The 72,089-nt window shown below is 36.5% G+C and overlaps 2 protein-coding genes across 2 annotated transcripts; both read left to right on the top strand.

Moving 5' to 3' along the window:
• Nucleotides 1-15,614: 15,614 nt before the first annotated feature.
• Nucleotides 15,615-38,077, top strand: LOC115511345 (olfactory receptor 2M5-like). Its single transcript, XM_030311837.1, has 3 exons — nt 15,615-15,678; nt 26,874-27,822; nt 37,810-38,077. The coding sequence occupies exons 1-3, from the start codon at nt 15,615-15,617 to the stop codon at nt 38,075-38,077; spliced, it is 1,281 nt and encodes a 426-aa protein (XP_030167697.1).
• A 30,910-nt stretch (nt 38,078-68,987) lies between these two features.
• Nucleotides 68,988-69,956, top strand: LOC115511226 (olfactory receptor 2AJ1-like). Its single transcript, XM_030311800.1, has one exon. The coding sequence runs from the start codon at nt 68,988-68,990 to the stop codon at nt 69,954-69,956; it is 969 nt and encodes a 322-aa protein (XP_030167660.1).
• The last annotated feature ends 2,133 nt before the right edge of the window (nt 69,957-72,089 follow it).

Genomic DNA, 72,089 nt, shown 5'->3' with positions numbered 1-72,089 from the left:
TGATACTTATGAATGATTCCTTTAATACACTGTTGGCTTCAATTTGTTAGTACATTTTTTTAAAGTTATTTATTTATTTATTTATCTTGAGAGAGAGAGAGAGAGAGAGAGAGAGAGAGAGAGAAAGGAGGGACAGATAGAGGAGAAAGAATCCCAAGCAGGCTCTTCACTCTTAGCACAGAGCCTGATTATACTCACAAATCATGAGATCATAACTGGAGCCAAAATCGAGAGTTGGATGCTTAATTTATTGAGCATCTCATGTACCCCTTGATTTTCTAGCATTTTAGTGAAAAATTTTGCATCTATGTTCATCAGGGATATTGACATGTAGTTCCCTTTTTTGGGAAGTCCTTACTGGTTGTGGTATCAGAGTAAAGATAGCCTCATAGAATGAATTTGGAAATTTTCCTTCCTTTTGTATTTTTTGGAGTAGATTGAGAATAACAGTATGAATTCTTTAATTGTTTGGTACAGTTCTCAGGTAAAGCCATCTGGTCCTGGCCTTTTGTTTGCCTTTTTTGATTACTGATTCAATTTCTTTGGTTGTCAGCCTGTTCAAGTTTCCTATTTATTCCTGTTTTGGTAGTTTATATTTTTTTCTAGGAATTTATCCATTTTGTGGATGTGGTCCATTTTTTGGCATATAGTTGTTCATAATATTCTCTTATAATTGTTTGCATTTCTGTGGCATTGGTTATTTATACTATCTTATTAGAAATATTATTCACTTGCATCTTTTTTTTCTTTTTCTATAAGTTTGAATAGGTATTTATCAATTTTACTAACATTTCAAAATAAACAACTCCTGGTTTCATAGATGTCTCCTATTGTTTCTTTTTGTTTTTTCTTTTATTTTGTTTTTGTTTTTTGTTTTTCTTTATATTTTTGCTTTAGTTTTTATATCATTTATTTCTGTTCTAATATTTATTATTTCCCTTCTACTGGCTTTAAGCTTTGTTTGTTCTTTTACTTGCTCCAATAGGTGTAATGTTATATTTGAGATTTTTCTTGCTTCTGGACTTTGGACTGTATTGCTATTTACTTCCCTCTTTTGCCTGCTTTTGCTGCATCTCACAGGTAGGTATTGGACCACAGTATTTCCATTTTAATTTGTTCCCATGTATTTTTTTCACTTCAACTTTGATTTCCTGGTTGACCCATTAATTGTTTATTAGCATGTTGTTTAATCTTCATGTATTTTGGTCTTTCTATTTTTTTTTCTTGTGGTTGATTTCAAGTTCCATAGCCTTGTGTTGAGAAAATACTCATGTTTTGACCTCAATGTTTTTGTACATGCTGAGGCCTGATTGCTGACTTAACATGTGATCTATTCTGGAGAACGCCCAATGTATACTTGAAAAGGATGTTTCTTTTTATTTCTGAAAATGTTTGTTAAGTCCATCTAGTCCAGTGTGCTTTGAAATCAATATTTTGTTGTTGATATTTTGTATAGATGATCTCCCCATTGACGTTTTTGGGGAGTTAATGTCCTTATTATTGTATTATTATCAGCTAGTTTATTTATGTTCATTTTGAATTGTTTTACATATTTGGGTGCTCTATGTTGGGTGCATAAACATCTACAATTTTTACATCTTTTTAGATATCCCCTTTATTATGCCATAGTGCCCTTCATCACCTCTTGTTACAGATTTGGTTTAAAATCTAATTTCTCTGCTATAATTATTGCTACTCTGGTGTTCTTTTGGTGGTCATTTGCAAGATACATGTTTCTCCATCCTCTCACTTTATTTTTTTTAATGAAATTTATTCTCAAATCTGTGTCAATAAAACACCCAGTGGTCATCCAAACAGGTGCCCTCCTTAATGCCCATCAGCCACTTTCCCCTCCTTCCCAACCTCCATCAAACCTCAGTTAATTCTCAGTTTTTAAGAGTCTCTTATGGTTTGCTTCCTTCCCTCTCTGTAACTTTTTTTTTTCCCCTTCCCCTCATCCATGGTATTCTGTTAACTTTCTCAGGATACACATAAGAGTAAAAACATATGGTATCTGTTTTTCTCAGTATGACTTATTACATAGCATAACACTCTCCAGTTCCATCCACGTTGCTACAAAGGGCCATATTTCATTCTTTCTCATTGCCAAGTAGTATTCCATTGTATATATAAACCACAACTTCTTTATCCATTCATCAGTTGATGGACATTTAGGCTCTTTCCATAATTTGGCTATTGTTGAAAGTGCTGCTATAAACATTGGAGTACAAGTGTCCCTATGCATCAGCACTCCTGTATCCCCTGGGTAAATTCCTAGCAGTGCTATCTCTGGGTCATAGGGTAGACCTATTTTTAATGTTTTGAGGAACATCCACACTGTTTTCCAGAGCAGCTGCACCAGTTTGCATTCCCACCAACAGTGTAAGAGGGTTCCCATTTCTCTACATCCTCACCAACATCTGTAGTCTTTTGATTTGTTCATTTTAGCCACTCTGACCGGCATAAGGTGGTATCTGAGGGTGTTTTTGATTTGTATTTCCCTGATGAGGAGTGACGTTGAGCATCTTTTCATGTGCCTGTCGGCCATCTGGATATCTTCTTTAGAGAAGTGTCTATTCATGTTTTCTGCCCATTTATTCATTGGATTATTTGTTGTTTGGGTGTGGAGTTTGGTGAGTTCTTTACACATTTTGGACACTAGCCCTTTGTCTAATATGTCATTTGCAAATATCTTTTCCCATTCCATCGATTGCCCTTTAGTTTTGTTGATTGTTTGCTTTGCAGTGCAGAAGCATTTTATCTTGATGAGGTCCCAATACTTCATTTTTGCTTTTAATTCCCTTGCCTTTGGGGATGTGTCAAGTAAGAAATTGCTGTGGCTGAAATCAGTTTTTCCTACTTTCTGCTCTAGTGTTTTGATGGTTTCCTGTGTCACATTCAGATCCTTCATCCATTATGAGTTTATTTTTGTGAATGGTGTAAGAATTGGTCCAGTTTACTTCTGTTGCTGTCCAGTTCTCCCAGCACCGTTTATTTTTTTTATTTTTTTTATTTTTTTTAACATTTGTTGATTTTTTTTAATAGAGAGAGGCAGAGTGTGACTGGCAGAGGGGAAGGGAGAGAGGGAGACACAGAATCTGAAGCAGGCTTCAGGCTGAGAACTGACAGCACAGAGCCCGACACGGAGCTTGAACTCATGGACCATGAGATCATGACCTGAGCCAAAGTTGGACGCCTAACCAATTAAGCCACCCATGTACCCCTCCCAGCACCATTTCTTACAGAGACTGTTTTTTCTCCATTGGATATTCTTTGCTGCTTTGTCAAAGATTAGTTGGCCATACCTTTGTGGGTCCAATTTTGGAGTCTCTATTCTATTCCATTGGTCTATGTGTCTGTTTTTTGTGTCAATACCATGCTGTCTTGATGATTACAGCTTTGTAATAGAGGCTAAAGTCTGGGATTGTGATGCCTCCTGCTTTGATCTTCTTCTTCAATATTACTTTGGCTCTTCAGGGTCTTTTGTGGTTTCATATAAATTTTAGGCTTGCTTGTTCTACTTTGAGAAGAATGCTGGTTCAAGGTTGATTGGGATTGCATTGAATGTGTAGATAGCTTTGGGTAGTACTGACTTTTTAACAATATTTATTTTTCCAATCCATGAGCATGGGATGTTTTTCCATTTCTTTGTATCTTCTTCAATTTCATTCATAAGCTTTCTATAGTTTTTAGCATACAGATAATTAAAATCTTTGATTCAGTTTATTCCTAGGTATTTTATGATTCTTGATGCCATTGTGAATGGGATCAGTTTCTTTATTTGTATTTCTGTTGCTTCTTTATTGGTGTCTGGAAATGCAAAGGATTACTGTACATTAGTTTTGTACCCTGCAACTTTGTTTAATTCATGTTTCTGTTTTAGCTGAATTTTAGTGGAGTCTATGGCGTTGTCCGTGTATGTCATCTGAAAAAAGTGAAAGCTAGACTTCATCTTTGCCAATTTTGATACTTTTGATTTCCTTTTGTTGTCTGCTGATGCTAGAACTTCCAAATTATGTTAAACAAGAGCGGTGAGAGTGGACATGCCTGTCGTGTTCCTGATCTCAGGGGGAAAGCTCTGTTTTTCCCCATTAAGATGATATTAGATGTGGGCTTTTCATAAATTGCTTTTATAATGTTTAAGTATGTTCCTTCTATCCCAACTTTCTCGCGGATTTTTTATTGAGAAAGGATGCTGAATTTTCTCAAAATTTTTTTTCTTCATTGATAGACAGGATCATATGGTTCTTATCTTTTCTTTTATTAATGTGATGTATCACATTGATTGATTTGTGAACGTTGAATCAGCCCTGAAGCCAAGGAATAAATCCCACTTGATCATGGTGAATAATTCTTTTTATATGCTGTTGAATTCGATTTGCTTGTATATTGTTGAGAATTTTTGCATCCATATTCATCAGGGATATTGGCCTGTAGTTCTCTTTTTTGCTGGGCCTCTGTCTGGTTTGGGAATCAAAGTAATGCTGGCTTCATGTAATGAGTCTGGCAGTTTTCCTTCCCTTTCTATGTTTTGGAACAGCTTGAGAAGGATAGGTATTATCTCTGCTTTAAATGTCTGGTAGAATTCCCCAGGGAAGCCAAGTGGTCCTAGACTCTTATTTGTTGGGACATTTTGATAACTTATTCAATTAATTCACTGGTTATGGGTTTGTTCAAGTTTTCTGTTTCTTCCTGTTTGAATTTTGATAGTGTGTGGTGCTTAGGAATTTGTCCATTTCTTCCAGGTTGTCCAGTTTGTTGGCATATAGATTTTCATAGTATTCCCTGTTAATTGCTTGTATTTCTGAGGGATTGGTTGTGATAATTCTATTTCATTCATGATTTTATCTATTTCGGTCCTCTCCCTTTTCTTTTTGAGAAGCCTGGCTAGAGGTTTATCAATTTCCTTTATTTAAAAAAAAACACAGTTCTTACTTTCATTGATCTGCTCTACAGTTTTGTTTTTTTTTTTTTAGATTCTATATTGTTTATTTCTGCTCTGATCTTTATTATTTCTTTTCTTCTTCTGGGTTTGCAGTGTCTTTGCTGTCCTTCATCTCTTTCCTTTATGTGTGCTGTTAAATTTTATATTTGGGATTTTTCCTGTTTCTTAAGATAGGCCTGGATTGCAATGTATTTTCCTCTCAAGACTGCCTTCGCTGCATCCCAAAGCATTTGTATTGTTGTATTTCCATTTTCATTTGTTTCCATATATATACATCTATATATATTTTTTAATTTATTCTCTAATTTCCTGGTTGACCACTTCATTTTTTAGTAGGATGGTCTTTAACAACCATGCTTTTGGAGTTTTTCCTGACTTTTTCCTTTGGTTGATTTCAAGTTTCATTGTGGTCTGAAAGTGTGCAAGGTATGATCTCAATTATTTTATACTTATTAAGGGCTGTTTTGTGACCCAGTATCTGATCTATTTTGGAGAATATTCCATGTGCATTCAAGAGGAAAGTATCTTCTGTTGATTTGGGATGCAGAGTTCTAAATATATCTGTCAAGTCCATCTGATCCAATGTATCATTCAGGGCCCTTGTTTCTTTATTGATCCTGTGTATAGATGGCCTATCCATTGATGTAAGTGGGGTATTAAATTCCCCTGCAAGTAACACATTCTTATCAATAAGATTGCTTATGTTTGTGATTAAATGTTTTGTATATTTGGTGGCTCCCATATTCGGCACATAGACATTTATAATTGTTAGCTCTTCCTCATGGATAGACCTGTAATTATTATATAATGCCCTTCTTCATCTCTTGTTATAGCCTTTAATGTAAAGTCTAGTTTGTCTGATATATGTGTGGCTACTCCATCTTTCTTTTGACTTCCAGTAGCATGATAGATGGTTCTCCATCCTGTCACTTTCAATCTGAAGGTGTCTTCAGGTCTAAAATAAGTCTCTTGTAGACAACAACTATATTGGTCTTTTTTTTTAACCCATTCTGATACCCTATGTCTTTTGGTTGGAGCATTTAGTCCATTTACATTCAGTGTTATTATAGAAAGATATGGGTTTAGAGTCATTGTGATATCTGTAGGTTTCATACCTGTAGTGATGTCTCTGGTATTTTGTGGTCCTTGCCACATTTCACTCACAAAGTACCCTTAGGATCTCTTGTAGGGCTGGTTTAGTGGTTATGAATTCCTTCAGTCTTTGTTTGGGAAAACCTTTATCTTCCCTTCTATTATGAATGACAAACTTGCTGGATAAAGGGTTCTTATCTGCATATTTTTTCTGTTCATCACATTGAAGATTTCCTGCCATTCCTTTCTGGCCTGCCAAGTTTCAGTACATATGGCAGCTACCATCCTTATGTGCTACCTTTGTAAGTTAGGGCCCGTTTATCCCTAGCTGTTTTCAGAATTCTCTATTTATCCTTGTATTTTGCCAGTTTCACTATGTTATCTTGTGCAGAAGATCAATTCATGTCTGAAGGGAGTTCTCTCTGCCTTTTGGATTCCAATGCCTGATTCCTTCCCCAAATCAGGGAAGTTCTCAGCTATGTTTTGTTCAAGTATACCTTCAGCCCCTTTCTCTCTCTTTTTTGTCTGGAATTCCTATGATAGGGATATTGTTCTGTTTGAGTATATCACTTAGTTCTCTAATTCTCCCCTCATACTCCTGGATTTTTTTATCTCTCTTTTTCTCAGCTTCCTCTTTTTCCATAATTTTATCTTCTAATTCATCTATCATCAACCCTGCCTCTTAAATCTGTGCTATGGGCTCCTCCATTTTATTTTGCACCTCATTTACAGCATTTTTAAGTTCCTCATGACTATTTCTTAGTCCCTTGATCTCTGTAGCAATAGATTCTCTGTTGTCCTCTATGCTTTTTTGAAGCCCAGTGATTAATTTTATGACTATTATTCTAAATTCTTATTCTGTTATATTGCTTAAATTGGTTTTGATCAATTCGTTAGCTGTTACTACTTCTTGGAGTTTCTTTTGAGGAGAATTCTTCCGTTTTGTCATTTTGGGTAATCCCTGTGGTATTTCCAAATTGCAGGGCACTTCCCCTGTGTTGTCTGGAGAAACTTGTGTTGGTGGGCAGGGCCACAGTGAGACCCGATGTCTGCACCCAGCCCACAGCTGGGGCCACAGTCAGACTAGTTTGTACCTTATCTTCTCCTCTCCTATGGGCAGGACTCACTGTGGAGTGGTGTGGCCCCTATCTGGGCTGCTTGAACACTACCAGGCTTGTGATGCTGCTTCTATGGGATCTGCCAAAGGCATATTTGCAGGGTGTATCCACAAGGTGCACAGGGGTGGGAGGGGCAGGCTTAACTAGCTTTGTCATGTGTGGTCTCCTGAGGGAGGGGCCCTGTAGCACTGGGAGGGAAGCAGACCCATCGGTGAGATGGATCCACAGAAGCACAGTGTTGGACCTTTGTGCGGTGCAAGCAAGTTTTGTGATGGGAACTGGTTCTCTTTGGCATTTCTGGGGAATGGGAGAGAGTAATGGTGTTTGCCGGTGCCTTTGTTCCCCTGCTGAGCTCTGTCCTTCAGGGACTCAACCCGTCTCCCTCCCAGCATCCTTTCACTCTTCCCACTCTCGAGAGCAGAGCTGTTGACTTTTAACATTCCAGATGTTAAGTCCCACTAGCTGTCAGAACTCAGAGTTTGACCCCTCTGCTTTTGCAAGCCAGAGTTCAGGGGCTCTGCCTTGCCCAGTCGGCTGCCCCTGCACCTCCCTGGCTCCCTCCTGCCAGTCCGTGTAGCACATACTGCCTCTCCGCCTTTCCTACGCTCTTCCATGGGCCTCTTTTCTATGCTTGCCTGCGAGAGTCCATTCTGCTAGTCTTCTGGCAGTTTTCTGGGTTATTTAGGCAGATGTGGGTGGAATCTAAGCAATCAGCAGGACGAGGTGAGCCCAGCGTCCTTCTAGGCCACCATCTTCCCATCCTCTCACTTTCAATCCTCAGGTATCTTTTGGTCTAAAATGAGTTTCTTATAGGAAGCTTATAGATCTCTCTCTCTCTCTCTCTCTCTCTCTCTCTCTCTCTCTGTGTGTCACACACACACTCTCTCCATTCTGACATCCTATGTCTTTGGATTGGAGCATTTAGTTTATATACATTCAGGACAATTTTCATAGATACGTATTTATTATCTCATTATTTAATTTGTTATTGTCTTGGAGATTTTCTATGCTCCTGTCTTGTTTTTGTCTTTTTTTTTTTTTTTTGGTCTTTCCTTTCCACTCAAAGCACCCCTTTAATATTTCATGTATGTCTGGTTTAAAGGTCACAAACTCTTTTAATTTTTGTTTCTTTGTTGGTTGTTTTGTTTTGTTTTTGACTGGGAAACTCTTTTTCTTTCTATTCTGTATAATAGCCTTTCTTGACAGAGTATTCTTGGTTACAGATTTTTTCCCATTTGCCCATTGATATATCATGCCACTCCCTTCTAGCTTGCCAAGTTTCTGTTTAGAAATCTCCAGTTAACCTTTTTGTCTTCATTTGTAAATTAATGGCTTATTTTCTCTTGGTACTTTTAAGAATTCTTCTTTATCAGTATATTTTGCAAACGTGATTACAATATGGCTTGGTGTTTTGTTTCTTTTGTTGATTTTGATGGGAGTCTCTGTGCCTCCTGGATTTGGATGTTTGTTTCCTTCCTTGGATAAGGGAAGTTTTTACTTATGACTTCCTCAAATAACTTTTTTGCCCCCTTTTCTTTCTCTTTTTCTTCTATGTATCTTAAAATACAAATGTTACAACATTTGATGTAGTCACTCAGTTCACTAAGTCTGTTCTTGTGTTCCATTCTTCTTCTTTCTCTCTTTTGTTCAGCTTCATTATTTTCCATTATTTTATATTCTATATCCTTTATTTTTTCATCTGCTTTTCCCATCCTGTGTTCATTGAATCCAGTCAGGTTTGAATCTCATTTATTGCAGTGTTTGTTTCTCACTGATTTTTTTTTAAATTTTTTTAACTCTGCAGTAAGGGCCTCCTTGAAATCGTCCATTGTTTTCTCAAGCCCAGCTAGCATCTTTAGTATTGTTGCTTTAAATTTTCCATTAGGCACATTACTTATATTTCTTTCTATTATATCCATGGATGTGAAATGTTCTTATTCTTTCTTATGAGATAAATTTCACTGTCTTGGCATTTTGTCTAGGTCTTTATGTTCTTATGTGTGTTAGGAAAGCCTGTTATATTTTGTTCTCATGAATATAATGGGTTTAGGAAGAAGAGGTCATATAGTGTCCCAGGCTTGGCACTTCAGGGAGTGTCTCTGATGTGTGCTGGGTGTACTATGCTGGTGTGTTTTGGCTGCTCTGTCTTTCAGTCCAGCAATCTACAGAGGCCCTCCTTGCCTACAGTGCACAGTGTTTTCTCTTTGGCTAGAGTGTGTTGAGTTTTAACTAGGTGTTCTCTGGTCTGCTTGTTAAATGAGATATAATGTTACTTCCAATAAAATTGAAGCCTTGCAGAATTCTCTGGTTGGGAGACTTGGTGTGGGTTTGGTTTCTACTGGTCTTCTGCAGAAGTGGCCCACCTGTCCTTCTGTGGAAACTTGAACATGAAAGGCACTATTGGCAGAGTACAGAGGTATGGGATCTGGTGTAAGCTGATTTGTGTCAGAGTTGTGGTACCAAGGTTATTTTGTGTTTATCCTGAGATGTGGGTGAGAGAAATATTTCCAGTCATCTGCTTTGTTCCCAGAATGGGTTCTTCATTCTTATAACTCTCAGGAAAGCACCCCATGGAACGCAAACATCCTCTGTGTCCAAGGCACCCCCAAATCACTCCCTTCATGCTGTCTTCCTCCAGGCTGTTGCCCTGCCTTTTATCCAGGAGTACTGCAACACTCCCCATGCTTTATCCCAGCAAAGCCAACTGACTTCAAAACTCCAGGATCTAGGGATTTGGTGTGTGGAGGGGCCTGTGAAGACCTCCTGGGGAGGCTCTCACTGACCTGAGACTGCGCTGAACCTTGACCAAGAAGGGAAGTCTCACCAGAATTCAGGGACATGGGACTTGGACTAAGCAGTCTAGGCAGCCAGAGTGGGAGTTGCACTGCCCCTATAAGGTGGTTTTACATTTATGCTGAGGGATGGGGGAGAAAAATGGCACTGGAAAGCTTTGTTGTCCCTCGAGAGGAGGCTCTGTGAATGTTACCTTTCACAGATGTGTTCCAAGAAGATCCAATAATCTCCACGTGTGTGCCTCAGGCTTTCTTCAGATCACATCTGCTTCCAGGTTGTTTGTCTGCCTTCTCTCCAGAAGCAGGGACATACCCCCATGGCTTTATCTCAGTCAAGGCTGCTGAACCTTAAAACTCCAGTCATTAAGCCCCATTGGTTGCAAAAACTTGCAAAAGTTAACTTCTCTAATTTTTTCAGCCAATGACTGGGAAGTGTTCTCATTATGTGTTCCCCTGTATGATCGTGTCTCTCTCATCTTTCTTTAGATCAAGCCCCCCCCCCCCGTAGCACTATGATTCATATCTCCCCCAAACTTTGTTTGCACTTCCTACCTTCATCAATGTGGCCTCTTCTCTCCCCCTAGCTGTGGGGTTTGTTCTGTCAGTCCAAAAGTTTATTTCTTGGATATTCAGAATGATTTGATAATTATCTAGTTGTGTTCAAGGGAGAAGACAAGGCTAGGGTCTTCCTGCTATACTACTTAGTTTCCTCAAGATCACTGAATTTTATAACTCCTGGAGTTAGAACCCACCACATTTTAAAGCTTTTGGAGTTAAGCATTTTTGATTTTCAAAACCAGACATCATGGGAATGAATTTTACCTGTGAAGGTCCCAGTTTCCAGGGACTTCAGGTGTGGGTCTTATTCTTTCACATCTCTATGCTTGTGATGTCCCTTTTGTTTTTGGTTAGTTGGGCTTGAGTTTAATTTACAACCACATCTCTTCCTCTTTTACACTCTTCAATTGGCCTTCTCTCTCTCTCTTTTTTAAGTTTATGTTTTATTTATTTTGAGAGACAGAGATAGAAAGCATTTGGGAGAGTGGCAGAGAAAAAGGAAGACATAATCCCAAGCAGGCTCCACATTGTCAGCACATAGGCTGTTGAGGGGCTCAAACTCATGAACTGTGAGTTCATGACAGGAGCCAAAAAACAAGAGTAGGGCATTTAACTGACCAAGCCACCCAGGCAATCCCATCTGGCCTTCTCTAATTAACTGTGGATGATCTATTCTGATAGTTTTCAGATTGTTTTCAGAGTTCATTGGATAGGTGCATTTGTTGCCTCATTATGTCTGTGGGTATTCTCCTAATCTGTCATCTTCCATCAAATCTCTCTCTTAGGAATGTTTAAACTTGAAATAGAAACAAGGTTAAAAACCATAGTAATGGATGTAAATTTAATATTCACTGGTTAAGATAAATCTATAGACAAGTATAGACTACTGTAATACTATAACAGTGGTATGAAATTCATTTTTAAATTTACTATAAAATTTAATTAAAAAAGTAATAATAAGAAGAATAACTGAAAGCATGTTATTGGATACACAATATAAAAATATGTAAATTGTGACATCAATAATATAAAGTGTAGAAATGAGTCAAATTATAGTTTTCATTTGCAATTAAAGTAAGTTGCTATCAACTTAAAACAGATAGTTATAACTATATAAAGTTTTACTTAAGTTTTATGATAACCATGAAGAAAGTATCTCTAGAACGTACACAATATAACAAGAAAACAAATCAGTGCATCATTTCCCAGACTCAACAAATTATAAAGGAAGGCAGCAAGAGAGAAAAAGAGAGACAAATTATCTAAAAGACAGATGAAAAACACTTAAAAAATGACAATAACAATTTCATAGATATTACTGATTATTTTAAACCAAATAGATTAAACTCTCCAATGAAAAGGCAGAATGACTCAAAGTATTAAAATAAAAACTAAAATAGGATATGCTGTCTACAAGACACACATAGGCTGAAACTAAAGTGATGGCAAAAGATATTTGACAAATGATAACCAAAGGAGAGCAAGAATGTGTATTTATACTAGACATAATAAACTTTATTTGAAGAAACTGACATGAAATGAAAAAAAGTCATTATGTAATAATAATAAGTTCATGAGGAAGATATAAACATTATAAATATGTTTGCACCTAAAATAGGAGCATCTAATGTATAAATAAACATTGACTTGAAGGAGAAATAAATAACAAAACAAGTAATAGGAAAATTAAGTATCTCATTTTCAATAATGGATAGAAGAACCAAGAGAAAAATTAGTAAGGAAACAGAAGATTTTAACATACTATAGGACAAAAAAATAAGCCTCATAGATGTATACAAGTAATTATTCCCAAAAACAGTAGAACATACATTTCTCATAAGTGTTTATGGAACACTTTAAAGGATATATCATGTTTTAAGTGATAAGAAAAACAACATTCTTTAAAACTATGAGAATATTGAAATCATACCAAGTATATTTTCCAAACACGGTGATGTCGCTAGATATCAATAACAGACAGGAAACTATATATATATATATATATATATATATATATATACAAATAAAATAACACACTTCTGAACAAGTGAGTCAAAGAAGAAATCAAAATTGAAGTTAGTAAATAACAACAAAAAAACAAAAACAAGGAAAACACGAGACACCAAAAGTTACATGATGCAGCAATAGCAGTACAATGATGGAATTTTATTAATCTTACATAAAAAACATATTTCAAATAAGCTAAACTTACAGCTGAAAGGCTTAGGAAAGTAGAAAAAAATAAGGCCAAAGCTATAGAAAGAAGGGGACAATAAGATTAGAGCAGAAAACAACAAAATGAAAACTGAAATACAATAGAAAAACATTAATGAAACTAAAAGTTGGCTTTTTGAAAAGATAAACAAAATTGGAAAGCCCTTAGTTAAACTAGGTATGAAAAAGATGACTCAAATTATTAAAATTATAAATGAAAGACACTACAACTGATGCCACAGTGATACAAAGAATTTTAAGAGATTACTATAAATGATTACAAGCCAACATATAGGGTAATTTAAAAGAAATGGATACATTTCTGGAAACAAGAAATCTACCAAGAATCAAGAGAAAATGGAAAATTTGCATGGGCTAATAACGAGTGAGAAGATTGACCCAACAATTTAAAATCTCCCAACAAAACAAAGCCCAGAACCAGATGGCTTCACTGGTCACTTTTCCCAAGTATTTAAAGAAGAATTAACAGTAGTCCATCTCAAAGTTTTCTAAGAAATAGAATAAAGGGGACACTTCCAAATTTAGATTAAAAGTTCATCATTAATCACATATAAAAGCCAAACAAAGACACTACAACAAAAGAAAACTACAGATCAATATTCTTGATTAATATAGACATAAGAATCCTCAACAGGGGCGCCTGAGTGGCTCAGTCGGTTGAGCGTCCGACTTCAGCTCAGGTCACGATCTCACGGTTTGTGAGTTCGAGCCCCACGTCAGGCTCTGGGCTGATGGCTCAGAGCCTGGAGCCTGCTTCCGATTCTGTGTCTCCCTCTCTCTCTGCCCCTCCCCCATTCATGCTCTGTCTCTCTCTGTCTCAAAAATAAATAAACATTAAAAAAAAAAAAGAATCCTCAACAAAACACTAGCAAACTCAATGTAACAGTACGTTAAAAGGAACATACACCATGAACAGCTCACTTGGGATATTTACTACTGCAGTGCATGAATGGTTCAACCTATCCAAGTCAATTAATTCCATCAGTTAAGAATCCAAATCAATCAATTAACATATGTTAAACGAATAAAGAATAAAAATAATTACACCATCTCAATAAATGCAGAAAAATTATTTGACAAAATTCAATACCCTTTCATGATAAAAACTCATCAATTTAGGAATAGAAAAAAAATATCTCACCAAAATATAGGTGATATGTGAAAACTCCACAGTGAACATCATACTTAATGGTGAACAACTTTTCCTTTAATATCAGGAACTACTCTCTCTGTCAAATAATAATAATAATAATTTTTAAAAAGGGGCACCTGGGTGGCTCAGTTGGTTAAGCTTCTGACTTTTGATTTTGGCTCAGGTCATGATCTCACAGTCGTGACCTTGAACCCTGAATGGTACTTTGTGCTGGGCATAGAACCTGCTTGATTCTCTTTCTCCCACTCTCTCTGCCCATCCCCAACTCACACTCTGTCTCTGTCTGTCTCTCTCAAAATGAATGAATGAATGAATGAATGAATAAAAATAAAATAAATAAAATAAGATCAGGAACTAGGAAAAGAAAATGCTCACTCTCACTACTTCTATTCAATATAGGTCTGCAAGTTTTAGACCAGGCAATTAGTCAGGAAATGGAATAATAGGGGCACCTGGGTGGCTTGGTCGGTTAAGCATCCGACTTTGGCTCCGGTCATGATCTCACGGTCCGTGAGTTCGAGCCCCGTGTCAGGCTCTGTGCTGACAGCTCAGAGGCTGAAGCTGTTTCGGATTCTGTGTCTCCCTCTCTCTCTGTCCCTCCCCTGTTCATGCTCTGTCTCTCTCTGTCTCAAAAATAAATAAAGGTTAAAAAAAAAAGAAACAGAATAATACTCATTCGAATCAGAAGAGAAGTTATTTCTGGTTGTAACTGACAATATATTATATGTGCAAAGCTTTAAAAACCATTAAAAAATGAAATAGAGTAAAAAAAAATAAGCAAATTTTCAGATTGAAAAATCAAAACTTAAAACTCAGTTGAGTTTCTAAAACTAACAAGTTATACAAAAAGGAAATTAAAGAGGAGGGTCCAACATGATGGAGAAGTAGGAGAATCCAATGTTCCCTTATCTCTCAAACAAAGTAGTGTTGAGACCAAAGGAGTTTGAACTGTAAGAGTCCAGGAAGCAAAGTGACAGAGTCACTTCCAGGGACCCACTGGGACAACCTGACAGGCCACATATGGGTGGGTGATTGTGAACTGAGAGAGATCAAACAAATGAAGGGGAGGGACCCCTTCTACAGAGAGACAAAGGGAAGAGAAAGAGAGGCTGGGGAATATAGGACTGTATCTGGACAAGAGAAAAACCAGCGACCAATAAGGAGAAAGATCCAATCTCTAACTGCAGTGCTTTCTCTGGACTCAGCCTGGCTGCCCTGTTCACATACCTGGAGAGGTGGGGAGCCAGCCCCAGGCTCAGTAACTAGCTCAGAGGTGCAGTCCACAGTAGGAGAAAGCGATCCCCTCCCTGGAGTGTTGTGAGAAGAAGGTATATATCAGCTCAAAGGAGTGAAACTTCCTGAACTGGGGCAGAGTGGTAACCTTAAAGACATCAGAGTTGAAGTCCCAGCGGAGCGCCAGCAACACATGGGAGTCAGCAGAGTGTGATAAGCCACACATTCTCTGCACTGTGAGGCTGTGGGGCATCTCTTACTCAGAACCAGGATGCACGGAGTGGGAATCTCTAAGACATCAGGGTTTAAATCCAAGCCAAGCACCAGGGAGGCATGGGAGTGAGAAGAGGGGGGCAAATTGCCTCGTTTACACCCATGGCACAATGAGGACAGCTTGAACAGAGTGGTTTAGGACACCTGGTCTATGGAGAAGAGACAGGGTTGTCACCATTTTTCTCCCCATCACCAACAAGGTGGGGCGTCAGGGAATGGACAAAGTGCCCACAGTGGAGGCAGTACCCACCTACACCAAACCATGCCCCTCCACACTTGGTAACTGCATATCTTCAAGAGTAGGATTGACGCTGAGAAATTAGACAGCCCCTCCTCCAGACCAGAGCTGTTACATTGCCTGATTTAATTCTTGGACAATTCTTATTGTATAGATACATTCTTCCTTACTTTTCTCCTTATCTCTTCCCTCCTCTTGTCTGGTTACTCTGATTGTTGGTTTGTTTAAACAGACATATTTAATCCATTCTCTTGATACACGTTCTACACCTCCTTCTTTATTCTCCTTTCTCTTTCTCTGGAATAAGCCGTATAGTTTCTGGGTCTGGTCAATTTTTATTTTATTTTATTTTCCCCTGCCCCTGTCATTTCTCTCTTTGTATAGGATAAGGCCTCTTCCATCAGCACTGCATCATCAATGTTGTTTGCTTATAGCTGGTGTTTCTGTTTTTTTTTTTTTAATGTTTGTTTATGTGTGTGTGTTTGTGTTTGCTTTTTTATTTTCTGTTTTTTGTTTGTTTGTTTTCCTATCCAGGGCTACTTCAATGAACAAATCAAAGCACATCTTGTGGAGGGACCAAAACATCACTATGAGTAAGGAGATAAAGTAATCAAAGTCAAAATAACAGAGATCAAGTAACACTCTCCAAAATCACCTCCTGTAGGGCCAGTCCCTGGACAGTGTATGGCCCCTCTTTAATATAGTAGTGCTTGCAGGTGCAAAGCACATAACAAGCTTTTAAAACACATAAGGGACAGAAGACTAGCCAAAATTATTAAAAGGAAGAATTTTCCTAAAGAGAAATTCCAGGAAGAAATGATAGCTAAAGAATTGATCAAAACAGATACAGATAATATATCATTAAAGTCCTCTGTAATTACCACATTCTTATCAATAAGATTGCTTATTTTTGTGATGAATCGTTTTATATATTTGGGTTCTCCCAAATTAGGTCCACAAACATTTATAATTGTTAGCTTTTCTTGATGGATAGACCCCGTAATTATAATTCTCTTCTTCATCTCCTGTTACAACCTTTAAAATCTAGTTTGTCTGATACAAATATGGCTACTCAAGCTTTCTTTTGACTTTCAATAGCATGATATATGGTTCTCCTTCCCTTCATTTTCAATCTGAAGGTGTCCTCATGTCTAAAATTGGTCTCTTGTAGACAGCAAATACATGGGTCTTATTTTTTTATTATTATTCATTCTGTTACCCTATGTATTTTGATTGAAGCATACAGTCCATTTACATACAGTGCTATTATTGAAAGATATGAGTTTAGAGTCATTGTGTTATCTGTAAGATTGGTTGTGATAAATCCATTTTCATTAGTGATTTTATCTATGGGACCTCTCTCTTTCTTTTTTAGAAGTCTGGCTAGGGGTTTATCAATTTTGTTTATTTTTGCAACAAAAAAAAACCAGCTCTTCATCTCATTGATCTGTTCTTTTTGTTTGGATTCTATATTATTTCTGCTGTGATTGTTATTATTTCTCTTCTTCTGTTGGCCTTGGGGTTTCTTTATTAATCTGCTTTTAGTTCCTTTAAGGGTGCTGTTAGCTTTTGTATTTGAGATTTTTCTTGTTTCTTGAGATACACCTGGATTGCAATCTACGTTTCTCTTATCACTGCCTTTGCTACCTCCGAAAGGGTTTGGACTGTTGTGCTTTTTTTTTTTTTCAACGTTTATTTATTTTTGGGACAGAGAGAGACAGAGCATGAATGGGGGAGGGGCAGAGAGAGAGGGAGACACAGAATCGGAAACAGGCTCCAGGCTCCGAGCCATCAGCCCAGAGCCTGACGCGGGGCTCGAACTTACGGACCGCGAGATCGTGACCTGGCTGAAGTCGGATGCTTAACCGACTGTGCCACCCAGGCGCCCCTGGACTGTTGTGCTTTTGTTTTCATTTGTTTCCATATATTTTTAAAATTTCTTCTTTAATTGCCTGGTTGACCCATTGATTCTTTAGTTGGATGTCCTTTAACCTCTATACATTTGGAGTTTTGTAAAATTTTCTGTGGTGTTTTCAAATTTCATAGCATTGGGATCTGAAAATGTGCATGGTATGATCTCAATTCTTTTATATTTATTGAGGGCTGTTTAGTGACCCAGTATGTGATCTATCTTGGAGAATGCTCCATGTGCACTCAAGAATAATGTGTATTCTTCTGCTTTAAGGTAAAAGTTAATATATATGTCAGGTCTATTTTGTTCAGTGTATCATTCAGGGTCATTGTTTCTTGACTGATTTTCTGTCTAGATGATCTGTCTATTGCTGTAAGTGGAGTTTTAAAGTCCCCTGCAATTACCACATTCTTACCAATAAGATTGCTTATTTTTGTGATTAATTGTTTTATATATTTGAGTTCTCCCAAATTAGGTGCATAAACATTTATAATTGTTAGCTCTTCTTTATGGATATACCCCATAATTATGATATAATACAGCAATGGGCAGATCATCTAGACAGAAAAAGCAATCAAGAAACAATTATATATATATATATATATATATATATATATGTGTGTGTGTGTGCGTGTGTGTGTGTAAATATATACATTTAAATGTAATGGAATATTACTCTACCATCAAAAAATGAAAATTTGCCATTTACAATGACATAGATGGAGCTAGAATGTATTATACTAAGTGAACTAAGTTGATGAGATTAAAAAAATACCATATGATTTTACTCATATGCGGACTTTAAGAAACAAAACAAATAAATGTATGGGAAGACAGGGGGAGAAAAGAGAGGGAAACAAACTACAAGAGGCTGTTAATGATAGAGACCATAATGAGGGTTGATGGGGGGAGGTGAGGAGGGCATGGGCTAGATGAATTATGGGTACAAAGGAGGACACTTGGGATGAGAACTGGGTGTTGAATGTAAGTGGTAAATCACTGAATTCTATGCCTGAAACCAGTATTTCACCATAAGTTAATTAAAGTTTAAATTTAATAAAAAGGAGAAAAATTGTGAGACCTAAAACTGTCAAACCCCTGGAAGAAAACATAGGAGGAATCTTCTATCTTCTATCTTCTAACACTTATCTTGGGAATTATTCCTTGTATATGACAACAAAAGAAAAAAAAAAGATGAGTAAGATCACATCAAATAAGAGCGTCTGCACCAAAAGAAAATAATCAGCAAAGTACAGGGCAAGCTACAGAATGGGAGAAAATATTCTTTCAATATGTCTGATGAAACGAATTACAAATATATATTAAAAAAAACACTCCTTCAAAAAAACAAAGAGAAAGAAAGAAAAAGAAACAAAGAAAGAACAAAAGAAAGAAAGAAAGAAAGAAAGAAAGAAAGAAAGAAAGAGAAAAGAAAACATAAAATACTCAAAAATGGGCAAGGGATTTTTTAATTATGTTTTTAATGTTTATTTATTTTTTGAGAGACAGAGTATGAGCAGGGGAGGGGCAAGAGAGAGAGGGAGACACAGGATCCAAAGCAGGCTCCAGTCTCTGAGCTGTCAGCACAGAGCCTGATGTGGGTCTCAAACTCATGAACCAGGAGATCATGACTTGAGCTGAAGTCAGACACTTAACCATTCAGCCACCCACGTGCCCCAAAAGTGGGCAAGGAATTTAATAAACATTTCTCTATGAGGACATAGCAACATTTATATGAAGAGGTATTCAATGTCCTTCCCTGATGCTCATCATAAGGGAAATGCAAATAAAAACCAAGAAATATTACCTCATCCCTGTTATGGTGGCCAGTTTCCAAAATAACAACAACAACAACAACAACGATAACAATAACAACAACAGAAAATAACAAATCTTGGTAAGAATTTGGATAAATTGAAACCACTGTATACTGTTGATTGGAATACAAAATGACACAGCTTCCATGTAAAACACTATGGAAATTTCTCAAAATATTAAATATAAAACTCCCATATGATTAGCAATCCTACTTCTGTGTATTTATCCAAAGTAACTTGACATCAGGATCTTGTAGAAAAATATGCACTTTCATAATTGTGGAAGGTGGCATTATTCATGGTAGCTAAGAAGTAAAAACAACCTAAATGTATATCAACAGACAAATGGAAAAAGAAAATAATAAGGAAATTCTTTCATATGTGACAATATGTATGAACCTGGAGAACATATGCAAAATGAAATAATTCATTGACAAAAGAACAAATACTGTATACTTCCAATTATATGCAGTATCTAAAATTGTCTAACTCATATAACAGATAGCAGAATTGTGGTTGTCAGTGGCTGGAGGAAGGGAACATGATGGCTCTTCAACAGATATAAAGTTTCAATTATACAAGATGAACTAGACCTTTGCTGTACAACAGTATGCCTGAAGTTAACAATGTTGTATTTTGCACTTAGAAATTTGTTGACAGTGTAAATCTTATGTTATGTGTTCTTATTACAATGAAAGAGACCCTTTTATGAGGGTGAAAAGACAGTTATGGACTTGGAGGAAATATGTGTAAACTACACATCTGACAAAGGACTATAGCAAAATATATAACAGACTTTTTTTTTCTTAAAGAGAGAAAGAAGGTGCTATTAGGGAAGGGGCAGAGGGAGAGGGAGAGAATGAATCTTAAGCAGATTCCATGCCAAATGGGGAGCCCCATGTCAGGCTTTATCTCATGACCACGAAATCATGACCTGAGCTGAAATCAGAAGTCAAACCCTTAACTGACTAAGCTACCCAGGAGACCAATATATAACAGATTTTTAATTCAATAGTAATAATCTAATTAGAAACCAAACAAAAGACATGAACAGGCATTTTACTAAAGAAGATTCATAGATGCAAACAAACACATGAAAAAATGTTCAACACCATTAGCCATTATACAAATGTAAATTAAAACCACAAGATATACTTTACACCTACAAGAAGAACTAAAAGAATTAGTAGTGACAACAAATGATGGAAAGATGGTAGAAAATTCAGATATCTCACACATTTGTTTGAGGAATATAAAATGGCATAGCCATTCTGGAATTATCATCCTTCAATTGCACTTTTGAGTATGTATCTTAGACAATAAAGACTTATGTTTACACAAGAAAACCCATAAGTACTCACAGCAGCTTTAATTCTAATGGCCAAACTAACCTAAATTTTCTTCAACAGGTGAATAGTTAAACTGTGATACATCCATAGCATGGATTACTACTTAGCAATTAAAGTAAATTAGTGACTTATATAATGTACAACTTGAATAGATCTCAAAGGAATAATACTAGATGGGGAAAAAAAGCAAATATCATAGAGTCACACAATATATTACCCAATGCATACAACGTTACTGAAATAACAAAACTACAGAGATGGAAAACAGATTAGTGGGTCAGGGGCTACAGAAGAGGAGAGAATGAGGTAGCTGTTACTATTTAAAAAAATAGCATGAGGGATTCCTGTTCTGGAATTATTTTGTATCTTGCCTATGTTGGTGGTCACACAAATTTACACATGGGGAAAATTGCATATAATGTACAAACATAGAAATGAATGGATATAAAACTGGTGAAATGTGAATAAAGTCAGTGGATCACATCAATTCCTGACTGTAATTGGGGAAAAGTGTGTGAAGCATAAATGGGATCATTCTGTGTTATTTTTCATAACTGCATGTAAATACATATCTTAAAATTTAATGTTAAAAAACGTAGTTAAGGGCTATACATAGCACTTGTTATTTTTTCAAAGAATGGAAAATAAAAATATGATTTTTGCACAGTATGAAGTCTGTGACTTCATAGTGACATAAATGAATCACTATGAGAAGGAAGGAAAAAAAGAAGAAAGAAAAGGAGAGAAGGAAGGAAAGAACAAAGGAAGGAGGAAGGGAGGGAAGGAGGGAGTGAGAAAGGAAGGAAGGAAGAAAGGAAGGAAGGTAAAGGGAAGGAGGGAGTGAGGAAGGAAGGAAGGAAGGAAGGAAGGAAGGAAGGAAAGGATGGAGGGAGTAAGGAAGAAAGAAGGGAAGAAGGAAGGGAGGAAGAAAGAGATGGAGGGAGGAAGGAAGGAAAACCAAGCTCCTGTATAGGATAATTCCAAATAATTAATGTAGATAGTCCACCCCTCAAAAAAGGTGAACATTAGCCTGCCTCCCACCTTGAATGTGAACTGCACTTAGTGCCTTGTTTTCAAAGAGTAGGACATATAACAGGGAAGGGGGGAGTAACTTTACAGTGGAGAAATCTTACAAGCACTATCAGCCAAGTAACCAAGATTAACATCATCAGTGATAAGTCATGTAGACATCATGTACCCCTAGCATGACATGAAAAGAGCACTTTACATCTGCAATCTTCTTTCCCAAAACCTATAATGTTAGTCTAATGAGGAGAAAAACATCAGGCAAAAAATAATTGAGGGATGTGCTAAAAACACCTGTCAGTACTCCTCAAAATGGTCAAGGCTTTAAAAACAAGGACTGAAACACTCTCACAGCCTAGAGGGGCCTAAGGAGACATGCTGACTAAATATAATGTGATCTCCTTAAAAAAAAATCTGAAAAAAGATAAGTACATTATGGAAAATGGGTGAAATCTGAATAAAGTATAGATTTTAGTTAATATTAATGTACAAATATTGGTTCTTAGTTTTACTAAAGAACCAATGTTGGTTCCATAGTAATGTATGATGTTAACAATATAGAAAACTGAATGAAGGATGTATGGAAATTCTGTACTATTTGTCAACTGCTCTATAAATCTGGAACTGTTCAAAAAATAAAAAGTTTATTTTAAAATATTATTAACATTTTAAAAGTATCTAGTTTTATGAATCATTTGATTTTCTTTTGAATCAGGGATCTATTTGGATCCATTTGTAAGAGGAAAATATATTTTAAAAGTAGCGTGATAGGATTGGGTGGCCAAAAGTACTTGATTGAAGCTCAAATGTGGCCGTATTAGCAGTAACAAAGGTGACTGTAGGGTTAGTAAAGAAAGAACAAGTATGTGGAAAGAAATAAATTCTCTCCAAACAATTTCCTCATATTCCTTTTTAAAAATGTTTAATGTTTATTTATTTTTGAGAGACAAAGCATGAGCAGGGGAGGGGCAGAGAGAGAGGGAGACACAGAATCTGAAGCAGGCTCCAGGCTGATCTGTCAGTACAGAGCCTGATGTAGGGCTCAAACTCAGGAGCCACCATGAGATCACGACCTGAGTCAAAGTGGGCGACTTAACTGACTGAGCCACCCAGGTACCCCTATATTCTTTCATTTTAACAAGCTTTAGTGAATTCATTTTTTTCCACTTTTAATTTAAAGCATATAGTATAGCATTCATTGATTTAATGAAATGTAAGAATAAACCTACCAGGAATAGGAAACGAAAGGAAAACTGAGGCAAAATCCTAGGCTTTCCAGAGTTTAAAATCTTGTTATTAACTGTAAGAGCATGTTAAGAGACCAGTAACAATACAATGTAGGTAATAAGCCAAAAGATATATATCATAATTAACTAAGAAAAATATATTGTTATCCACTGTGGACATAAAAGAAGACTTTCCTAGAGAGGTCAAACTTAAATCTGACCTTGAAGAAAATGGAAAATGTAGCTATGAGATAAGGTAAAGGAGATGATTCTAGAAAGGGGAAATAGTTTTAGAGTGTTAGTTCTGGGAATACAAAGTAAGGAGAAAATAAGAGATGTTAGAAAGGAAAAAAAATCAATAACTTGTTTAATGGTTGTATGGGATTGATGACTAAAAGACAAAGAGAATTATAAATTGGACCTCTGGGAAAATAATAGAAGTGATGACAAAAAAAAAAAAAGAATCTAAGCCTGTTCTAATAGATACTTTTGAAAAACTCTAATTATATCATGGGGAGAAGATTGCTACATTTGAATACCACAGCTCTTAATGAGAAACTGGAAGGGCTGTCATGAAGCTGCAGTGTTTGGTCTGAGAAGACATTCCACACTAAACCCCAGGGCACTGAGGAATTAGGCAGATCCCAGCTCTGCTCACAAAGCAACAGGCTGAGGAGAGACAGCTTATCAAGTCCTACAGAGTTACTTGTTTTTTTCCTACTAAAATAGTTTATGTTTTCTTCTTTAACAATACATTCAACATTAATTGGCAATAGGAATTTTGAACATTTTATATTTTCTAAGAAATTTTAATGACTGAACAAAAATTACAAGGTAAGCCCCTTGATAGAGGAAGTAACTCAATTTTTCTGGATTGTGAAAATAGGCTTATGCTAACACATATTTATTAATAGTGTTTGTAAGGCTCAACTTGGGAAATGGATAATTTGCTCAGAAATAGGACAGTGTTATTAGACTGTGACCTGGTACTTTATTTATATCATTTCTCAAGTGGACATAATAATGTCGAGCCCCCTTCTATATATTTCAACAAAATAAAATGCTGGAAAGTGCTTTAAAGCCTATAAGGGATCATAAGTCAAAATAAAGCAATAATTTCTGGTAGAAAAATGTTTGTGCTAAAAACATTTACTTGGTCCATGCACAATATCTAGTATTCCATCCCTAAGCTGATGATGTATTTAACTCATTTTCACTGAATGCAACATGAAGGATCTAAAGAGAAAAGGTGGAATGTGGCAAAGACAGTTCCTTGCATCATAAATCTCATGGTTTAAGGGACAAGGCATACGTTAAAATATATAATCACAGACAATGATGAAATTTAGGTTTCAGCCCAGGCTATAATGAATAGAATTTGTAAGAATATTTTATAATAGAATTTAGCCAAGCTTATGGATACCCAAAAGCTTCAGGAAACAGCACTTGAGCTAGGAATCAGAAACCGTGTAACATAGCACTGAAGTCACAGAACCCTGCTTTGCTTTTCTGAGAAGTTAGACAACTTTGAAACATCTAGCCATTCTGAAAATTCAGTTCCTCGCCATCTGATGACTCTATATCAAGCACAGACAACCCACTGGTTACACCAAGACTCACTCCAAGGCAGGAGAAAGTAAGATGCATGATGGCAAGTTTTGTCATTATTATTATTATTATTATTACTATTATTATTTTTATCTTAAACTATCTCCATATCTAAAAGCAGGCTAACTCATCAAGTCAATCAAACACCCAGTGACAGAAGGCAGGTCTGATTCGCATGTGATCAGTTGATTTGAAGGCGATCAACATAGAATGCTGTAATAAAGTATGGATATATGAAAACAGATGCCTATTTCTGGCAGTACCAACCCACAGAGGCTTTCTCATTCTTCACAAGAAGTTTGAGGCTCTTAGTGTGAGCAAAGGGAGAACAGACTTGGATATTTTTGTTGTCATAATTTCTGCATCCAAAAGTCATTACTATTTTTGGTGAGCAAATCAAAATGAAGTATCTGGAAAGAAGCAGTGAATTGAAATCAAATTGCACAAGTATTAGAAAAGTAATCAATGACCTAATATTTGAACACACTGTTTCTAAGGAGAGGGTACTGGGTGGATGCGGGCAACAGATTCTTTTAGTCCTTTTTGTAATTAACAAAGGAAACTTGGATCTCCCTCTTACAGTTGGCATACATACATACATACATACACAGCTTTCAGAAGAGGGGAGTATCCTAACAATTTAGAAATGATATTTTCAAGAATGTCATGAATGAATGTCACAGTTTTCCAAGGAGATAATAGAATAGGATATTGGAGTCTCTTATTTTACTACACGTTACTTAGGTAGGTTTTTAAATCATGATTTAGTAAATTCTATCAAGCTTTTGTAACTAATGCAAAAGGCATATCATTTTTTAAAATTTAATCTGTTCTAATTGGTGAACTAACTTTAGAAATACTCTGATATTAATCTTGCCTTACATTAATTTCAGGTAATTATGTTTTTTTAAATACACAATTAGGGTCAATTTACTCTTTTTAAAAATAATTTGGAAACTTTTTGCAAGAATACAATTTCTCTTTCTTGTACTATCATCGCCAGGTTTTTGTAATAAGGTTATAGGAGTCCCATACAAAGAGATGGGTGTGTTCCCTTTTGTTATAGACTCAGCAAGAGTTGTATAGATATTTAGAGTGTTTTATAGATATCTAGAAAGAGGATTAAATAGAGCTAAGATAATCTAAAAAGGATAAAGTTAGTAAACTTGAAAGAAAGGAGACCTAAAGTTTTTCTCTGCACCCATCAATGGCATAACAGCTATAGCTAGAGGTTAAAGACAGTACAAATTCTATAAGAGCAAGAACCCTACAAGCTCATATAGAAATAAAACTTTCTCCCTCATTAATACATAATCTGAATTTACTATAAACCATGTAAATACAATGAGTAGTTTCCCTGGATAGAAAATCAGACCAATTAGATTAAAAACTTAAATAACCATAAATGTGTGTAACACAAAGCACAGGCCTAATGATCAATTTTCTCCGAAATTATAATGTCCCCTAAGTGCCCAGAGCCAAAAGGCTTGACTAAAGTAGAAGTATTTTAAAATTTTGAAAAATCCTTCTATAAATTAAATTAACAGTGATTTTTTTTCATGGGAAAACAAAATCTATAATTTTTCCTCAAAAATATTATTGGGACATGTGGGTGGCTCAGTCAGTTAAGTGTGGGACTTTGGCTCAGGTCATGATCTCACTGTTGGTGAGTTCAAGTCCCACATCTGGCTCTCTGCTGTCAACACAGAGCCTACATTGGATCCTGTGTCCCAGTCTCTGTCTCCATCCTTCCCTGTCTTGTGCTCACTCTCTCTCTCAAAAATATACTATATATATATATATATATGTAATATTTTGTATGTATTTATATAATATATATATTTATATTTTTATATTATATATAAATATAATTTATATTAAGGAAATCACTGAGAAGATGAGAATGGAAATAGCATAATTTTCTAAAGTTATGAAAAACTGGACAATGGGCAGTTGGAAATTGTGACTTATCAACACATCATCATATTTTACAATTGTAAGGAAAAAACAACTACATTTATCCAAAGTTTCTTTTAATATATGAAAATAAGTCTCATAAAATAAAATTAATGGAATGCATTATAATACATACACTCTGGTTTCTAGAAGTACATTAGGGCATGGATAAGTAATGTAGAAAGAAATATTAAAAACTGATTCAAGTGATCATGGATGATTATTTTCATATTTGCCATTGTTATTACAATATTATTCTTAAACTTTAATAAGAAAATGCTTCATTTCTACGATATTAAAAAAAAATCTCTTCCTTTTTTAAATCTCCTCTCTTCCTGTTAGCATTACAGACAGCCTTGAGGAGCAGGAATGAGACAAAACCCACAGATTTCATCCTCCTGGGCTTCTTCCCTGAATTTAAATACATTTCAGCCATGGTCTCCATCATTCTCCTGATCTACATGGCAACCTTCACTGGCAACACTCTTCTGATCCTCCTCATTTGGTTGTACTCCCATCTCCACACCCCCATGTACTTCCTGCTCAGTCAGCTCTCCTTAATGGACTTAACTTTGACCTCTAGCATCATCCCCAAGATGGCCGCCAACTTCTTCTCTGGATGGCGGAGCATATCATTCTTGGCTTGTGGGACTCAAATTTTCTTCTCCCTGACGGTGGCCATTGCGGAATGCATCCTTATAACGCTCATGTGTTTTGATCGTTATGTAGCCATATGCAATCCTCTTCGGTACCCAGCCATTATAAATCTTAGGGTATGCTTACAGATGATTGCTATGTCTTGGGTTGGAGGGGCACTTACTTCCTTGGGCCACACGGCTTTTACCTTGCATTTTAATATCTGCAGCCCCAGAGAAATTCCCCACTTCTTCTGTGAAGTTATGGCTGTGCTTAGGATCGTCTGTGAGGATATCTCAGCCTATGAGAAGGCAGTGGTGATAACAAGCATCCTTGTTCTGCTCCTGCCCTTATCTCTCATCTTGTCTTCTTATGTTCTCATCTTCCTTGCTGTACTCCGAATGAACTCCCCAGAAGGTAGGAACAAGGCTCTGGCCACCTGCTCCTCTCATCTCTGTGTGGTGGGTCTCTATTTTGGTCCAGGTTTGTGCATATACATGAGACCTGGTTCTGCCAAGACTCCAAAGTTAAATCAGGGTCTTTTTCTGTTTGGAACTGTCCTCACCCCTCTCCTAAACCCTCTTGCCTACAGTCTCAGGAATAAGGAAGTTCTAAGTGCACTGAAAAAGTTAATGGGGTGGTGTCAGTCCTCCAGGTAAATGGCAGAAATCCCAATATCAGCTGTAGGCAATATAAAGATGTACCAGCAAAGGGACATTTTGTCTGTTAAATAATAATCCCTTCAAACCCTGGTAAAGTCAACTAATCTTACCGAGTTTATCTGAAGGAAAAAAAAATGTTTATCTTTTCCTCCCTGTATCTAAAAATTTCTGTCCAATTGTTCTAGATGATGTGCTGATAAAGAACAAGGGACTGTATACATCAATTCTCTTCATGATTTACAATTGATGGTAATGTGAATTTTATTATTTCCAAAGCATCATATTGATTCCATGAAAGAAAGGCCAGTGTCTGCATATCTAGAATGCAAAATAATCACCTAGAATTTAGGTTGTGCTTCAGGATAATTCCCTGGTAAAATTAATTAATGAGTCCCATGATAAATCATCAGGAATCAAATAAAGTTACCAGTATTTCTTTTTTCTCCCTAACATAATTTTAATTCTTCTTAATCCTGGAAAAATACAATCTTCAATCTATGTCAGTCCTTCCAAAGAGTGGTTTTCTGACCTTTTGCATTAGAATCATTTGCTGACTTCACAAAATATGCTAATTTTGCACCCATCTCAGATGAACATCATTAGAATCTGTTAAATTGGGCTTAAGAATCTGACTAGCAAACCTTTTAGTGATTTTCATGTTTACCAAAGTTTGTGAGTCACTGATATAATTATTGACCCCCTTTTCTAGACCAACCTTGCAAAATAATCTTTAAGGTGGCTGGCAAAAACTAATGTTATTTTTTAAGATAGTAGAGAATGAACTTTATGTTTGGAATACTTCAGAATTTAAATATTTGAGCACACAGTAGTTGAGAAAGTAAAGAAGACTCAGATTTGTTATATAAAATATGAATGATTGAAAATATTTATAACACAATGAAATTTTAAGCAGGATGCATCATAGTTTTCTAAAATATTGATATATGTCAAAAATATACTACATAGGTAGAACACTAGGAATTTATTACATGTGTTCCTTTTTAAAATTTAATTAATTAATTAATTAATTAATTAATTTTTATTTATTTTGATAGAGAGACAGTGCACTCAGGGGAGGGACACAGAGGGTGGGGGAGAGAGAAAGAACCCCAAATAGGCTCCATGCTGACAGGAGCTGAATGGGGGGCTTAATCCCACAAACCATGAGACCATGGCCTGAGCTGAAATCAGGAGTCAGACACTTAGCTGACTAAGCCACCCAGGCACCCTTGCCTTTTTATTTTAGAAGTGACTGAGTGAAATTACAAGAAAGCAGTTTTTTAGTGAATAGGAAACACTCAGAAGGAGAACTAACAGCCTAATTATTTTTCTCTTAAATATCTCAGAAGCCATCAATTAGACATTGTATTTTAGAGATTGTATTACAAAGGTGAGTTTGGAAAAACTTAAATTATTTGTGTTAAATTTCAACTGTGCCAACAATATTAAAAAAGTCCCCTCCAGAATTACTAGAGGAATGGCTGAGAGAATATGGTTCAAGAAAGGACCCTGAGAATTTCACTTGAAACTGACTCAAAATACCACTTCTCTAAAAAATAAAATAAAATAAAAACTAGCTCTAACTCATCTCAAATTGGAGGAGTGGGTCATTTAATAGGTACTACAATGGTCTGTCACTACCCAGTTGGTGGTGCCATAATATTCTGGTACTCTAAGGGGAATCCACAGATAAGATTGAATTTAGAAGATGATGCTAGGAAGGAAGGGAGAAATACTTAAATGAGGAAATAGTGCTAGCTGAAGAGTTTCTGCTGAATCATATATGTTCATAAAGCATGTTATTTATGTTTAACAGTTTTTACAAAGAGTTCTATTTTTATATGTAACTCATAAATGAACATTTTAACCATGTGAAGTTCACAGCAAATAGTTTTCCAGATGGATCTCTGGAAGGCACTCATCTTGGACTTTAAACTATGTGGTTCTAACAACTATTGTTGGAGGAGCACCTTTACACAAGAGGACTTAATCCTTTAGGGGAAAATAATTAAATAAAGTAGTTAAGTACATGATTATTCAGAGGAATTATGATTCAATTCTAATTAAATCATGGTTCTTTTGTTTCTTCCCATTCTCATATTCATGATTTTAATTTTCTTCTTCCATTTTAACAGATATCCTATATGTATATATCTGTTGTGGAACAACTCAAACATCTTCTGTAAATAAATAAAATATTTAAAAATCAACCACATTACTAAATATACTATGAAAATAAAATTTTGTAACTGAATAAATTGCTTTAATATGGAAACTGAATTCCGTGGGTTTAAGATGTAGGAAGATGAAACTTTTATGAAAAGGACACGATGACCACAATCTCAGGTGCACAGAGACTCTGAGATACTACAAATGGAAAATAAACATTAAATTGTAGCAGGGAGGGGGCAGGATGTATTTGAAGACAAACACTTTTCAAATGGTTCTCTGACTTGAGACAATTAAAAATAGCAGTATCAGTCATATCACCACAAGAAATTAGCTGAGGCTTTCTTGACAAATTAGATATGTAGATTGTAATCACCAATTCTACAACTTACACATAAAAAGTCAAAGGGATACAAAATTACATATGAAATATCTCGAAAACTAAAATCACTATAGAACATGAGTGATTGGTCAAAGTCTTGTTTTTTTTTCCAATTGTTTTTGAGCATGCCTCACTAACTCTAAATTTGAAAGAGAAAATTATCAAGGAAGAGAGCAGTTTTGTGGTGACAAATAACTTTTTGTTGACATACGAACAAACATCAGGGTTTCTTCATAAAATTTCAGGTCAATATGACATCAGAGACTATGGTCATTTTGTTTGAGAAATATTTTTTTAAATTTTTTTAATGTTTATTTATTTTTGAGACAGAGAGAGACAGAGCATGAATGGGGGAGGGTCAGAGAGAGGGAGACACAGAATGTGAAACAGGCTCCAGGCTCTGAGCAGTCAGCACAGAGCCCGACGCGGGGCTCGAACTCACGGACCGCGAGATCGTGACCTGAGCTGAAGTCGGCCACTTAACCGACTGAGCCACCCAGGCGCCCTGAGAAATATTTTTTGAGAACCTACTATATGGCAGGAGTTATTTTAGGCACTGGAGCTAAAGCAGTGGAAACAAGAAAAGCACTACTCTTATGGAACTTAATTCTAGTTGTGGAATATGAGAAATAATAAATACTCAATATGTAACATGCTGATAAGTGACATGAAGAAAAGAGAAGCAGGGAGGAAAGATAGAGATGGGATGCCTTCATATACAGTATGACCTGGTAAAGCATCTTTGATTAGAGGTCATTTGAACAGAGACTGTAATGAGTAAAGGAGGGACAGTACATTTAGGAAAATATTGTTCAAACAAAAGAACAATTTAAAAACGACTTTGGGTGTAGAAGTGGGCATAGCATGTTCAAGGGACACTGATGAGGCGACACCAGACTCATTGAAAAAGTGATAGGAGACACAGTAAGACAGCATCAGGAGCACATTATCTATGGCCAATTGGAAAAGTATTGCAATATTTAAAGTGAGAGATAGTAGAAGTTTGAACAGAGGTGGAAGAATATCAGTAAGAAGATGTAATCCAATTCTGACCATACCTCAAAGGTATGCATACTGAAAGAATGCAGTTTTAAATCTCTGGACCCAAAAGGGAGACATATTACTTCAGCCTCACAGGTTATTGACAAATCTCCTTTGGTGGCCTTGGGACAGGAAGCACCCATATGCTATGGGTCACTGTCATGGGGTCTGTGCTAGGTAGTCCATATTTGACCCTGCCCTCTCTTGACCAGTATGGACCCCTACTCAGGCTTTATCACCCCAATTCTCTTGTATTCTGACATCCTGTTAAATTTGATCTACGAGAGGCACTGGCAGATCAGAGGGAAGAGTTCAGAGTGTTGGTGGCCCTACCTTCACCAGGCTGGGTTTGAGGAGTTGATTGCATTCCTTCACAAAAGGCCATAACCCATTTGGGCAGCTTTGTTGGTTCCCTTTACACCACTCCCTGCCCTTAAAATAAAGGGAAGTAGTGTTACCACTAGTAGCAGCTGCCTGCTTTACTCTTTCTGCTGTTTCCCACACACTGTCCTATTTCTGAACACTATATTTTTTTTAAATATAATTTGTCAGATTGGTTTCCATAAAACACCCAATTCTCATCCCAACAAGTTACCTCCTGCATGCCCATCACCCACTTTCCCTTCTCCCACACCCCCCATTAACCCTCAGTTTGTTCTCAGTCCTTAAGAGTCTCTTATCATTTGCCTCCCTCCCTCTCTGTAATTTTTCCCCTTATCCTCCCCCATAGTCTTCTTTTAAGTTTCTCAAGATCCACGTATGAGTGAAAAGATATGATATCTGTCTTTCTTTCCTGAATTATTTCACTTAGCATAATACCCTCCAGTTCCATCCACGTTGCTGCAAGTGGCAAGATTTTATTCTTTCTCATTGACAAGTAGTATTCAATTATATATTTAAGCCACATATTCTTTATCTATTCATCAGCTGATGGACATTTAGACTCTTTCCATAATTTGGCTATTGTTGAAAGTGCTGCTATAAACGTTCTGGTATATGTGCCCCTATGCATCAGTATTCTTGTATCTTTTGGGTAGATTCCTAGCAGTGCTATTGCTGGGTCATAGGGTAGACCTCTTTTTAATTTTTTGAGGAACCTCCAAACTGCTATCCAGAATGGATTCAGCAGTTTTCATTCCCACCAACAGTGCAAGAGGGTTCCCGTTTCTCCACATCCTCTCCAGCATCTATAGTCTCCTGATTAGTTCATTTTAGCCACTCTGACCGGTGTGAGGTGATATCTGAGTGTGGTTTTGATTTTTATTTCCCTACTGATGAGTGATGTTGAGAATCTTTTCATGTGCCTGTTGGCCATCTGGATGTCTTCTTTGGAAAAGTGTCTATTCATGTCTTCTTCCCATTTCTTCACTGGATTATCTGTTTTTCAGGTGGGAGTTTGGTGAGTTCTTCATAGATTTTGGACACTAGCCCTTTACCTGATATGTCTTTTTCAAATATCTTTTCCCATTCCGTAGGTGGTCTTTTAGTTCTGTTTATTGCTTCATTTGCAGTGAAGAAGATTTTTATCTTCATGAGGCCCCAATTGTTCATTTTTGCTTTTGACTTCCTTGCCTTTGGAGATGTGTGAATTAAGAAATTGCTGAGGCTGAGGTCAAAGAAGTTTTTCCTGCTTTTCCCTCTAGGGTTTTGATGGTTTCCTGTCTCACATTCAGGTCCTTCATCCATTTTGAGTTTCTTTTTGTAAATGGTGTAAGAAAAGTGGTCTAGTTTCATTCTTCTGCATGTTGCTGTCCAGTTCTCCCAGGACCCAATTTTTAAAGAGACTATATTTTTTTTTCCATTGGATACGTTTTCTTGCTTTGTGAAAGATTAGTTGGCCATACTTTTGTGGGTCCAATTCTGGAGTCTCTATTCTATTACATTCTGGAGTCTCTATGCTATTCCATTGGTCTAAGTGTCTGTTTTTGTGCCAATACCATGCTGTCTTGATGATTACAGCTTTGTAATAGAGGCTAAAGTCTGGGGTTGTGATGCCTCCTGCTTTGGTCTTCTTCTTCAATATTACTTTGGCTTTTTGGGGGTCTTTTGTGGTTCCATATAAATTTTAGGCTTGTTTTTTCTACTTTGAGAAGAATGCTGGTGCAAGGTTGATTGGGATTGCATTGAATGTGTAGGTAGCTTTGGGTAGTATTGACTTTTTAATGATATTTATTTTTCCTATCCATGAGCATGGGATGTTTTCCATTTCTTTATATCTTCTTAAATTTCCTACATAAGCTTTCTATAGTTTTCAGCAGACAGATCTTTGATATCTTTGGTTAGGTTTATTCCTAGGTATTTTATGGTTCTTGGTGCCATTGTGAATGGGATCAGTTTCTTTGTTTGTCTCTCTGTTGCTTCATTATTAGTGTATAAGAATGCGACTGATTTTCGTATATTAATTTTGTATCCTGCAACTTTGCTGAATTCATGTATAAGTTCTAGCAGACTTTTGGTGAAGTCTATTGGGTTTTCCATGTATAATATCCTGTCATCTGCAAAAAGTGAAAGCTTGACTCATCAGTGCCAATTTTGATGCCCTTGATTTCCTCTTGTCTGATTGCTGATGCTAGAACATACAAAACTATGTTATACAACAGTGGTAAGAGTGGACATCCCTGTTGTGTTCCTGATATCAGGGGGAAAGCTCTCAGTTTTTCCCTATTTAGGATGATATTAGCTGTGGGTTTTTCATAAATGGCTTCCATGATGTTTAGGTATGTTCCTTCTATCCAGACTTTCTTGAGGGGTTTCATCAAGAAAGGATACTGTATTTTGTCAAATGCTTTTTCTCCATCTATCACAGGACCATATGGTTCTTATCTTTATTTGTATTAATGGTATGTATCACATTGCTTGATTTGCGAACATTGAACCAGCCCTGCCTCCCAAGAATGAATCCCACTTGATCATGGTGAAGAGTTCTTTTCATATGCTGGTGAATTTGATTCCATAGTATCTTGAGAATTTTTGCATACATATTCATCAGGGATAATTGCTTGTAGTTCTCTTTTTTTTCGCTGGGTCTCTGTCTGGTTTGGGAATCAAAGTAATGCTGGCTTCAGAGAATGATCAGGAAGTTTTCCTTCCATTTCAATTTTTGCAATAGCTTGAAAAGTATAGGTATTAAGTTGGCTTTAAATGTCTGGTAGAATTCCCCAGTGAAGCCATCTGGTCCAGGACTCATGTTTTGGGAAGTTTTTGATGACTGATTCAATTTCTTCACTAGTTATGGGTCTATTCAAATTTTTTATTTCTTCCCATTTGAGTTTTGGTAGTGTATGTGTTTTTAGGAATTTGTCCCTTTCTTCCAAGTTGTCCAGTTTGTTGGTATATAATTTTTCATAGTATTCCTTGATAATTGTTTGTATTTCTGAGGGATTGGTTGTAATAAATCCATTTTCATTCATAATTTTATCAACTTGGGTCCTCTCTCTTATCTTTTTGAGAAACCTGGCTAGAGATTTATCAATTTTGTTTAGTTTTTGAAGAAAAAAAAAACCCTCTTGTTTCATTGATCTGTTCTACTGTTTTTGTGGATTCTGTATTGTTTATTTCTGCTCTGATCTTTATTGTTTCTATTCTTCTGCTGGGTTTGGGGTGTCTTTGCTATTCTGCTTCTAGTTATCTAGGTGTGCTGTTAGATTTTGTATTTGAGATTTTTCTTGTAACTTGAGATAGGTCTGGATTGCAATTTATTTTCCTCTTAGGACAGCCTTTGCTGTATCCCAAAGTGTTTGGGCTGTTGTTTTTCTCATTTTCATTTGTTTCAGTATATATTTTAATTTCTTCTCTGTTTCCCTGATTGAACCATTCGTTCTTTAATGGGATATACTTTAACCTCCATGCTTTTGGAGGTTTTCCTGACTTTTGCCTGTGGTTGATTTCAAGTTTCATTAGCATTGTGATCTGAAAGTGTGCATGGTATGATCTCAATTCTTTTATATTATTGAGTGTTCTTCTGTGACCCAGTATGTGATCTATCTTGGAGAATGTTCCATGTGTACTTGAGAAGAATGTATATTCTGCTGCTTTGGGATTTGGGGTTAAAATATATCTGTCAAGTCCATCTGGTCCATTGTATCATTCAGGGCCATTGCTTCTTTACTGATTTTGTGTCTAGATGATCTGTCTATTGTTGTAAGTGAAATACTAAAGTCTCCAGCAAACACCACATTCTTACCAATAAGATTGCTTATGTTTGTGATTGTTATTATTATTATTATTATTATTATTTTTATTTTTATTTTTAATTTGGGTTCTCCTGAATCTGGTGCATAGACATTTAAAATTGTTAGCTCTTCCTGATGGACAGATGCCGTAATTATTATTGAATACCCTTCTTCACCTCTTGTTACAGCCTTTAATTTAAAGTCTAGTTTGTCTCATATAAGTATGGCAACTCCAGCTTTCTTTTGACTTCCAGTAGCATGATAGATAGTTCTCCATTCCCTCACCTTCAACCTGAAGGTGTCCTCATGTCTGAAATAGGTCTCTAACATACAACAAACAGATGGGTCTTTTTTTTTCCATTCTGATACCCTATGTCTTTTGATTGGAGCATTTAATCAATTTAAATTCAGCATTATTATTGAAATATATGGGTTTAGAGTCATTTTGTTATCTGTAGGTTTCATGCTTGTAGTTATGTCTCTGGTACTTTGTGGTCCTTGCCACATTTCACTCACAGACTCCCCCTTAGGATCTCCTGGAGGGCTGGTTTAGTGGTAGTGAATTCCTTCAGTTTTTGGTTTTTATGGGAAAATTTTATCTCTCATTATATTCTGAATGACCACCTGTGGATAAAGGATTTTTGGCTGCATATTTTTCCTGTTCATCATATTGAAGATTCCCTGCCATTCCTTTCATCCTACCAAGTTTCATTAAATAGGTCTGCTACTACTCTCATGCTTCTACCTTTGTATGTTAAGGCCCGTTTATCCCTAGCTGCTTTCAGAATTCTCTCTTTATCCTTGTATTTTTCCAGTTTCACTATAATATGTCATGCAGACGATCAATTCAAGTTATGTCTAAAGGAAGTTCTCTGTGTGTCTTGGATTTCAATGTCTGTTTCATTCCCCAGATCAGGGAATTTCTCAGCTACGATCTGTTCAAGTACACTTTTGGCCCCTTTCTCTTCTTCTTCTGGTATTCTTATGATATGGATATTGTTCCCTTTGATTGCATCACTTAGTTCTCTAATTCTCCCCTCTTGATCCTGGTTTTGTTCTCTCTCTTTTTCTCAACTTCTTCTTTTTCCATAATTTTATCTTCTGATTCACCTAATCTCCCCTCTGCCTTTTCAATCCATGCTGTGGCCACCTCCATTGTATTTTACACCTCATTTGCAACATTTTTTTTCATCATGACTATTTTTTAGTTCCTCAATCTCTGCAGTAATAGATTCTCTGCTGCTTTTCTATTTCATTTTCAAGCCCAGTGATTAATCTTATGACTCTTATTCTAAATTCTTGTTCAGTTATATTGCTTATATCTTTTTTGATCAATTCTTTAGCTGTAACTTCTTCCTGGAATTTCTTTTGAGGGGAATGCTTCTGTTTTGTCATTTTGGCTAGTTTTCTATCCCTTATGAGTTTTAAAAACTTGTTATGTTCTCTGCACCTGTGTGCACTGCTATATTAATGCGAGTCATACACTGTCCAGGGCCTGGCCCTCCTGGAGGTGTTTTTTTGGAGAGTGTTACTGGCTCTCTGTTGTTGTGATTTTGGTTATTTTGTTTCTCTACTTGTAATGATGTTTTGGACCCTCCCGAGGTGTGCTTTGATTTTTCCCTTAAGTAGCCCTGGAAAGGAAAACAAACAGACAAACAAACAGGAAAGAAAGACATTCAAGCACACAGACAAATAACACACACACACACACACACACACACACGCACAAACAAAAACAATCCAAAAGCACAAAACCAGAAACACCATCTACAAGTAAAGAACAGGGTGGAGGCAGTGCTGATGGAAGAGCACATACAAAGAGAGAAATGATGGTTGGGGACAAAGAGAAAATAAACATTGACCAGGTAGAGAGACTAAATGGCTTAATCCAGAGAGAGAGAAAGGAAAATAAAGGAGGTAGAAAAAAAATAAAAATAAAATAAAATAACATGAAGAAATAGATACCCACATGGAGAAACTATATGGCTTGATTATTCCAGAGAGAGAGAGAAATGAAAGTACAGAAGGAGTAGAACATGTACCAAGAGAATGGGTTAAATATGTCTGCTTAAACAAACCAACAACCAGAATAAATCAGCCTAGAGGAGGGAAGAGTAAGGAAGGGAGAATATGTCTAAATAACAAGAACTGTCCTAGAATTAATCTAGGTTATGCAGCAGCACTGGTCTGGATGATGGATCCTTCTGTTTCCACAGCATCTATCCTGCTCCAGCAGATATGCAATTACCCAGAGTGGAGGGGCGTGGAATGGTGAAGGCTGGTCCTACATCCACTATGAGGCCCCGGGGACCCACCGCTGAGGACCCCCCTTGGTGGTATGGGGGGGAGGCAGGAAATTGGCCATCCCCTAGTCTCTTCTCCATGGTCCTGGTGCACTCTGCTCAAGATGTCCTCACTGTGCCCCGGGCACAGACAGGTGGTACTTCTCACTCCACTGACTCCCCTGATCCTCCACTTGGCTAGGATTCAATGTCCCTCCATGTGCTCTGGCACTGGGGGAACACCTCTCTGTGCAGCCTGATATGTGCTCCCTGCTGGTTTTGTCTGTGCCATAGCACTTCAGGGAGGACGGCCTTTTCCTGCTTCAGACTGTGCTGCTGACCTCACCACCTAGAGGAGACTGGGGGTGGCAGGGGCAGACAGGCTTTGTCCTGTCCCACAGCATACCAAGGAGGGGACTGCTTTGTCCTACTGTGGACTGTGTCCCTGACCTACCACTGAACCCAGGGCTGGCTCCTCTCCTCCCCAGGTGCAAGAATGGGGCAGCTGGTACCAGTCAGAAGAAAGCCCCAGTTAGAGATGGGATCCCTCTCAGTCCCAGTTCAAGATTTATCTCTTGTCCAGATACAGTCTTACATTTCCCTGGCTGCTCTTCCTCTTCCCTTTGTCTCTCTGCAAAAGGGGATCTCTCCCCTCCATGCCTACATGGCCTGTTTTATCTCCCTCATTTCACAATCACCCACCTATAGCCATCAAGGATGTAGCAGTTTCTCCCTTTTTGACTCAGTCTCTTTTACTCCCAGACTCTTGGGGTTCAAAGTCCTTTGGCTTTAGCACTTCTTTGTTTGAGAGACACGGGAAGTAGAGAACCTACTACTTCTCTACCATGTTGGCCTCTTTCACAACATTATATTTTTATTCTTGCTCTCTTTCTTGTGGTTTCATGGCTTTCTATAGTGTTATACTTGGATTGTTTTTTTTCTTTGTGTGTCTATTATAGGGTGGGTTTGTTTTTTTGGTGGTTGCATTTGGGTTCATATAAAAAATTTTATGTGTATAGCAGTCTATATTAAGTTGGTTGCTTAAGTTCAAAGACATTCTAAAAGCACAAAATTTTTTGCTGCCTGTCCCCATTTTATGCATATGATGTCTTATTTTACCCATTTTTATTTTGTCAATGCCATAACTAATTTTTTTCTAGATATAATTCATTTTACTACATTTGTGTTTTTACCTCTATACTGACTTTATAAATGTTAATTTCCTACCTTGACTATGTTTGATTTTTTTCTATGATTTTTTTTTATTTTTATGATTTTCTCATTTCTAATTATGGTATTTTCTTTTCAGTAAAAAGATCACTTTAACATTTTTTTGTAAGACTGGGATACTGTTGATAAACTCCTTTAACTTTAGTTTGTATGGCAACTATTTATCTCTCTTTCTATTGTGAATGATAACCTTGCCAGGTAGAGTATTTTTCGTTGTAGTATTTTTCTTTCAGCACTTTGAATGCATCATGCCAATATCTTCTTGACTGTAAAGTTTCTTTTGAAAAAAAAAAAAGTTCGGTTGATAACCTTATGAGGTTCCATTGTATGTAACCTTTTTTTTTTCTCTTGTTAATTTAAAAATTATCTAATTATTGTAATATTTACCATTTTAATTATTATGTGTTTTGTTGTGGACCTTTTTGGCTTTAACTTGTTAGGGTTCTGTGTTCTTCTGGGCTTGGGTACCTGTTCTCTTCCTCATATTAAGGAAGTTTTCAGCTATTATTTCAAATAGGCTTTCTGTCTCCTCTATTCTCCCTCTGAGATCCCTATAATATGGCTGTTATTATTCTTAATGATGACACTGACTTCCCTTAACCTCTTCTCATTTTTTATTATTCTTTTTTGTTCTTTTTGATGTTCAAGTTGTTTGTTTTACATACCTTGTCTTCAAATATTACACGTTTGTTCATCTTCTAATCTGTTTTTTTTTTTATTCCCTCTATGCACTTTTAAATTTCTCTTATTTGGGGCACCACGGTGGTTCAGTGGGCTAAGCATCTGACTTTGACTCAGGTCATGATCTCATGGATTGTGGGTTTGAACACCACACCGGCCTCTGAGCTGGAGCCTGGAGTCTGCTTCAGCTCAGAGCCTAGAGTCTGTTTCAGCTTCTGTGTTTCCCTTTCCTTCTGCCTCTGCCTACTCACTTTCTGTCTCTCAAAAATGAATAAACATTAAAACATTTTTTTCAGTTATTGAAATTTTCAGCTTTCAATGGACATTTTTTTGTATTTTCTATCTCTTTGTTGAAGTTGTTACTGAGTTTGTCCACTCTTTCTTCAATTTTAGTGAGTATCTTTATGACTATTGCAATTTTTAATTGTTTATTTAGCAAGAGAAACTATTCCATAACCCAATATTATTGTTTCATCTTTCAAGAGCACAGTCAGTGACAAACTTCCATGAAACTCAGCCCAAAGTAATTCTTAACATTACAAAATCACTTTATACTCTAAAAGATATTAGCCTTATTATCTCCTCAAAAATGTTTCTTAGAATCATAATTTCTGTAGGAATCTGCATATGCCTTCTTTCTTGGTTGGCCACGGCAAACTTATAGAAAGCTGCAATCCCCATGAATCCAATGAATGCTCAACAATATGAAATCATAGATGCTTGGACAGAAGTCTTCACATCTGAAGTTTCATCAAAGCATTGGAAGTCAGAATAATTAATCTCCTCTACATCAGCCTCAATCCCAAGGTCTTTCCTAATTGCTACATAAATGGATGTATGATCATTATTTTGAATTCTTTATCAGACACATTGTTTTTTTTTTCCATTTTTTTTAGCTCTTTTACTATGATTTGGTCTTGTTCTTTCCTTTAGGACATATTTGTCTCTTTCCTTATTTCATATAGCTCACTGTGTTTGCTTCTATGTATTATGTATGTCAACTACATCTCCTGGTCTTGCAATTAATAGACTTTTGTAGAAGAGGTCCTGTGGAGCCCTATAGCACAATATCCCCAGTCACCAAAACCAGGTGCTCCATGGATGTCTTCTGTGTGGGCTGTGTGCACCCTTCTAAGGTAGCTAAGCAATGACTGCCTTCAGCCCAGCCAACTGCAAGGATCCACTTTGCCTGCTGTTGGTGCATTTTGCCGAGTTTGTTCTTTTTGCTTTGTGATGTATTTCTAAGGCTACTGCAGGCCAGTTGCGGGGGGCCGGCAGTAAGCTTAATTTTCTGCACTTAGCATCTCTATAATACCTCCAGACACATCAACGCACAAAGCATGCTCCTTGAACTGCCAGCTAAGAGACCACACTGCCAGAACTGCTCATTAGTGTAGTTATTTCAGCTCCCCACACACACCAGTTGCAAGAGTCACTTTGGAGAGGTGGAGATCTGGTTGGGGATATCTTCAGAATGTGATGGAGCAGGATCTGTTTTGAAATAATGTCTGCCTTGGTTATATTGGATGGAAGTGGGGGGTCCACCAGGAAATAGAGGGATGGGGCATATGCTATTAGCAAGGTTGATGGAGAGTGTTAATGCCAACCCCTACAAATGTCCAGTTATCTAGACTGAAGGAGGGGAAGATAAAGAACATCCACCAGAACTTTTGTTTCTGGATAAGTTTCTTGCAGATCCCAGCCCTTCTGCCACATTTAGTTATTAGTCAATAAATCTTTATGTGTACCCCAAGCATTTTTTGAATGGCTGATTTTGTGCTGTGTCTCAGCTGAGTTACTCAGTGTGCTGTCTTTTTTTAAATTTTTTTAAATTTATTTTTAAGACAGAGAGACACAGCATGAGTGGGGATGGGGCAGAGAGAGAGGGAGACACAAAATCTGAAGCAGGCTCCAGGCTCTGAGCTGTCAGCACAGAGCCCTACCCAGAGCTTGAACTCATGAACTGTGGGATCATGACCTGAGCTGAAGTTGGACACTCAACTGACTGAGCCACCCAGGCACCCCCAGTATGCTGTCTTTTAAAGGATGTAGACTCTGTTTCCTCTTGCCTTCTAGCTCTCTTGTAGTTAGACCCACTGACCTTTAAAGTTCCTGCAATTTAACTCTGCTTGTTTTCAAAGCCAGATGTTATAGGGACACATCTTCCCAGTGCAGATCTCCAGTGCCATGGGTTCCTGGGATGGGGTCTGATAATCTGGCTTCTTAAGGCTTGTGATGTCCTTCCCAATTATGATTCATTTTGCTGAGTATTTGGTTCTCAACCATGTTTCCACCTGTCCTACCATTTTTGATGTAGACTCATCTATGACTAGCTGTGGAAGACCTGTTCTGCCATTGTTCAGGTGGTTTTCAAAATTAGTCATCGAGATATAGTTGCTGCTTTAGTGTGTAGGTAGGAAGGGGTGATCTCAGGATTCTCTCATTCTGCTATCTTCAAACTCCCTATGTCAGGATTAATTTTATGGAAGAGTCTAAAGAAAATATTAAGATAAATCTACTTAGAATTTTCAAAGGGAAAATGAGGGCATGATGCAAAATAATAACAACACATTACTGGAAAATGATATCCAGATGGAGGAATAAGATGTCTACGCCCTCATCCTCTCATGGAAACACACATGCACAAAGATCTGTTTTTGACAGTTCCAGAATACAGGTGGGAGATTGCAATACTCTGGGTGGAGTACAGAAATGAGAAAGTATTCAGTGAAAGGATAGGAAAAACAGTTTCACTGTACCCACATTACCACACCCCAATGCTCATGCAACACATCCCAAAGCTCCTGCTGAGAAAGACAGAGGAAGAGAAGAGAAGAAAGGGGTGGAGTAAAAAAAATGAATTAAACTTCCAATTTTACTGTAGACCCCAGGATCAGGTCCACCTCACTAAACTTCAGTGCCAGACTAATCCTTAAGGACACAGGCTCTTACAGAGCCAGGTCCCAGCCTGTCCCACACACTCAGGCTCCAACTTGAACACGAAGACCCAGGTGCTAGCCCCAGCATAGCAGATAAGGTGCAAAGCTAGTTCAACAGAATTATGCTGTGGGATACCCCTAAGATCTCAGGATTCAAACCCCTCAATGGATACCCATGACAGGAAGGCCTCAAAGACTTAGGATCCATGTATGGCCCAGTACCAAGCCATCCTTAATGAAACAAAATTTTACCCTGGTCCCCACAGATCTGCATTCCAAGTTTATCCCCATGAAACAATACACAAGCCTGATTCCAGTGGACATGAGTACTTATCAACCCCAGTTCAGCAGAATCAGGCTACACACACCACCCCTTCCATGGAGCCAGAAACCAGAGCCACCCAAGTAGAATATTTTTGTCAGGACCACCCATAAAGATCCAAGATCCAAGCTTTCATGGACCCAGGCTCAATGCACACTTCAGTGGACTTTAGTGCCAGTAGGCCTCAATGGACTCTAGCATCCAGGTAAATGCTTATGGGCTCAGGTTCCAGACAGACCCCGGTGAACCCAGGCTCTAGCCTCTACATGTTGTACCCAACACCAAATAAGATCACACAGACCAAGGCTCCATGACCTCCATGAGGACCCAAGCCTCAGACTCATTTTATAATCAGGCCTGCCTTAGTGGATCAAGACTGTAGGCCTACTCTCATGGACCCAGGTTCTAGGCATGCTCCAATGGGCCCAAGCACCAGGCTTGTCTGCCAGTGGACCCTAGCAGTAGGCATTTGCAAAAAATTAGGGGCCAGACTCTCTGGTGAAGGGTAACATAAGCTCAGTTCTGCAGAATGTCCCATATGCATTTGAGAAGAATGTGTATATTGTTTTTATTGGGTAGAATGTTCTGTATATGTATGTCAGATTTTGTCATTTTATTGTGCTTTGTCCTTTTTTTTTCACTTACATTGTAACTGGTTGTTCTTCCAATATTTAGAGTGGGATATTGAATGTGTCTCTTTGGATTTTGGAGAGAACATGGAATACCACGTTGGGGTGTGTGACTCTGGCCCATTTATCAAGTGATCTGTAAAGCTTCTAGATTTGAATGGAGCCCAAGAGAATGGTTTGCACCAGACCCGGGCTGTTGTAAAAGTTGCTCTACTATTTGGGTTATATGACCCAGCAGATGCAATGGTTATTAAAGTGTTGGTGGAAAACACTGATGTTGTTTGAGCCTTTAATAGGTCTCTTTAAGTGAGTCATAGTGCAGACCTTTAGGAGTTTGAATCAATTCTCTTTCCTCATCTATGAATAACTACTGCTTTTTGAGAAACAGCTCTTGGTATGCTACTGGACTTCAATACAAACTGAATATTTGACCATGAGATACCAAGTTACTGTACAATCTGAGTTGCCTGTGACGAACTCGGTGTTTTCTAATCTATCAAGCCGTTAATTTGGGCATGTATGCCAATACTCTATTACCAAATAAAAGTGGTTTCATGCAATTGATTCAGATAAACTCTGAAGTCACAAGTAAATTTACATGTAGAAATGGTCCAAATGCCCATGATCTCCATTCCTGCTACATTACCTTCTCTTCTCATGGACATTTCTTCCAATCAGTTGACAGAGAAAAAAGATTCAGGCCTAGTTTACAGATGGATCTGCACTGTATGCAGGTATCAACCAAAAGTAAATGGCTATGGTACTACAGTCGCCATTAGAGACATCCTTGAAAAACAATGGCAAAGGAAAATCCTCCCATCAAGTAGCAATTTGGCCAGTAAATCTGGTTGTTCACTTTGATAGAAGGGAAAAATGGCCAGATGTGTGATTATATACCAAGTCATGGGCAGTGGCCAATGGTTTGGCTGGTTGGTCAAGGACTCAAAGAACATGATTGGAAAATTGGTGACAATGAAATTTTGGAAAGAAGTATGAAGATAGAGCTCTCTGAAAGGGTAAAGAATATAAAAATGTGTCTCTCATGAATGACCACCAAAGTGTAACCTCAGTAGATTTTAACAATATATTAGATAGTAAAACCCCTTCTGTGGGTACCAGTCTATTTCCTTTAAGCCAAGGTGATGGATCATGTTTTTCAATTACTCCATACCCTTATGATCTTATGAGTACTCATAAGCTACCCTTATCGTCACCCAATGGGCTCATGAACAAAGTTGCCATGGTGGTAAGGACAGGTTGTGCATGACATCAGAAATATTGACTCCCACTTACCAAGGACACCCTTGTTACAGCCAATATTGAGTGTCCAATCTATCAGAATCAAAGACCAAGTCTGAGTTCCCAAAATGACTCATTACCTTGGATAATCATACAGCCACTTAGCCAAAGATTAATTACATTGGGCCACTTCTATCATGGAAAGGGCAACATTTTATTCTTTATGAAATATACACGCCGAATACAGATTTGTCTTCCCTGCATGCAATGCCACTGCCAAAAGTATTGTCTATGGACTTACAGAATGCTTTATCCATCTTCACGGTATTCCAAATAGCATTGCTTCTGATCCAGGAACACACTTCACAGCAAGAGAAGAATAGTATTGGGCCCATGACCATAGAATTCACTGCTCTTACCATGTTCCTCACCACCATGAGGCAGCTTGCTTGATAAAACAGTGGAATGGCCTTTTGATGACTCAATTAGTGTTGACTATGTGGCAGTAACTTGAAGGACTAGAGAAGGTGGTCCAGAAGATTGTATATGCTCTGAATCAGCACAGTGGCTGCTCCCCACAGATCTGCATTCCAAGTTTATCCCCATGAAACAAGACACAAGTCTGATTCCAGTGGAAATGAGTATTTATCAACCCCAGAAGATTCAGGCTACACACACCACCCTTTCCATAGACCCAGAAGCCAGAGCCACCCAAGTAGATCTTTTTGTCAGGACTGATATTCCATGCTAACATACGGGAGGAATAAATATTATTAAAATGTCTATAATACCCAAATCAGTCCACACATTCAAAGCAATCCTTATGAAAACACCAACAGCATTTTTTGCAGAGTTATAAGAGTTATAAGAATCTTAAAATTTGTTCAAACCCCAAAAGACTCCAAATAGCCAAAATAACCTGGGGAGGGTAAAGCAAAGTGGTGGCATCACAATTTCAGAATTCAAGGTGTATTACAAAGGGTGGTGAGCACAAAAGTATGTTACTGCATACTGCAAAAATTAGAAACATAGATCATGGAACAAAAGAGAAAACCCAGAAATGAACCCACAACTCTAAGGTCTATTAATCTTCAACAAAATAGGAAAGAATATCCAGTGGGAAAAAGACAGTCTCTTCAACAAATTGTGTTGGGACAACTGGACAGCCACATCCAAATGAATAAAACAAGACCACTTTTTTTTTTTAACACCATACACAAAAATAAGTTCAAAATGGGTTACAGGTCCAAATGTGAGAAAAGAAACCATTGAAATCCTGAAGAAAAACACAGCTAATAACCTGTGTGACCCCTTCAGAGAAACTTCTTTCTAGATATTCCAGAAGCAAGGGACACAAAAACAAAAATACATTATTGGGACTACATCAAAATTAAAAACTTCTGCACAGTGAAGGACACAGTCAGGAGATAGTTGCAAATGACTTCTCAGATAAAAGCCTTGTATCCAAAATATATAAAAAAAAACATATAAAACTTGGGGTGCCTGGGTGGCGCAGTTGGTTAAGTGTCCAACTTCAGCTCAGGTCAAGATCTCACAGTCTGTGAGTTCGAGCTCTGTGTCAGGGTCTGTGTTGAGAGCTCAGAGCCTGGATCCTGTTTCGGATTCTGTGTCTCCTTCTCCTTATCTCTACCCCTTCTCTCTCTCTCTCTCTCTCTCTCTCTCTCTCTTTCTCACAAAAATAAAGATTAAATTTTTTAAAAAAAGTATAAAACTCAACACCAATAATAAAATAAATAAAAATTAAAAAAAAAAAAACTCACACAAATAATCCAATGAAAAACAAATGGGCACAATACATGGGTATATATTTCCCCAAAGAGACAACCAGATGGCCAATAGTTGTATGAATATGGTCAAAATCACTCATCATAGGGAAATTCAAATCCATCCAAACTACAGAGATATCACCTACACCTGTTAGAATTGCTAAAATCAATGACACTAAAAATTGCAGGTGCTGGTGAAGATGTGGAGAAAGGGGAACCCTCTTGCATTTTTGGTGGCAATGCAAACTGGTGCAGCCACTCTGAAAAATAGTATGAATATTTCTCAAAAAGTTAAAAATAGAGCTACCCTGTGATCCAGCAATTTAACTACTAGGTATTTACCCAAAGAATACAAAAATGCTAATTCAATGAGATACTTTCACCTCAATGTCTATAATATTTTCTACAACTAGCCAGTTTATGGAAAAAGCCCAAATGTTCATCAACTGATGAATGGGCCAAGAAGAAGTTATTATAATTATATATACTATTTATAATTATATAGTATATATATATATATATATCATGTAATGTAATATGTTATATATTATATATAATTACATAATATAATATATAATTGTATAAATATAATATATATATTATATAATTATATAATTATATAATGGAATGTTACTCAGCTTTGAAAAAGAATGAATTCTTGTCGTTTGTGATGATATGGATGGAGCTAGAGTGTTTTCTGTTAAGCAAAATAAGTCAGAGAAACACAAATATCATATGATCTCACTCATATGTTAAATTCAGGAAATAAAACACATGAGCAAAGGAGGGGGTAGGGAGAGACAAACATAGAAACAGAGTATAGAGAACAAGTTGATGGTTACCACAATGGAGCTGGTTGGGGAGGTTGCATTAAAAAGGTGATGAGTATTAAGGAGTGCACTTGTCATGACCACTGGATGCTATATGGGAGTTTGGTTCACTCTATTGTACACCTGCAACTAGTATTACACTGTATGGTAACTAAACAGAATTTAAATAAAAACTTAAAACAGATGTTAAATGAAAAAAAAAGACAATAAAACAAAATTTGATTAAATCTGATGAAAAAATTATCTGTCATTATATATATATATATGCATAAAATACACAAAATGAGCAGTTTTATTCCCCCCCAAATCAAGTAAAATACAATAGAATACAATACAATATTTTGGGTGGAAATAAAATTCCACAATGATAAGTAGGATAATTATGAAAAGAAATCTTACACAGGAAAAGGCATACATATAGTAAAAGTTGGGAATTAATCATTTATAAAGGTTATAAAAGAAACATAGTAAAATCAATTATATGTACCAAAAATAGTCAAATGATACACAAAATTAAAATTTGTGAAATATGATATATATATTTTCAAAATTAACAGACCATCAACTTCACATAGACTGCTGTACATATAACATGTTCTATATGAATCCAATGGTAACCACGAATTCAAAACCTCTCTCTCTCTCTCTCTCTATATATATATATATATGGGAATATATATATATATATATATATATATATATAAGGGGATATATATATATATATGGGAATATATATATATATATATGGGAATATATATATATATGGACAAAATGGAGAATATATATATATATATGGACAAAATGAAGATTATTGACATACCTGTCAAGAATTACCTTACATGTAAAACACTAAAAGTTCCAATCAAAAGACATAGGGTGACTGAATAAAAAAAATTTAAAGGACCCATTTATATGCTGTCTGGCAAACAGACTAAAAGTGAAAAAGTGGAAAAACATACCATCCAACTGAAAAGAAGCTGGGGGTAGCAGTAATTGGACAAATATACTTTATTTATTTATTTATTTTTTTGACAATGAAGTAACAGCTTTATTTTTTTATTTTATTTTTTTTGCTTTTGGCTTTTTTTTTTATATATAAAATTTATTGACAAATTGGTTTCCATACAACACCCAGTGCTCATCCCAAAAGGTGCCCTTTAAAACAGATGCTGTGAAGATACAAAGAATGACATTACATAATATAAGGAGATCAATTCAACAAGAGGATATAAAAATTGTAAATATCTGTGCACTGAATATAAGCATATAGCAAATATTAACAAACATAAAAGGAGAAATTAACATTAATACAATAGGAGAAAGGGACACTAGTACCTCATTTACATTAATATATTCATCAGATAGAAAATCAGCAAGGAACACTAGCCTTGAATGATATATTAGACCAAATGAACTGAACAGATATATACAGAAATTCCATCCCAAACCAGCATTTACACATTCTTTTCAATAACACATGGAACATTCTCTAGGATAGATAACATGTAAGGTCACAAAAGAAATCTCAACATATAAGAGAATTTAAAACATATCAAGCATCTTTTCCAACTAAAACAGGAAGAAACTAGAAATCAATAACAAAATAAATCTGAAAAACACACACAAACAAAAAACAAAATAATATGCTACCAAATCAGGAATGGATCAGCTAACAAATCAAAGAGACATTTTAAAAAATATATGGAGACAAAAAAAAAAAAAAAAAAGAGTCCAAAATCTTTGAGATGCTGCAAAAGCAGGTCTAAGAAGGAAGTTTATAGTGCTACAGGCTTACCTCAAGAAACAAACAAGCAAGTTACCAAATATACAACCTAACTATACTTACAAAAGCTAGAAAAAAAGAATAACAACCAAACCTCAGCTAATAGAAGGAAAAAAATATTATTACAGCAGAAATAAATAAAATAGAAACTGAAAGAAAAAAATAGAAAGACAATGGAACTAAAAGCTTTACTTGAAAAGATCAACAAAAGTAATAAACATTTAGCCAGACTCCTTAGGAAAAATAACAGCACTTAAATAAAACCAGAAATGAAGGAGGAGAAATAACAAACACCACAGAAACATAAAGGGTTATAGGACAATATTAAGAAAAAATTTATGCCAGGATGGGTGAGGTAGGTGAAGGGGATTAAGAGTATACTTATAATCATGAACACTGAGTAATGGATAGAATAGTTGAATCACTACATTGTACACTTGAAACTAATATAACACTGCATGTTAATTATACTGGAATTAAAATTTAAAAAATAAAAGACAAAACTTTAAAAAAGAAAAAAGGAAAAGTGTGTATCAAGAAATTACACAACCCAGCTGAAATGGATAAATGTCTGAGAACATACAATCTTCCAAATCTAAATCAGGAAAATATAGAATATTTGAATGAACCAATTAAGTAATCCCAATAAGCCAAAGTTGAAGACCAGATGGCTTCTTGGTGAATTCTACCAAACATTAAATATATAGTAAATATCTACTTTTTTACACAATTTCAAAAAGCAAAATCAGAAGGAAAATTCCAAATTTATTATGTAAGGATAGATATTGTCTGATACAAACAAAAAGGAAAGACATTACAAAAAAAAGGGGGGGAGGAAGGAAACTACTGAATATACTTATGATGAACATAGAGGCAAAAGTTATCAACAAAATAGTAGCAAAACACAATCAAGAATACATTTCAAAAGAATATTCACAACAATCAGGTGAGATTAATACCAGGCATGCAGGCATGGTTCAACATTCACAAATCAATGTGATGCTTCACAACAACAAAAGAAAGGATAAAAATTATATGATCCCCTCAACCGATGAAAAACAAAACAAAACATTAGTTAGCATATAGTGAAACAATGATTTCAGGAGTAGATATCTTAATGCCCCTTACCCATTTAGCCCATACCCCCTCCCACAACCCCTCCAGCAACCCTCAGTTTGTTCTCCATACTTATGAGTCTCTTCTATTTTGTCCCCCTCCCTGTTTTTATATTATTTTTGTTTCCCTTCCCTTATGTTCATCTGTTTTGTCTCTTAAAGTCCTCATATGAGTGAAGTCATATGATTTTTGTCTTTCTCTGACTGACTAATTTCACTTAGCATACTACCCTCCAGTTCCATCCATGTAGTTGCAAATGGCAAGATTTCATTCTTTTTGATTGCCGAGTAATACTCCGTTGCATGCATATATATATATATACACATATATATATACATATATATATGTATATATATGTGTATATATATATATATATCACATCTTCTTTTCATCTTGCAATTTGTTAATTTTGTTTGTTTATTTATTTTCAAGTTATTTAACATACAGTGTGGTCTTGGCTTCAGGAGTAGAACCCAGTGATTCTTCTTTTCTTCTTTTACATATGAAACCAGTGCTCATCCCCAAAAGTGCCCTCCTTAACACCCATCACCCAGTTAACCCAACCCCCAACCCACCTCCCTTCTAGCAGCCCTCAGTTTATTCTCTGTATTTAAGAGACTCTTATGGCTTGCTTCCCTCTCTGTTTTTACCCTATTTTTTCTTACCTTCCTCTGTATTCATTTGTTGAGTTTCTGAAATTCCACATACAAGTGACATCATATGATATCTGTCTTTCTCTTAATGACTTATTTAACTTAGCATAATACCCTCTAGTTCCATCCACATTGTTGCAAATGCAAGATTTCATTATTTTTCAACACTGAGTAGTATCCCACTGTGTGCACCACATCTTCTGATCCACTCATCAGTTGATGGACATTTGAGCTTTTTCCATAATTTGGCTATTTTTCATAGTACTGCTATAAACATTGGGGTGCATGTACCCCTTTGAATCAGCATTTTTGTAACCTTTGGATAAGTACATAGTAGGACAATTCTTGGGTCATAGAGTGGCTCTATTTGTAATTTTTTGAGGAACCTCCATACTGTTTTCCAGAGTGACTGCACCAGTTTGCATTCCCACCACTAGTGCAAAAGGGTTCCTCTCTTGCCACAGCCTGGCCAACATCTGTTGTTTCATTTTAACCATTCTGACAGGTGTGAGGTGGTATCTTATTGCCATTTTGATTTGTATTTCTATGATGATAGGTGATGTTGAGCATGTTTTCACGTGTCTGTTACCCATCTGGATGTCTTTTCTGGAAAAAAAGTGTCTATTTCTGTCTTCTGTGCATTTCTTCACTGGATCATTTATTGTCTGGCTGTTGAGTTTGGTAAGTTCTTTATATATTTTGGATACTAACCCCTTATTCAATCTGTTTTTTGCAAATACCTTCTCCCATTCTATCAGTTGCCTTTTAGTTTTATTGATTATTTTTTTTGCTGTGATTACACTTTTTATCTTGATGAGGTCCCAATAGCTCATTTTTGCTTGTTTCCTTTGCCTCTGGTGATATGTCTAGTAAGAATTTCCTGTGGCCAAGGTCAAAGAGATTGCTACCTTTTTTCTTCTGTAGGATTTTAATGGTTTCTTGTCTCACATTTAGGTCTTTCATCCATTTTTAATTTATTTTTTTGTGTATGGTGTAAGAAAGTGGTCTAGCTCTGTTCATCTGCATGTTGCTGTCCACTTTTCCCAGGACCATTTGATGAAAAGACTGTGTTTTTTCCATTGTCTCCTGCTTTGCAAAGATTGGTTGGACATGCATCTGAGGGTACATTTCTGGGTTCTCTATTCTGTTCCATTGTTCTGTGTGTCTGCTTTTATGGCAGTACCATATTATCTTGATGATTACACCTTGGTGAAAGAGCTTACACTCCAGAATTGTGATACCTCCAGCTTTGGTTTTCTTTTTCAATGTTACTTTGGCTGTTCAGTGTCTAAGTGTCTAGGAAATTGTGCATTCTTCCATATTGTTTTGTTTGTTGACATATAATTTTTCATAGTATTCGCTTATAATTGTTTGTATTTCTGTGGTGTTGGTTGTGATCTCTCCTCTTTTATTCATTATTTTATCTATTTGGGTCCTTTTCTTTCTGATAAAACTGACTAGGGTTTTATCAATTTTGTTTATTCTTTAAAAAAACAGGTTTTTTTTATTTCATTGATCTATTCTACTGTATTTTTTGTTTCTACACCATTTATTTCTGATCTAATCTTCCTTATTTCCTTTTTTCTGCTGGCTTTGGCCTTTATTTGTTGCTCATTTTCTAGCCTCTTTAGGTATAAGGTTAGATTACATATTTGGGATCTTTCTCGCTTCTTGAGATAGGCATGAATTGCAATGTACTTTACTCTTAGGGTTGTCTTTGGTGCATCCCAAAGGGTTTGGACTGTTGTGTTTTCATTTCCATGGATTCCATGTATTTTTAGTTCTTTTATTTAATTCCAAGTAAGTTAACATATAGTGTAACAATGGTTTCCAGAGTAGAATTTAGTGATTTATCACTCTCATTAAACATGCACTACTCATACCAATAAGTGTCTTCTTTAATGTCCATCACCCATTTATCCCATTCCCCCCACCTGACACCCCTCCAGAAACCTTCAGTTTCTTTTTTGTATGGAAGAGTTTCTTATTGTTTTTCTCCTTCTGTTTTTATTTTTAATTCCCTTCCTCTATCTTCATCTGTTTTGTTTCTTAAATTTCACATACGACTGAAATCACATGATAGTTACTTCCTCCCACTTACTTACTTCATTTAGTAAAATATACTGTAGTTCCATCCACATTTTTTGTACTGGCAAGATTTTATTATTTTTTATCACCAAGTAACATTCCATTGTATTGTTTGGGGGAGATACCACATCCTTATCCATTCATCAGTTGATGGACATTGGGGTTTTTTGAATACTTTGGCTATTGTTGGGGCACCCAGGTGGTGGAATTGGTTAAACGTTTGACTTCAGCTCAGGGCATGATCTCACAATTAATGATTTTGAGACACACATCAGGCACTATGCTGATAGTTCAGAACCTGGAACCTACTTCAGATTCTGTCCCTTCCTTGTTCACTCTCTCTCTCTCCCTCTCTTTTCTCTCTCAAAAATAAATAAAATCAACATTAAACAATTATTTTTAAAAATAAAATAAATAATTTGGCTATTGTTGCTAGTGATTCTATAAATATCAGCATTCAAGTACAGTTTCAAATCAGCATTTTTGTATCCTTTGGATAAACACCTAGTAAGGCAATTGCTGGTCATAGGGTATTTTTTAATTTTTTTTGAGCAACCTCCATATTATTTTCCAAAAGGACTGTACTAGCTTGCATTCCCACCAGCAGTGAAAGAAGTGTTCCCCTTTCTCTGCATCCTCACTAAAAACTAATTCTTGAGTTGTTAATTTTAGGCACTCTGACCAGTGTCAGGTGCTATCTTATTGTTATTTTGATTTGTATTTCTCTGATGATATGTGATCATGAGCAGTTTTCATGTGTCTGTTAGCCATCTGGATGTCTTCTTTGGAAAAGTGCCTGTTTATGTCTTTTGATCATTTCTTCCCTAGATTTTTGTTTGTAGTTTGTTTGGGTGTTGAATTTGATAAGGTCCAGATAGATTTTGGATACTAACCCTTTATCTGATATGCCATTTGCAAATATCTTCTCCCATTCTGTCATTTGCCTTTTGGTTTTGTTGATTGTTTCCTTTACCATGTAGAAGGTGGGTTTTTTGTTTGTTTGTTTTTTGTTTTTTTGTTTTTTTTTTTATTGATGGGGTCCTAATTTTTAATGTTTTCTTTTGTTTCCCTAGCCTCCAGAGACATGTCTAGTAAGGTCTTATGGCTGAAGTCAGAGAGGTTGTTGCCTATTTTCTCCTCTAGGATTAAAGGTCTCATGCTTTACATTAAGGTTTTTCTTCCATTTTTATTTTTTTCTACGGTGTGGGAAAGTGGTCCAACTTCATTCATCTGCATGTCCCTGTCCAGTTATCCCAGCAGCATTTGCTAAAGATACTGTCTTTTTTTTTCCATTTGATATTCTTTCCTGCATTGTCAAATATTATTTGGCCACACATTTGTGAGTCCACTTGTGGGTTCTCTATTCAGCTCCATTGAATTATGTGTCTGTTTCTGTGCCAGTATCATACTATCTTGATAATTACAACTTTATACTATAACTTGAAGCCAGAATTGTGATGCCTCAAACTTTGGCTTTGTTTTTCAACATTAGCTATTCGAGTGTTTTGTGGTTTCATACAAATTTTAGAATTGTGTGTCCCAGCTCTTTGAAGAATGCTGCTGCTATTTTGATATGGATTGCATTGAATGTATAGATTGCTTTGGGTAGTATTGACATTTTAGCAACATCTGTTATTCCAGTTCCTGTTCCAGTTCATGAGCATGGAATGTTTTTTACATTTTTTTTGTATTCTTCGATTTATTTTATAAATTTTCTATAGTTTACATGTATTTTTATATTTCTTTTTAAATTTCCTGGTTAACCTATTTATCCTTCAGTAGAATGCTCCTTACCTCCATTTATTTGAAGGCATTCAAATTTTTTTTTTCTTGTGGTTCATTTCAGGTTTCATAGAATTGTGATTTGAAAATATGCATGGTATGTTCTTGATATTTTGGTACCTGTTGAGTATTTATGTAAAGCATGTGATCTATTCTGGAGAATGGTCCATGTGCTTTTAAAACGAATGTATATTATGCTGCTTTAAGCTGAAATGTTATGAAAATATCTGTTAAATCCATCTGGTCCAGTGTGTCATTTAAAACCATTGATTCCTTGTTGATTTTATGCTGAGGTGTTCTGTCCATTGTAATTGCAGTATTAAAGTATCCTACATTTGGGGCGCCTGGGTGGCTCAATCTGTTGAGCATCTGACTTCGGCTCAGGTCATGATCTCCTGGTCCGTGGGTTCGAGCCCTGCGTCGGGCTCTGTGCTGACAGCTCAGAGCCTGGAGCCTGCTTCAGATTCGGTGTCTCCCTCTCTCTGACCCTCCCCCGTTCATGCTCTGTCTCTCTCTGTCTCAAAAATAAATAAACATAAAAAAAATTTAAAGAAAGTATCCTACAGTAATGATATGTTCAATGAGTTTGTTTATGTTTATGATGAATTTGGGTTCTTTCTAGTTAGAAAAATAAATATTTACGATTGTTAGATATTCTTGATCTATAGACCCCTTAATTATTTTAACATTTTAAAAAATATTTATTTATATTTGAGAGATAGGGAGACAGAGTGTAAGTTGATCCTTTAACCCACTAAGCCACCCAGGTGCCCCAACACCCTTAATTTTAATATAATGCCCTTCTTTAGCTCTTGTTACAATCTTTGTTTTAAAATCTAGTTTGGGGTGCCTGGGTGGCTCAGTTGGTTAAGCTTCTGATTCCTGGTTTCAGCTCAGGTCATGATATCATGGTTTGTGAGTTCAAGCCTGCATCAGGCTCCATGCTGATAGTATGGAGTCTGCTTGGGATTCTGTCTCTCTCTCTCTCTGCCCCTCCCCTGCTCATGTACTTTCTCTCTCTCTCTCTCTTTCTCTCTCTCTCTTCCTCTCTCTCTCAGTAATAAACATTATTTTTTAAATAAATGAATAAAATAAAATAAATAAAATAAAATAAATATTTTTTCTGGTAGAACTAAAACAACTCTGGCTTTCTTTTGACCTCAATTATCATGACAGATGGTTCTTCATCTCCTCACTTTCAAGCTGAAGGTGTCTTTAGGTCTAAAATTAGTCTCTTATAAGTGGGATATAGATAGATCTTGGATTTTTTATCCATTCTGATATTCTATGTCTTTTTATTGGGACATCTATTCCCTTTATATTTAAAGTGATTATTGAAAGATATGAGTTTAGGAGCACCTGGGTGGCTCAGTTGGTTAAGTGTCTGACTTTGGCTCAGATCATGATCTCACAGTTCATGGGTTCAAGCCCCACATCAGGCTCTGTGCTGACAGCTCAGAGCTTGGAGCCTTCTTCAGATTCTGTCTCCCTCTCTCTGTGTCCCTCCTCCACTCATGTTCTATCTCTCTCTGTCTCAAAAATAAATAAAAGCCTTTGATTAAAAATGAAAGAAAGGAAGAACAAAAGAATGAAAGATACAAGTTTAGTATCATTATGTTACCTATAGAGTTGGTGATTCTGGTGATGTTCTCTGGTCATTTGTAGTATTTGTTGCTTCAGTCTTTCTTCTTTTCTTTTCTTTTCTTTTCTTTTCTTTTCTTCTTTCTTTCATTTTTCTCAGAACATACCCCTTCAATTTTCTTGCAGGGCTGGTTTAGTTGTCACAAACTCCTTTAGTTTTTGTTTTCTGGGAAAGTCTTTATCTCTCTTATTTTAAACCATAGACTTACTGATTAAAGGATTCTTGGCTTCATATTTCTATTCAACATATTGAATAATTCCTGCCACTCCCTTTTGGCCTGTCAAGTTTCAGTGGAAAGGTCTGCTGCTAAACTTATGTGTCTACCCTTATATGTTAAGGACCTTATGTCCCTAGCTGCTTTCAGTACTCTCTTTTTCTTTGTAATTTGTAAGTTTCACTATGATATACCATGTTGTTGACATGTTTCTGCTAATTGTGAGGGGAGTTCTTTGTGTTTTTTTGCACTTGGATGCCTGTTTTCCTTCCTCAGATTAGGGAAGTTCTCAGCTATATGTTCAAATAAACCTTCTGCTTTTTTTTCCCCACTCTTCTTCTTCCAAAACTCTGATTATATGGATATTGTTTTGTTTCATGGAATCACTTAGCTGTCTAATTGTACCCTTATGACCTAGTAATTTCCTTTCCCTCTTTTTTGTTCAGCTTCATTATTTTTTATAATTTTATCTTCTATATAACCTATTCTCTCCTCTGCTTCTATGGTCTTCACTGTCACTATCCAGTTTACTTTGCATCTCAGCTATAGCATTTTTAAATTAATCATGACTAAATTTTAGGTCTCTGATTCTACAGCAAGGGTTTCTGGTGTCCTTTCAGCTGGTGTCAGGCCCAGCTATTAGAATTATGATAGTTGTTCTAATTTATTGTTCAGATATACTGCTTATATCTGCTTTGAGCAAGTCCTGGCTGATTTCTTCTTGAAATTTTTGGGGAGAAATCTTTCATCTTGTCATTTGGCTATTTTTTTTCTCTTTTGCATGTTTTAAAGGTGTATTATGTGTGCTGCACCTGAGTGTAATACAATATTAAAAATGGGTCATACACTACCCAGTGTCTACCACTTTAGGAAGTGCTTCTGGTGTTGTTGTGTGCACACTGCTGTGTGTTTGGCTGCTGTTTTCCAGTGGTCAGACCTCTGCATAGCTTCTCTTTGCTTGCAGTAGTGGGTGTTTGGATCTTTAAATATGTGTGCTTTGATTTGTTTGTTGAAGTAACCCTTCGGAAAAAAAGGAAGGGGACTCTGATCCTAAAATAATTGAAAAGGAAAGGGGAAAAAAAATAAACAAAGAACTGAGAATCAAAAAAATCCTCCAAAGAAAAATAAAGGAAGAAATAGGGAAGAAAGTAGAAGAAAATAGAAAATAAGGAAAAAGAAAGAAATAAAAAATCCTGATTCCAAAAGAGGCAGAGGGAGAAAGGAAAAACAAACAAAAACAGATAAGAAACCATGAGCCTAATTCCAAAAAAATAAAAGGAGTAGGAAAAAAGAAAAAAAATCTCTGTTGGTGTCTGGGGGATGGTTGTTGTGTTGGTTTGGAGGGGAAGAAGCCTCATCACCCCATTCTGTCTAACACCCCCGTATTAAGCAGTTGTCAAGCAGGGTTTGGTGTAAGGAGGTCTTGCCTCCACTGGGGGCCGCTGTGCGGCTCTCTGAAATCCTACCCTTTTAGTGTTGAAGGCAAAATGGCACAAACCCAATCTCTCATCCCCAAGTTGGGAAGCTTAACTCCTGCTGTCCAGGCAGCCCTCAGAATAGCAAGGGCAGTCAGCTCACTCTGCACCAAAATTCTCCTGAATTTATTCTTTGGTGCATGGCTGGGATTCAAAATACAAAGACTTATTCTTTTTTAACTTTTAATTTTTGAGAGACAGGGAGAGACAGAATATGAGAAGGAGAGGGGTAGAGAGAGAGGGAGACACAGAATGCGAAGTAGGCTCCAGATTCTGAGCTGTCAGCACACAGCCCAACGCGGGGCTTGAACTCACAAATTGAGAGATCATGACATGAACCAAAGTCAGATGCTTCTGACTGAGTCACACAGGCAACCCTTAGAATCCAAAGTCTTAAAAGACTCACCACAGTGTACACTCACTCCCTTTGTCCAGAGTAAAGCATCTCCCCAGTTGAAAGGACTTTGGGTGGCAACTGCAGATTTTTTTTGTCTTTAGCGAGACAATATAGTCTCCTGCAAAAGTACTCCAGGAAGGGAGTACTATTCTCAGAGATCTCTACACCATGTTATGCATGCCAAGGACAGGACCTTCCTCCCCAAGAGCACGCACAGCTCAACTCTAGAGAAAGTCGTATGCTGCCAAGACCTCAGAGTTTGATTTCCAAAAGCTGTTTGAAAAAAAAATAACTGAGATACTCAGTAAGGCTTGCTCCCCAGTCCGTGGTCCAGATAGGCTTTCTTCTTGTGCTAAATTAGTGTTGCCTTATCTCAACACCTTTCTGTTTCTCTCCCTTTTTTCTCTCCATGGAAAGTGTTCCCTCCCTTCCCTAGTGCCACTGTTTTTTTCTCCCCAACTTACACCCATGCACCTTGCACTTGCCAAGCTGTCTTCCTCCAACTGTGGAGAGTCTTCTGCCACTCCGCAGATTATTTCTGGGATGTTCCAAGTAATCTGACCTCAACCTTCTTTTTTACAAATTCCTTTTTTTTTTCCTCTTTATCTTTGTAATAAGACTTATATATAGTTTTTTTATTTGGTTGGTTGAGGATTTTTTTTTATTTGTTTGTTTTTTTGCTCCTGTTCCTTTACTTTTCTTTCTTTCTTTCTTTCTTTCTTTCTTTCTTTCTTTTTGATAAAAGTTTTAGTTTTTTCTTAATTAGGCTTATTACAAAAAAAAATCAAAGCACACCTTGTTAAAGGTCCTCCCACTCCAGACTTCAAGCAAGGATTAACTCCATAAATGCATGACCTCTGGGAAGAGCAGCCAAAACACAACAGCAGAGTTCACACAGCATACATCATAAACACTTCCATAAGTGCCAGGCCCTTGATAGTTTATGACCCCTTATCAATATGGCATTACACTTATAATCAGGAAACATAAGCTTTCATAACATGCAAAAGACAAAACCTAGAAAAAATGACAAGACAGAGGAATTTCCCCCAAAAATAAAGATCAAGAAAAAAATCACAGCCAATGAATTATTCAAATATATATCACCAATATATCTGAAAAATAATTTAGGACAATAGTCCTAAGAATACTAGCTGGGATTGAAAGAACCATAGAAGACAACAGAGAAACCCTTGCTGCAAACATGAAAGACTGAAATACTAGTCAGGCCAAAATAAAAATTACTATAACTGAGATGCAAAACTAATTGAATGTATTCACAATGAGGATGGGAAAAGGACAGGAATGAATAAGTGATATAGAAGATAAAATTATGGAAAACAAAGAAGTTGTAAGAAAAGAAAAGAAGACTATTAATTCACTAATATAAATTTAGGGAACTCAGTAATTCCATAAAGCCCAATAATGTCCATTTCATGAGTACCAGAAATAGAAGAACAGGAAAAAGGATAGGAATGTTTACCTGAACAAATTATAGCTGAAAACCTCCCTAATCATGGGGAAAAAAAGGCTTTCAAGTCCACTAGGACAGAGAACTCCCTGAAACAGGATACTCACAGAAAGAGGTCAACACAAAGACATATCATAGTGAAACTTGTAAGAAAGAAAGAAAGAGAGAGAGAGAGAGAGAGAGAGAGAGAGAGAGAATTCTGAAAACAGCTAGGGACAAAATGTCCTTAACCTTCAAGGACAGATGTTTAAGTTTGGCAGCAGACTTGTCTACAGACTTGTGTCAGGGAAGAAGGGAGTGGCATCATATATTCAACATGCTAAATGAGACAAATATGCAGCAAAGAATACTTTATCCAGAAAGGCTGTCATTCAGAACAGAAGGAGTGATAAAGATTTCCTAAGACTAGCAGAAATTAATGCAGCTCATGAACATTGAAACAGCTCTGAATGAAATTATATCATAATATAAGGGGTCTATCAATCAAAAAGGGCTAACAATTGTAAATATTTATGACCTCAATGTGAGACCACCCAAATATATAAATCAATTAATCACAAATATGGACAAACTAATTGACAATAATATTGTAGAAGACTTTAATTCTCCATGTATAGCAATGGACAGATCATCTAAGCAGATAATCAACAAGGAAACAAGGGCTCTAAATGTCACACTGGATCAGATGGACTTAGCAGATACATTCAGAACATATCATCCTAAAGTAGCAGAAGACACATCTTCTCAAGTGCACATAAAACGTTCTCCAGAATAGATCACATATTGGTTCATAAATCAGCACTTAATAAGTGCTGATTGAAATCATATCATGCATATTTTCAGATCGCAATGCTATGAAATTTGAAATGAGCCAGAAGAAAAAATTGGAAAGTCCTCAAATACATTGAAGATAAAGAAAATCCATAGGCTAGGCTAACCAGGAAATTAAAGAAGAAATTTAAAAATAAATAAATAAATTGAAACAAATGAAAATAAAAACGTTGCAGTCCAATTTCATTGGGATGCAGCAAAGGGAGTCATAAAAATAAAATGCATTTTAATTCAGGCCTATCTCAAGAAGTAAGAAAGTTCCCAAATACACAGCCTAACCATACACTTAAAGGAGCCAGAAAAGGTGCAGCAAATAAAGCCCAAAGCCAGCATAAGAAGGGAAATGATAAAGACTTGAGCAAAAATAAACAATATAGAATAAAAAAACAGATCAATGAAACTAAGAGGTTTTTTGTTTGAAATAATAGACAATATTGATAAACCCCTAGCCAGACTTCATAAATAAATAAATAATAAATAAATAAATAAGACCCAAATAGAGAAAATAATGAATAAAAGAGGAGAGATCACAATGAACATCACAGAAATTTGAACAATTATAAGAGACTACTATGAACAATTATATGCCAACAAACTGGACAATCTGGAAGAAATGGACAAATTTCTACCAGACATTTAAAGAAGAGCTAATGCCTATTTCCAAACTGTTACAAAAAATAGACAGGGATGGAAAACTTCCAAACTCTTCTATGAGGCCAGACTTTCCTTGAATCAAAACTGTGACGCAGACCCCACTAAAAAGGAGAATTATAAACCAATAGCAATTATGAACCTGGATGCAAAAATTCTCAATAGGATTTGCAAACCGAATTCAACAGTACACTAAAATTATTATTCATTCACAATCAAGTGGTATTTACTCCTGGGTTGGGGTGGTTCAATACCTGCCAACAATCAATGTGATACACCACATTTATTTAAAAAAAGGATAAGTACCATGTGATCCTGTCAATAGATGCAGAAAAAGCATTTGACAAAATACAGCATCCAGTCTTGATACAAACTCTCAACAAAGCAGGGATAAAGGGAACATGCCTCCATCATAAAGGCCATATATGAAAGACCCACATGTAATAGCATCTTCAATGGGGGAAAACTGAGCCTTTCCCCTATGGTCAGGACCAAGACAAGGCCCATGCTCACCATTACTACTTAAAATAGTTCTGAAAGACTTAGCCTCAACAATCAGACAACAAAAAGAAATAAAAGGCATCCAGATAAACAAGGAAGAACTCAAACTTCCGTTATTTGTAGATGACATGATACTCCATGTAGAAAACCAAAAGACTCCACAAAATATTGCTAGAATTGATACATGAATGCAGTAAAGCGACAGTATATAAAATCAACGTACAGAAAACAATTGCATTTCTATACACATATAATGAAGAAAAAGAAAGAGAAATCAAGGAATCATTTCCATTTACAATTGCACCAGAAACCATAAGATCATTTGGACTAAACCTAACCAAATTAGAAGAGCAAATTAGAAGAGCAAATATTGTTAAAATATCTCAATTACCCAAAGCAATTCCTACCAGAATGACATCAACATTTTCTGCAGAAGTATAGCAAGCCATCCTAAAATTTGTAAGGAACCAGAAAAGATCCTGAAAAACTAATATTTAAAAAGATGAGAAACGGGGCACCTGAATGGCTCAGTTGGTTAAGAGTCTGACTTCAGCTCAGGTCATGATCTCACAGTCCGTGATTTCAAGCCCCATGTCAGGCTCTGTGCTGACAGCTCAGAACCTGGAGCCTACTTCGGATTCTGTGTCTCCTTCTTTCTCTGCTCCTCCCCCGCTCACGCTCTGTCTCTCCCTTTCTCTCAAAAATAAACATTAAAAACTAAAATAAAATAAAAATAAAATCAATGCAGGAGGCATCATAGTTCCTGACTCCAGTGTGTATTACAAAGCTATAATTATCAACAGTATTTTACTAGCACAAAAACAGACACGTAAATCAGGAGAACAAAATAGAAAACTCAGAAGTGGACTCACAACTATGTGGTCAACTAATCTTCAACAAAGGAGGAAAGAATACTCAATGGGAAAAAATACAGTCTATTCAACAAATAGGGTTGCAGAAAATGGACTGAAACATGCAGAAGAATGAAACTGGGCCACTTTCTTACACCATTTACAAAAATGAATTCAAAATGGATGAATGACCTAAATGTGAGCAAGAAACTATCAAAATCCTTGAGGAGAACACAGGCAGCTGCCTCTTTGATTTCAGCTGCAGCAACTTCTTACTAGACATGTCTCCAAAGTCAAGGGAAACAAAAGCAAAAATTAACTATTGGGACTTTATCAAGTTAAAAAGATTCTGCAAAGTGAAGGAAACAATCAACAAAATTAAAAGACAACCTACAGAATGTGAGCAGATATTTGCAAATGACAATGTCAGATAAAGGACTAGTATCCAAAATTATAAACAACATATCAAACTCAACACCCAAAAGTAAATAATCCAGTTAAGTAAGGGGATTAAGATATTAACAGACATTTCTCCAAAGAGGACATACAAATGGCTAACAGAAACATGAAAAAATACTCAACATCACTCATCATCATGGAAATACAAATCAAAACCACAATGAGATACAACTTACACCTCTAAAACTGGCTAAAATTGACAACTCATGAAACAACAGATTTTGGTGAGGATGTGGAGAAAGGGAACTTTCTTACACTGTTGGTGAGAATGAAAACTGGTGCAGCCATTCTGAACACTATGAAGTTTTCTCAAAAAGTTATAAATAAACTACCAATTACCCAGCAATTGCACTACTAGGCATTTAGTCAAGGGATAAAAAAATTATTCAAAGAGGCACATGCACCCCGATGTTTATAGCTTCACTATCAACACTAGTGAAATTATAGAATGAGCCCAAATGCCCATTGACTGATAAATTCATGAAGAACATGTGGTATTGATATACAATGAAATATTACTCAGCCATCGAGAAGAATGAAATCTTGCCTTTTGTGACAACATGGATGGAACAAGAACATATTATGCTAAGTGAAATAAGTCAGAGAAAGACAAATACCATATGATTTTACTCATATGTGGAATTTGGCAAAAAAAAAAGAAAAAAAGAATATCAGGGAATAGTAGTAAAATTAAAATAAGATAAAAACAGAGAAGAAGGCAAACTGTAAGAGACTCTTAACTGCAATGAAGAAACCGCAGGCTGCTGGAGTGTGGGGGAGTTGGGGTAAGTGGGTGATGGATATTAAGGATGTCACTTCTTGTGATAAGCACTAGGTATTATATGTAAGTGATGAATCACTAAATTATAAATGTTAAACTACCTTAAATTTAAATAAAACATTACAAAGTTAAAACAAAAAACAAATCAAATAAATAATGTAAAATATATGAATGTGTGTGTATGAATGCTCATATCATTTCCAATTTTTTTCTTTCCATGGATAATGGTAATTACACAAAACATGTTAAATATATATTGCATATTTTGGTGCCTTTGTTTATAAAGAATAGTTTTAAGGGTTAATGTGATATAACAGCTGTTTTCAGGTCACATTCTTAAAATTTTTAACAATTTGGACTCCTACCAGTGGTTTATGAGTATGTACATTTCCCTGAACCTTGATGAGGACTGGATAAAGATCATGAAATAAGGGCATAATCTGTGAAGCCTTCATATACACAGTAAAGTGAATTGGCTTAAATAGAGTTTTAACATTGAACCTTAGTATCATCAACTCAATCGTTAATATAGTAAATATTCAGATAACAATCCATTTAGATATATGTAGCCTAGACTACAGAATATAAGTTAAAATGAGGACAAGACCTAGAAATACCTCATTGAGCTGTACATTTCCCTTATAATTTCCATTAGCCCTTAGTCTCCATTGTTTGGTTTGAAAAGTTTTTTGTTAAATACATTGTACATTCAGCTTTCAGAAAATACCCTGCTCCAGCCTCTCTCTGTATTTTGCTGCAGTGATGAGTCCAGGGATGACTTAGAGGAGAGGCAGAGCTAAGTTAAAATATTTGAGAGATTTGTGGTGGCCTAAGTTAGAGAGTCATCTTGTGAATGGTGGCTATTTTTCTTCAGAGTATAATTGTTAAGATTCAAACGGGATGATACAATTTTATGCAATTAAAGTCTGGGGACAGGATGTTTCCAGGACATTCCCTCTTGAGGTCTTCAATTAGCAAAGGATCTAGACTATGTCATATATGACCGGTTTCTGACAAGAGCCCTTAACTTATAGCCACTCCTCCTGTTAACTACAGAATTTGAGGCAACCTGACCTAAGAAGATAAAATGCGTCTCTATCTACCCACACCCTCAATCAAGTCTTAGTCTTAGTTCTGACACATGAAAAGAGAACCAAATGCTTCTCACCCAGTGTGCAGCACTGAAGAAACCTGGGAGTCCATGTGGTAACCACAAAAGAGAGTGATGGAAATTGTGAGGTAGCTTACTTTAATACTTACTCTGGCATAAGATACGAGAAGACTTGTCTACAGTTTTCCTGTATTTCTGGAAAAATCATATTAACACTGTAACAGGTAATTTGTATTAGTGATGATAAACGTGGGCTATTAAATATATGTTTGTATTATGTTATGTGTATTAACTCTGATGGGCAAAGCAGGTGGTTAAATCATATTGAAAACGTAGAGACAAGAGCATAGCTCTATAGGTGGTTATGCACAATACCCATGTCATTCATGTTCTGTATAAGAGTTTTTGTTTAATGGTGTTTAGATTTATTTTATTTTTTTTTATCTCTAGGACAATTTGTCCTCATAAGTTAGATAATAGAGACAATTAAATCTATCCTGGATATAAAATCTTATATTAATGATGGTGATTAAAATCATGGACTCCAGAGCCCAATAGAATTGGGTTAAAATTTCAGTCCCATGAGCTGTATACTCAGAAGTCTTGTGCAAAGAGTTAATATTTCTATACTTTGAATTTGAAATCTGTAAACTGGATGTAGCAAGGGCACCCATCTCTGAGGGTTATCATTAGGATTGAACACAGTACAGTATGTGAAGAGCTGAGTAAACTGCATGGCATAACTAGTATTCAAAAAAGTAAAGCTCATGACTTATTTTCTCTAATCAACAAAATATGTATTGACACAGTGGATATGTATAGCATCCTTCTACATTTTCCCAACTCACGATTTTGGCTGGTTTGGCACATTGATATGAAATCATTAAAAATAGAATCCATTAAAAATTATAACCTATATAATACATTAATATTTCAACATAAATCAAAGTAGATAATCATCATGCAATCCAACATGATTTTAAAAAGTTGACTAGTCGGACACCTCAGTGGCTCAGTTGGTTAATCGTGTGACTTTGACTCAGGTCATGATATCATGGTTTGTTAGTTTGAGCCCTTCATTGAGCTATGTGTTGTCAGCACAGAGCTCACTTTGGATTCTCTGTCTCCCTCTACTCTGCCCCTCCCCCGCTCATGCTCTCTCTCCCTCTCTCTCTCAAAAATAATAAATACATAAATAAATAAATAAATAAATAAAACGTTTTTTAAAGGTTGAGGAATCATCATACCAGACAGTTCCTTACAGTTTATACTGTCTAGTCTAACTGTTCTCTTCTGATAGAAAACATGTGGAAAATCATGCTAAATCCAAAGCCATCATGGATAGGGTCATTATTTGATTTGATTTGTCTTTCTGTTTCTCTCATTTAAGGTAGGGAGAAGTGAAAGACAAGTATTCCCCCAGTCAATGAACTGTTTTGAAACCAGAAAGAGAGATGGAGTTGTTACCATGGATAACGCATCTGCTTTAGGGTAATCAGGAATGCTTTGAAACTTAACACAGGCAAAGATGATCTCTAAAGAGGTAATAACTGGAAAGCCAACAGCCACCCAGGGTGTGGAGTGCCTAATCCCTCTCCATTATGCTGAGTCCTTGGGAGAAAGGCTACAATACATGCCCATATCTCATGAAGGTTGCTGGATACCATAACAAATACCTATTCATTGTCAAGTGGGCCAAAAGGTGCCAAGACATGTTGTTTATTTAATCCAAGACAGATGGTACAACAAAGATTTGCTTTCTTCTACATTTTTAATATGACCCTCTTAAGCACCTAGAAGAAACCACAGTATCCTGATAGTATCCTTATCACCTTTGTTTTAAATTCTAGTTCAATTTTGTTACTTATATCTATATTGATTAAATCCCTGACCATGACATCTACTTTCTATTTTTTATTTTTTTTCTTTTAGATTGAATTTCTCCATCTCCATCTCCATCTCCATCCCCATCTCCCTCTCCATCTCCATTTCCGTCCTTTTGTCAAAACAATCTTCCAGTTGATTGTAGACTTTCAGATTCTCCAATTGATTTCTTTCATCTCCAGAATGTTTTGATAACTATCTAGCTGTATTCCATGGATGAGACCGCTTAGGGATCCCTCTACTCCTCTGCCTTCTTAACTTCTCAACATTATTTTTAATGGTACCTACAGTTACAGGTGAAACTGCAAGAAATAGTGGAATCATTGATTGACTATGCACATATGTACATACCTGTGACTGCTAGGGACCTTAGGGCATATTTTGCCATTTATGCAAATTAGACTTAAATTGTACTTAATAAAGACATTTAACACTATTGACCAGATAATGTTCTAGAGCCTCTATGATTATTAATTGTTTTAATTTGCATATCACACAGAAAGTTGATTCAATTAGACCAACGCCATTAGGCAGGTAAATATGTGATTTGGTAAAGGCTGCTTCAAATTCTGGTACTGATCCTCTAGAAGCTGTGCTTTCTACTGATCTACAATACTACCTCTGCATCTACAGTTTATAAGTCCAGTCAAACCTTTTCTAAACAAGATATACTACTTTTTAAAATGAATCACTTTCTTGGGGTACCTGGCTGGCTCAGTCAGTTAAGATTCAAACTCTTGATTTTGGCTCAGGTCATGATCTCATGTTTTGTGAGGTTGAGTCCTGTATTGGACTCTGCACTCACTGTGTGTAGCCTGCTTGGGATTCTCTCTCTTTCTCTGTCTCTCTCCCTGCCTCTTCCCCATGGATGCACTTTCTCTTAAAATATATAAACATTTTTAAATAACAAAATAATAAAGTAAATCACTTCTTATAAGATGGTCCTTGACAATCTCCTTCATCATAATCTTGTGTCCTCCTTTTTTACATAATAATCTAGTCCCTTAAATTACCTTGATGACAGATTCAAACTTCCTGCAGAGTAGGAAATCTGTGAAACTACCAAAAACTATGTGAGTTCTCCTTTTAAATACTGGTTTCATGATTAAATGTTCTGGTCTAGTTTACTTGATCTAAGAAATGCTTGAATTAGGATTATATCAAGGAGGACTTGGGCAAAAGTGAAAATTCCATTTGTGGGAGAGAAAATTTAAACACAGACAACACTCAGTTCTGAAAATGTTTTTCTGTCCTCAGGCTATCAAGGTCTCTTCTTCCCATTTTTTATGAGAATCTTCTTCGTTTTCTATGAAGTTTCCCGTGACCGAGTGAAAATGTTGACTTTTCTAAATCTAAAATGATCATAGATCTTCTGTTGAAGTTATATCTGCACAGCACCTCAAGATGGTGAATTATTAAATACTTTAAGAAATGTACAAGATACATTTTCATCAAATTGATTGGCCTTTAGTTGATAGAACATTAAGTGTACTTGTATTCTTATTTGGTTACTATTAGTGATTACCATTTGTAATAGCAGATACAGTGTATAAATCATTGTTTATTAAATAATTCATGAGTGGTAGTTAATGAATACTTTATATATTGAGAAGTTAATAATACTAAGGAGATCACAACAAGGAAAGAATTCAGCATGAACATATTCAGAGGAGACCTGGGAGTAAGAAAAGTAGACCAGATGTGCAATAACACATCAAAAGGAACAGTGTTCTTACCATTGTGTTCTGAGCCATGATGTTTGGCCATGGAGAAAAACAATAAGACTGTCACCACAGATTTTATTCTTTTGGGGCTCTGGCCTGAGTTCAGCCACCTTGTGATCCTTATCTTCCTCATTCTTCTGGTCTATCTTATGGCTGTGATAGGCAATGCTGTTCTCATTCTCCTCATCTGGCTGGATTCTCGACTCCACTGTCCTATGTACTTCCTGCTCAGTCAGCTTTCCCTTATTGATGTGGCTCTGATCTCAACTACTGTCCCCAAAATGGCCACAAATTTCTTCTCAGGGAAGAGAACCATATCACAGATTGGTTGTGGATCCCAGATCTTATTCAGCTTAACCTTGGGAATTTCTGAGTGCCTTCTGCTTACCCTCATGTCCTATGACCGCTACATTGCCATCTGCAATCCACTGCGTTATTCAGTCATGATGAGCCATACCATTTGTAAACAGATGGTCATTGGGTCCTGGGTCAGAGGGGCAATAACTTCACTGGTTCATACAGCCTATGTCATGCACTTACCCATCTGTCATCCTCGAGAGATTCCACACTTCTTGTGTGAGGTCATGGCACTCCTGAAGCTCACTTGTGAGGACATTTCAGCCTATGTAAATTCAGTGGTGGTCTCAAGCTTTCTGGTGGTCCTCATCCCTCTGAGTCTTATCCTGGCTTCCTATATCCGTATATTCCTTGCTGTTGTCCACATGAATTCCCCTGAAGGCAAGAACAAGGCCTTGGCCACATGCTTCTCCCATCTCTGTGTGGTCAGCCTTTACTTTGGTCCTGCTGTATTAGTTTACATGAGGCCAGGATCCTTTAAGACCCCCAAAATAAACCAGTCCCTCTTTATGTTTAATGCTATTCTTACCCCTATGCTTAACCCTCTCATCTATAGCCTGAGAAACAAGGATGTAATAGCAGCTATGAAGAGTATAGTCATTAGTAGATGCTTCCTGAAAAAGGTGAAACACCACCGAGCTTGCTACACCTAATTATAACCATATGTTAGCATATTTCTCTGAATTGTCTTTAAGATCCTTTAGGACTTGACAAATTCAGCATGGGACTCATGGATATATGAGAGGTCATTTGTTCCAACACCCTTATTGTGTGAAAATAAAAACAAAACTTAAAATAACTTATTGATGTCCTCACAACACCACCCAAAGATTCATTTCTTCCAACAGGAAATCCTGAAACTACACTGCTTTTCTAAATAACACAGAGCATCATTCTTTCTTTCTCATATATGCCCAAGTAATTAAAGTACTCATTTCATTAAACATACCTCTGAATAAGAAGGTGTGCGATGCTCCTAGGAACAGTGACAGAATTCACAAATTCAGGGTTGGATGAGGAAGCATAATTTCTAACAGCAGTACTCAACTGTTATGGAATTAAAATAATTTAATCTTCCTTGAATTACCAAAGCAGATATCAGATTGGCAAAAGCTCATACACCTGCAACCCAGTAGTCAGCATTTTGTTTCATGAGGAACAAAATATAAACATGCCTCCTTTATCTTGGTCTCAACAAATTTTCAGTTTTTGTTGTATTCTGACTTTGTACCCATTTTACAATGCAAACAGCACAAAACAAGAGGGCAGAACCTGACAATTTGAGAAATTGGAATAAAATAATATTACTTACTTTGTAACATTTATGAGAGGGGTAGAATTAATGTATGTAAATTGGTTAGAACAGTGGAGGCAACAAGAAAGTCTTTTGTTTTGCTTTTAAAGTTTTTAATGTTTATTTATTTTTTGAGAGACAGAGCATGAGCAGAGGATGGTCAGGGAGAGAGGGAGTCATGGAATCTGATGCAGGCTCCAGGCTCTGAGCTATCAGCACAGAGCCTGATGTGGAGCTCAAACTTACAAACCGCAAGATTGTGACCTGAGCTGAAGTTGGAGGATTAACCAACTGAGCCATCCAGGGGCCCCTAAGTTTTATGTTACACACATCCATGCATCTGAAAGCCAGAAAACTCATTTAACACTCAGTATGAAAGCCAGTGAACTAAGCTTTTTCTAAGAGCTTTCTCCTATGCATGGTAATTAAGGCTTTATTTTATAGGTGACAAAGATGTGCCATATTTATTTCAAGTTGGATGCAAAGTAGCTGAGTGTTAAAAGCAGCCTTTGGTCAAAGATGAGGACAAAGAACAAAACAAAACAAGACAAATCTTTCTTCTAGTATATAAAATCAATTTAAAATTTTATTCAAGAAAAATATGTGACTTTGCTACTTTAATAATAAAAAAAATAAAACCCAAATTTTTTAAAGTTGCAATTATTGGGGCACCTGGGTGCTATAACTCTTGGTTGGTTGAGTGTCCAACTGTTGATTTCAGCTCAGGTCATCATCCTGGGGTTGTGGAATTTAGCACTGCATTGGGCCTCCATACTGAGTGTGGAAACTGCTTAAGATTTTCTCTCTTTCTCTCTCTCTTTCTCTTTTTCTCTCCCTCTCTCTCCTTCTTCCCCTCTCCCCACCCCTAGTCCCTATGCTCTTTAAATACATACATACATACATGCATTAAATAAATAAATAAATAAATAAATGTTGTAATTATTAAAAATAATTTAAAAAATTAAACACTATCAGTCTCTGGCTCCCTCCTATAATCCCTGTATGGAAAATTTGTGATATTAAATATATGCACACTTTTAGTGAGGTCAGTGAAGAACAGGGCAGTTGTGGTTTTCTTTAGTCAGTGTAGTACATAGCAGACATTTTCCTCACTTTCTAATGGGTATCACCCGAACCAAAGTTTTGTTACTCTAGTTTATAATACAGATATATTTTCATAAATTATAGATTTTCATAAATTTGTGGAGTATTTTTTGGGGGGGCAGTTAATTGTTTTGGTTTAAAGAATTTTCTATGCTTAAGGAGAATGCTTTCCTTGTATTTTATTTTTAAAATTTTTTTTTCAACGTTTATTTATTTTTGGGACAGAGAGAGACAGAGCATGAATGGGGGAGGGGCAGAGAGAGAGGGAGATGCAGAATCGGAAACAGGCTCCAGGCTCTGAGCCATCAGCCCAGAGCCTGACGCGGGGCTCGAACTCCCGGACCGCGAGATCGTGACCTGGCTGAAGTCGGACGCTTAACCGACTGCG

Source organism: Lynx canadensis, chromosome A1, assembly GCF_007474595.2.
Source record: "Lynx canadensis isolate LIC74 chromosome A1, mLynCan4.pri.v2, whole genome shotgun sequence".
In the NCBI taxonomy this organism is placed as follows: Eukaryota; Metazoa; Chordata; class Mammalia; order Carnivora; family Felidae; genus Lynx; species Lynx canadensis.
The sequence above is the reverse complement of the archived record's forward strand: the minus strand, read 5'-3'. Positions and strand labels throughout refer to the sequence as shown.

Coding starts and splice junctions, on each gene's coding strand:
- LOC115511226 (XM_030311800.1), top strand. CDS start 68,988: ATGGAGAAAAACAATAAGACTGTCACCACAGATTTTATTCTTTTGGGG.
- LOC115511345 (XM_030311837.1), top strand. CDS start 15,615: ATGGACAAAGTGCCCACAGTGGAGGCAGTACCCACCTACACCAAACCA. Junction 15,679..26,873: donor ACCATGCCCCTCCACACTTG/GTAACTGCATAT, acceptor TCTTCCTGTTAG/CATTACAGACAGCCTTGAGG. Junction 27,823..37,809: donor GGGTGGTGTCAGTCCTCCAG/GTAAATGGCAGA, acceptor CTGTTTCCACAG/CATCTATCCTGCTCCAGCAG.